Source organism: Panicum virgatum, chromosome 3K (assembly GCF_016808335.1).
Source record: "Panicum virgatum strain AP13 chromosome 3K, P.virgatum_v5, whole genome shotgun sequence".
Lineage (NCBI taxonomy): Eukaryota > Viridiplantae > Streptophyta > Magnoliopsida > Poales > Poaceae > Panicum > Panicum virgatum.
This window is the reverse complement of record NC_053138.1, coordinates 23,802,247-23,873,362: the sequence shown is the minus strand read 5'-3', so window position 1 is coordinate 23,873,362 and position 71,116 is coordinate 23,802,247. Positions and strand designations below refer to the sequence as shown.

At 49.3% G+C, this 71,116-nt stretch overlaps 4 protein-coding genes, 1 long non-coding RNA gene and 1 pseudogene across 5 annotated transcripts in view; 2 read left to right on the top strand and 4 right to left on the bottom strand.

The window, feature by feature from the left end:
* Window positions 1-15,270: 15,270 nt before the first annotated feature.
* Window positions 15,271-16,120, bottom strand: LOC120698514 (pleckstrin homology domain-containing protein 1-like). Its single transcript, XM_039982147.1, has one exon. It carries the CDS (start codon window positions 15,974-15,976, stop codon window positions 15,473-15,475), a length of 504 nt encoding a protein of 167 aa, XP_039838081.1. The 5' UTR covers window positions 15,977-16,120; the 3' UTR covers window positions 15,271-15,472.
* A 335-nt stretch (window positions 16,121-16,455) lies between these two features.
* On the bottom strand, window positions 16,456-20,999 carry LOC120698513 (auxin transporter-like protein 2). Its single transcript, XM_039982146.1, has 6 exons — window positions 20,536-20,999; window positions 20,231-20,416; window positions 19,601-19,713; window positions 19,178-19,459; window positions 17,188-17,653; window positions 16,456-17,059 (listed from the first exon to the last, which is right to left on the bottom strand). Exons 1-6 carry the CDS (start codon window positions 20,743-20,745, stop codon window positions 16,832-16,834), a joined length of 1,485 nt encoding a protein of 494 aa, XP_039838080.1. The 5' UTR covers window positions 20,746-20,999; the 3' UTR covers window positions 16,456-16,831.
* Window positions 21,000-39,925: 18,926 nt separating this feature from the next.
* LOC120701341 lies at window positions 39,926-41,385 on the top strand. Its single transcript, XR_005686052.1, has 2 exons — window positions 39,926-40,343; window positions 41,084-41,385. It is a non-coding gene; the product is annotated as an uncharacterized LOC120701341 (long non-coding RNA).
* Window positions 41,386-42,384: 999 nt separating this feature from the next.
* Window positions 42,385-44,752, bottom strand: LOC120698512. The gene is made up of 3 exons (XM_039982144.1): window positions 43,314-44,752; window positions 43,028-43,224; window positions 42,385-42,886 (listed from the first exon to the last, which is right to left on the bottom strand). Exons 1-3 carry the CDS (start codon window positions 44,588-44,590, stop codon window positions 42,852-42,854), a joined length of 1,509 nt encoding a protein of 502 aa, XP_039838078.1. The 5' UTR covers window positions 44,591-44,752; the 3' UTR covers window positions 42,385-42,851.
* Window positions 44,753-52,791: 8,039 nt separating this feature from the next.
* Window positions 52,792-57,198, top strand: LOC120698511 (annotated as a pseudogene).
* Window positions 57,199-70,356: 13,158 nt separating this feature from the next.
* Window positions 70,357-71,116, bottom strand: part of LOC120698510 (uncharacterized acetyltransferase At3g50280-like) — a 1,793-nt gene continuing 1,033 nt past the window's right edge. Inside the window, exon 1 of the mRNA XM_039982143.1 lies at window positions 70,357-71,116. This exon is cut by the window's right edge and continues 1,033 nt beyond it. Within this exon, the coding sequence (XP_039838077.1) occupies window positions 70,599-71,116 (518 nt within the window). The 3' untranslated portion in view covers window positions 70,357-70,598.

Here is a 71,116-nt window from a genome sequence, read left to right as displayed (position 1 = left end):
GTTGCAAGAGGTGATGTCCAATATTACCTTAGTGTATTCTCAATGTTGCGACGAAGTGTTCAATGTGAAATTTCCATCGGATGTCCGCTCCAGCGCCGTTTAAGCAATTACCATCGTGGAGAACAAAGACAACCGGCCGCGGGGCATGCTACGGAAGTCTAAGCAGCATGAACACGTCAAGGACACGCACACTGAACTTTGCACCGTACATCTACGTTAGAAACCATTCTTCCAAATCAGCAGGCTTCTTAAGACCATCCAGCTATTACTGAACTTCAATGGTGTATTTCATTGTTCAACTCAGTTTATTTCAAATAACCTGCCTCACTCTGTTAAAAGCTATCAGCAGGCTTCTTAAAACCATCCAGCACCTGGGCACAACCGTGCCTCCTTATACTTTGCAGATCACACAGAATGAACCGTGCCTCCTTATACTTTGCAGATCACACAGAATGAACCGTGTGAATGACTGTCTTTGACTATGATTGTCGGTACCCTGTAGCAGGGATACCTACTCCTACTACAGGAAAGCAGGACTCGTGTAGTTATCCGCAACTGCGCGCCAAGGAGCTGAGCAGCCGGACCCCTGCTGTCCGGGCTCCACCTCACCAGACCAACGGCCCCGGACCCGCCCCCTGCTCGGGGAAAGGTCCGGTGTCGCCACGTGTCCCCCGAGGAGCGATGCTCAGCACCAGCGGCCGGAGACACGGACCTCCCCCTGTGGCTCCGGGACCTCCACGTGTCTCCCGGACCCCCTAAGTGCATGCGCCAGCACTCCGCCCAGGAGGGGTCCGGAGCTGCCACGTGCCCCACTACCGCTAGCGCGGGCGCAGGCGTGAGTCTTCCGCCGGAAGACTCGCCCACCCAACGCATTTAATGCGGGAGGCTGAGGCGTGCTCTGCCGCCACAGAGCACGGGGTAGCCTTTGCCAGACTCCACTATTGGTCGCATATTACCAAGGTGCACAGTGCAGCCGTAGGCGTCGCGCACGCGGTGTACGTTAGTCTGCCGCATTAAATGGATACGATGGCACGGCCCTTTCCATCATGCCGCCTACGCCGCAAGCTACGCGGCATGAACAGCATGCGTGGCGCAGCCTACCCGGCTAGCTGCAAGCGCCGCACCAACATGACAGGGCAAGACTACGACGGTCAGAGGATATGCGCCGGTCAGTACATCCATGCAGACGAGGCAGCAAAATCCCGGAATAAGATCTTCCTCAGGCGTAGCACCATAATAGCGCTAGGCGCTACGTTATTTAAATACATCCACGTTGGGCCCACCTGTCGGGGTCCCAACGGCTATGTGTGTTCCTCCCTTTGACTATGAAAGGGGAGCATACGCTAGTTTCAGGACAAGTTGACGCAGACTCTCTCCCTCACACTCTCAGCTTACTAGCTAGAACCACTCTCGAGCAATCTCTTATGAGGACAGGCAATACAACACACAGTGGATGTAGGGTATTACGCTCCGGCGACCCGTACCACTCTAAACCTTCTGTGTTCATCGTGTTCTTGCATCTAGATCGGACTAATCCTAGCTACCCCCCTAATTCATTCTCCCTCAGGGCTTAGGCGGGTGCATTCTGCCACCCGGCTGGGTTTACCACCAGACATTTGGCGCACCAGGTAGGGGCAAGGTTAGCTAGTTTTAGTTCATCTCTTGCTCGTCTCCATGGTTCGTGTGGTTGAACACTCCCACCACGACGACGACGTGGAGATGGAGGGTGTGGCGTCATCCGCGCCACGCGCCTCTCGCCTTCCTGCGCCAGGGGCAACCGTGCCCGTGGAGCAGCCACCGATGACAGCGGCGCACGTTGCACGCAAGCGAGAATCAGGGCGGCCGTCAAAGGCCCCCTCACAAGCTGCGAGCAGCGGGGCGCTGGTGGGGCGCTGGTGGCAGCTAGGGAGTTGCTTCGCAAACCTCCGGCTGCTGCAGCCTCGCCAGACACCCTGAGGCAGTGGCGGGACGACGTTGACTGTCTCCTCCATCTGGCTCAAGTATCCCCCAGTTCCATAAGGACTGGGCAACGACCTCCTCCTGGCAATGCGGTGGTACCCTACCACCGGCGCCAGGGCGGCGCGTCGGCATCTGTACGCTCCCCCACGGTGAGGGGTGCGCGAACAGAAGACTTGCAGGCGGAGCTCAACCACAGGCGCGTGGGTGAGGACGCCCGCATCTCCGTGGAAAGGGCGCGAGAACGCCGCCTCAACATCGAGGTCCGCAATCTCAACGCCGACTTGGATGCAGCGGCACCCAAGCTCTCGGGAAACGCCCGGGCACCAACGGCTGCCCCGGTTGCCGGGGTGGGCTGTGCCGTGCTCGCGGATCATCTCCACGCGGTGGCCTGGCCGTCCAAGTTTCATCCACAACTGCTCGAGAAGTACGACGGTACCACTAATCCATCGGAATTCCTGCAGGTGTACGTCACCGCCATCACAGCAGCTGGTGGCAACGACGCTGTCATGGCGAGCTACTTTCATGTAGCCTTGACTGGGCCAGCCCGGACTTGGCTCATGAACCTCACTCCTGGGAGGATTCAGTCCTGGGAGGGGCTCTGCGCCAGATTTACGACGAACTTTGCCAGTGCTTATCAGCAGCATGGTGTGGAGGCTCACCTCCACGCCGTGAGGCAGAAACCCGGAGAGACGCTCCGGACATTCATCTTGCGCTTCACCAAGGTACGAGGTACTATTCCTCGTATCTCTGATGCATCTATCATTACTGCTTTCCGTCAGGGGGTACGTGATGAGAAGATGCTCGAGAAACTGGCGACGCACGAGGTGGAAAGCGTCTCCACGCTTTTCTCCCTGGCCGACAAGTGTGCCAGGGCCGCTGAGGGCCGCGCATGGCACTCAGCCCCCCAAGACGGAGTCGCCGAGGCTGGTGGCTCCGGAACTACCGTCCAGGGCGGTGGCAAGAAAAAGAAGAACAAGAACCGCGGTCGCTGGGGGGGCCCAGGCTGGAGCCCTAGTTGCTGCGGCAGCAGCACCAGCTGCAGCAGCGGCAGCAGGGGGCCAGAATGTGAACGGCAAGCGCCCGCGCCCGCAGGATGGCAATGGTGGTTCATGCCCAGTTCGTCCCACCGCTCGCCATAGTGCCGCTGACTGCCGTGAGATCTAGAAACTCGCGAAGCGGGTCAGTGGGCGGCGTGAGCAGGCCTCCAAGGACGGCTCACCCTCTCCTCACCAGCGGCCTGGCAAGGAGAAAGCCTCCGACAGTGAGGCCGCTGCCGTGGAGAAGGGGCTGGGGTACCAATCCCCAACTCGAGAACTAAAAGGCATCTACAGCCATGGCGACACCGACTCTGGCGAGGACGAGCGCCGCAAGAAGTTGTACGTGATGTACGGCGGAAGCTCGAAACTCGTCTCCCGGAGAGACGTCAAGACCCTTCGAAGAGAGGTCCTCTCGGTGAAGACGGGGGTCCCGAGGGTGGCGCCTCACCACAGGTGGAGGAACACCACCATCTCCTTCGGGCCATCTGACTACCCGGAGAACATGGTCGGGGCTGGTGTACTACCTCTAGTCACCGCCCCTGTCATAGCCAACATCAGGCTCTATCACGTGCTGATCGACGGCGGGGCTGGCCTCAACGTCATCAGCTATGCAACGTTCAAGCAGCTGCAGATCCCGGATAATGTACCCGTGAAGACCGTGCAGATTGGAGTGGACTCCTCCAGGACCACCCACATCGCGGGAAACCTGGAGGAGAAATAGGAAGATGCGCTCATCACTTTCCTACGGGCAAATATGGACGTGTTCGCCTGGGAACCGTCACAGATGACCGGGATTCCCAGGGAAGTGATCGAGCACCATTTGAGGATCTACCCCGATGCCAAACCGGTACGCCAGAAACCTCGGAAGCAGTCCGTGGAGTGGCAGAACTTCATCCGTGAAGAAGTCTGCAAGCTGCTACACGCTGGCTTCATCGAGGAGGTCCACCACCCCGAGTGGTTGGCCAATCCGGTCGTCGTCCCAAAGGCCAACGGGAAGCTTCGAATGTGCATCGACTACACCAGCCTCAATAAGGCATGTCCCAGAGACCCCTATCCTCTTCCACGTATCGATCAGATTGTGGACTCCACCTCTGGGTGTAACCTTTTGTCTTTTCTAGATACTTACTCTGGTTTCCACCAGATACAGATGTCTAGGGAGGATAGGAAACATACTGCTTTTGTAACAGTGGATGGACTTTATTGTTATATTGTCATACCATATGGTCTGCGGAATGCCTTGCCCACGTTTGTGCGAGCTATGAACAAAACTTTCTGTAATTTAATTAGAGATATAGTTGAGGTATATGACGATGACATCGTAGTCAAAACAAAGGTAGGGTCAACACTAGTTGAGGACCTGACCCTTGTCTTCGACCGACTGCGCACCACGCGCACGAAGCTGAATCCCAAGAAGTGCGTTTTCGGCGTCTCGGCAGGGAAGCTGCTGGGTTTCCTGGTCTCACATCGAGGCATCGAGGCAAACCCAGCCAAGATCAAGGTGATCGAGGCGATGAGGCCTCCTGGCCGCATCAAGGACGTACAGAAGTTCACCGGGTCCTTGGCTGCTCTTAGCCGCTTTATTTCGAGGCTGGCAGAGAGGGCTCTCCCCTTCTTCAAGCTGTTGAGGAGGTCCGGTCCATTCTCTTGGACTGAAGAGGCTGAACAGGTCTTCCAGGAACTGAAGCAGCACCTCACCTCACTGCCAGTATTGGTAGCTCTAGAGCCAGGTGAGACATTGTTTTTGTATCTTGCTGCGTCTGTAGAGGCGGTCAGCATGGTGCTGGTGGCCGAGAGGACTGAGCAAGCCCGCCAGTGGGCACCGGGGTCCCCCCGCCCCCCGGCCAAGGATGATGGGCCGAACCCCGGATATGGGGGTTCGGCAGCCAAACCTCTGTCTGAAGGTCCGAACCCCAGACATGGGGGTCCGGAGGAGCCTCAGCCCAGAGGGAACCCAGAACCGCTGGGGGCCCAAGGACCTGACGTGGTGGACAAGGGCGAGCCGGGACCGGTGGCTAGGGTCCGGACCATCCAGAAGCCAGTCTACTATGTCAACGAAGTCCTCCACGAGGCAAAGGCTAGGTATCTTGAGACGTATAAGCTTATCTATGCCATACTTATTGCGTCCAGGAAACTGCGCCATTATTTCCAGGCACACAGAGTTGTCGTAGTGACCTCTTATCCACTGAGAGCGATCCTACACAACTCCAACGCCACGGGCAACATCGCCAAGTGGGCAGCAGAATTGGCTGAGTTTCAGCTGGACTTCCAGCCCCGCCACACAGTCAAAAGCCAAATCCTGACTGATTTCATAGCAGAATGGACTCCTTCCCCAAGCAATTCTGGGGGTCCGGACCTTAACGCCGGACCCCCGGAGCCGGAAGTCAGGACACCAGTCTTCACCAAGCCGCACCGGACACTCTTCTTCGACGGGTCCGTCCGCAAGCAGTGGGCCGGAGCTGGTGTGGTCCTCATCGACCCAAATGGGGATCAACTGAAGTACATGGTGCACCTTGAGTTCAAGGCCACCAACAACATGGCAGAGTAGGAGGCTTTGATCTTTGGCCTGACAAAAGCCCTGTCTATGGGGGTCCGACAGCTCCTGGTGTAGGGAGATTCTCAGCTGATCATCAAGCAGGTCCGAGGGGAGTGCAGTTGCAGCAATCCCCAGCTTGCAGCATACCTCATACATGTGAGGAAGCTCGAGAAGGACTTCGACGCCTTGGAACTGCAACATGTTCCTCGTGAATTCAACTCATCAACAGATGACCTCTCCACGAGAGCATCTACCTGGGCACCCGTGCCAGAGGGCGTCTTCGAAAGACGGTTGCTGAGACCTACCGCCCAGCCTGCCGAACTGGGTGAAGGGGATCAAGCTAGCACCTCGAAGCTAGCGGTCCCGGCGGCATTCCATCCGTGGTGCCCGCCAAGGGTCGTGTGCACTACCGAGGATCCCGGAGACCTCATAGGGACACCCCCAATTACTCAGGGAAGTCCCGATGCATGGATCTCCGAGATCCGGGACTACTTGAAAGACAACATCCTTCCTGAAGATGATGCAGCCGCTGAGAGCATAGTACGATTGGCTAAACGCTACGCAGTGGTAGAAGGGGATCTCTACCACCGTGGCGCCAATAGTATCCTCATGCGGTGCATTTCCCGGGAAGTGGGCCGCGAGTCGCTCGCGGAGATCCATGGAGGCGAGTGTGGAAGTCATTCCTTATCTCGCACGCTTGTTGGTAAGGCCTTTCGGCATGGCTTCTACTGGCCGACAGCACTCTAGGATGCAGCTGAGCTGGTAAGGTCCTGCAAAGCATGCCAGTTCCATGCAAAGCAAATACACACACCGGCTCAGGATCTGCAAATGATCCCGCCCTCATGGCCATTCGCCGTATGGGGCGTGGATATCCTGGGGCCGTTCCCCCGGGTCGTCGGCGGGTACCGGTTCCTCTACGTCGCCATTGACAAATTCACAAAGTGGCCGGAGGTTACCCTTATGGTAAACATCACCAAAACATCAGCAGTCGCATTCCTCAAGTCCATTGTGTGCAGATTTGGCGTCCCAAACAGCATCATCGCGGACAACGGGACCTAATTCAAAAGCAGACTCTTCCAAGAGTACTACGAGGACATCGGCATCCAGCTATGCTTTGCGTCCATAGCACATCCCCGCAGCAATGGACAGGTCGAGAGGGCAAATGCAGAGGTCCTCAGGGGACTCAAGACCCGCACCTACAACTGCTTGAAGAAGTATGGTGCAAGATGGGTTGATGAGCTTCCGTGCGTGCTATGGGGCAACCGAACCACACCCAGCCGAGACACCAGGGAGACCCCATTCTTCCTGGTCTACGGGGCCGAAGCATGCCTTCCCCCGGAAATCCACCTGCGCTCACCACGAGTCCAGGCCTTTGATGAAACCATGCAGGAACAACTGCGGCGTGACGACGTGGACTTCATTGACGAACGAAGATGGCAAGCAGCAATCCGAAATGCACGCTACAACCAGGCGCTCAGGCGTTATCATCAACGGTTCGTGCACAGTATGGAGCTCCAGAGTGGGGACCTGGTCCTAAGGCGGATCCTGAACCGAGTAGGGCTCCACAAACTCTCCCCCAGCTGGGAAGGTCCCTTCAAGGTGACAAAAGTATGCCGGCCCGGATGCGTTCGCCTTGCCACAGAAGAAGGAGTGTCGCTGCCCAACCCGTGGAACATAGAGCATCTAATTTTATGCTTAGACAGAGTAGGAAATGAACTTTTCCTTTGTAATAAGATAGAATCAGCGTGCGGTCCAGAGTGGTAGGGGTCCGTCCTCGTAAACCCGGCCTCTGGTGTCCATTGCACCACCGGCTAGCATTAACGCGTGGCCCCAGAGTGGTAGAGGTCCGCCCTCATAAACCCGGCCTCTGGCATCCATCGCGCAAGCCATGTATATCAAGTTGCAAAGGAAAGATTTGCTCCCAGTTCTATCTTTGTGTCAAAATTTTATTTCACATTTCGATTCACGAACTTTTCCCTTTCTAACCCCCGCGCGGACTTCCACCCGTGTCGCTACAACCAAGATCTGTATTGAGTTGCCAGACTGTCGTATAGGTCCGGACATCCTTGCTGCTGGGAGAGGGGTCCGGACCCTTAGGGACCTGCTCTGGAGAGGGGGTGCTCATTTCCTGGGGTGGTCCGGAGTCCTGTGTAGCCGCTTAGCCGGTTCCGTAACCAAAGCCTACACGCTCCACCACCCTGTAACGAGTGCTCTAGTACCCGGAGCTGGGTAAGTAGGGGCCCGGACCTCGTTCTAGCTCAAGGGTTGGCTTCCTAAGTCCTACACGGCAAGTCCAGTTGCATATCTCAAAGGATTGAGTACGACAAAATGGCCTCACCCACTGCTAGGACGGGTCTGGAACGCTGGGAACCAGATCCGGAGAAAAGGTGCTTGTTTCCTGGAATGGTCCGGAGTCCGGTGTAGCCGCTTAGCCTGGTCCTGTACCCTAAGCCTACACACTCCACCACCCTGTAACAAGCATCATGCTACCTGGACCTGCGTACCCGGAGGTCCGGACCTCATACTGGCTTGGGGGCAGGTTCAGAATAGGTCCCGCGGGCCCACTACTAAACTTTGACTTTGAGTGGTATGTAAGTTAAGCCTTGACTGGTGGTAGCTCGCCTCAAACCATTGAACCTACCTACCAGGAGGCCCGGGCATCCGCTTAAAGGCTTCATGCAGATCGAGGTCCAGACTCGGTGGTAGACAGACTCAAACAATTGAGCCTGTCTCCCAGGGGGCCCGGAGCGCTCGTTTTGAGCCAAATACCAAGGATCGACTCTGCATGCGTCAAACAGCTAAGTTGCAGTATCATTACTACCATCCCAGCGAGTTTGATTTCCCTCTCTGTAGTTTTTTCTCCTATTCAGGGAATAAGTCGCTCGTTTCACTTACAATCTGTGCTACACTTATGCCCAAGAACACCCGTTCAACCCCATAGGGGGGTCCGGAGCGTCTGCTCGGCTCGGATGGCAGATAGGTTCTAACACCTGAACCTATCTTCCAGGGGGCCAGGGTGCCGAGGGCCACATACGGCAGATCAGAGCAAGTGACAAATAGTGAAATTTCTTCTATTAAAATTTCAACAAGTACAATATTTTTACATACACAAAAAAAAGAGAAGGTTCTACTTCTACGATGGTCTAGCGGTCCCCTGTCATTTTGCAGGTACGCCGCTCAGGAATCTGCAGGCTCCCGCTTGAAATAAGCAGCAACAAAGTCAACGACCTCCTGCACGCTCTCCCGAGCGGAGGCTTCCGTCTCCGCCACTGGACCATCAACGACATAGGCTAGAGAGATGGACGGGTCGTGGCTCCGGAGGCAGGTCAAAATGTACTCCGCCACCATCCGGCAGAGCTCACGACCCTCGGCTTCGAGGTGGCCAATGAGGATCTGATCTAGGCGCCGGAGTCTCTCTGAAGCAGAGTCCAGCACCGCGAGGGCATCAACAATTGAAGCTAGCGGCTCCGCCACTTGGATTGGACTCATTCCATGTGGCACCAGAGCTGAGCTTGTTTCACACGCCCTGTCGATGATTCGCTGGGCCCCCATGTGCTGGTCCTCCTGCAGCTTCCGGACTGCCTCCTGGACCGCCTCCTGCACCCGGGCATCCAGTGCCGCCTGAGCCGCCTCCAGCTGGCGGGTCTTCTCCTGGAGCGAGGCCTCCTTCTGCGCCGCTTTCTCATGGAGGGCCTTAAGCGCCTCGCGTTGGCGCTCAAGGGAGCGCTCCATGCTGGTGGTGAGAGATTCCCGCCGTGCAAGGGACTTCCTCTCCTCCTCGAGGTCCATCTCGACAACAATATGCTGGCTGGCGGTCTCCTGCAGCTCCTTGCGGCATCGATGCAGAGACTCGGAGAGTTCATTAAGCTCCTGCCTGTGGACCTGGAGTCCCTGGCTGCGAGTCACGAGCTCAGATCGCTGGGCCGCAAGGCTGGTCTCCTCCTTGGCAATAGCCTCCTCCTGCTGCTCCAGGGCTTTCTCCCGCCCCGCCGCCGCGAGCTCCCGGTCGAACACCTTCCGAAGCCCTTTTCGGTAGGTCTCAAGGTCGGCCTCAAGCTCGGACCGGGCGGGGGCAGCACGGGAGGCCTCGGCCTTCGTGCGCTCCTCCAGGCGGATGTGCCAGTCGCCGAGGCGCTGACGCTCGCTCTCTAGAGCCGCCCACTCCCGCCAAAATGCTGCCTCGGCGGTAGAAGTCGCCTCTTCTATGGTCCGCCGGACCCGGACCAGCACACGGGGGAGCAGAACCGCATCCTCCTCTGGGAGACCCTGCAAGAGCTGCCTACCAGAAACCACCTCCAGCTCTTCCTCTGCTGCAGGTTGGGAGCTGGGGGTGGGAGCATCTGGCACAGACGCCGGGCTCTCGGGTACCGAGGTGCTCGTCGTTGCTGCGTCCGCTGCCGCTGTGTTCACCGTCGCCAAGCCCGGTGTCAGCGCGTCTGCCGCCGTAGCCAGAGCCTCGGGCGCCACTGTGTCCGGCGTCGCCGCACCCGAGGTTCCCACTTCCGCCGCCACTTCCGCCATTGCCGCCGAGGCACCGGTTGCCTGGACCCCCGCTGGAACCCCCTCGGTGATTCGGGGCGTCGAGCTGGAGCCGGTCGAGGTTGACGAACCAGCGACGCCTAGTTTGGCAGCCTGCTATGGGTAACCAGGCCTGGCACCGGAGCTGGCACCTAATGAAGCAGGGGCGGCGGAAGAGCTGCCTAGGCGAGAGGCCCTGGCAAACGAAGAGAAGAAGCTCTTCAGCAAAAAGCGAAGCACCGGGAATATGGGGAGTGAATGGAAGAACACTTACCCCGAAGCGTCGGGTCTCCAGCTTCCACGGAGGCTGGGCGACCGATGCTGCCGTGGCGGCGGCGACACCGGATCCTGCTGCTGCGGTGGTGGCGGTGGCGGTGGCACTAGATCATCCTGCAGCCGCTGCTGCTCCTGCTGCCGTGGCGACGGAGGTGGTGGTGGCGCTGTCTGCTGCTGAAACGAGGGTGTCGTTCGATGCGGCGATCGCTCTTGCTGCTCCGGCGGCAGTGGCGATCGCTCTTGCTGCTCCGACGGCGATGGCGGAGGCGCACCTTGTGGCTGCTGCTGCTGCCCTTGTGGTGGCGTTGGTGGTGGAGGTTGTTGCTGCTACTGCTGCTGCTGCCGGGGAGAGCCACCTCACGGTGGTGGTGATGGTGGTGCAGCTACACCAGGGGTCCCATGTGAGCCGGGGGCCCGGGAGCTACCCTGGCCCGCATCCTCAGCGGCCCTCTGACGCTTTGTGGCGGGCTCCATAACTGGGGCCCCGTCGCTACGGTGCAACCTGCGCCGGCTCACCTCCACCGGCTTACCAGCCATGGCCTGCTTGCCCTTGGCAGAAAGGTCGGACCTCGTGGCGCCAGTCTGGGCCAGGTCCCCAGTCGCACCGGGGATCTGGATGCTGCGGTTGGGGTCGCCTCCCGTTTGGCGTGGTGCCAGACCGCCGTCGTCAAGGGTCGGCAGAGTGGCCAGCACCGCAGCCCTCAGGCTCGAGTCCTCGCAGAGGGGAACGACGCCCTAAGGGAGGATCAGGTGCTCCGGGATGAAGATCTCCCCCGTCACCGCCCACACCACGACCTCCAGGCCTTCCCGGGTCAGATCGCTACCCTCCCCGCGGTGGGTCCTGCTGCAGTCTTGGAGTCCAGTGAAGCTCCAGGCAGGACGCGGCCGCTGCTTCAGAGGGGCGATCCGACGCTTTCGGAAGTCCCCGAGCACGTGCAGCGAGGTGAGGCCGCTCTCCGCCAGCGTCCTGATCTTGCTCAGCACGGGGTCAAACTCCGATGGCAGGGACGGCTTGGCCCTCCAGGACTGGCGGTCGGAGGCGGGCCCCTCGGTCGGCATGACGAGGCGCTCGTTGGCATCGGCGGTGGCGATCACCCACTCCCTGCGCCAATCCTCCCTCTTTCCGCCAGTGAGGCCGGGGATGTAGGGCGTCTGCATATCGTTCCTTGTCTGGAAGTAGTACGCCCCGACTTCATCCTTGCTCTTCCCGGACTTCACCAGGACGAAGAAGTCGCAGAAGAGGATGACGCAGGGCCGCACCCCCACGAACATCTCGCATAGGTGGACGAAGATTGACGTCAGGAGGATGGAGTGGGGCATGAGATGCTGGAGCTGGAGGGCGAAATCCTCCAGCAGCAGCAGGAAGAACGAAGAAATCGGCAGCCCCACGCCGGTGGAAATGTGCGAAACAAACAGCACAAATTCTCCGGTGCGCAGATCGCGGAGGGGAACCGAGCCCGCTTGAATCCCCCAGGTGGTCTCCCGTGGACTCCACCCAAGCAGGCGGCGCACCACGTCTAGTTCCACCTCGGTCTGGAAACGGCGGGGACGGACGAGGGACGCCATTTTGCTGTGGAGGCGAGGAACAATCTACGCAGAAGAGCAAGGGGCGAGGAGGCTCGAAAGCAAAGGGGCACAAAGGCTTGGAAGGAAGAAGGCGAATGCGAAAAGGAAGCCGCGTTCAGCGGCACGGTCCTTTAATAAAGCCTGACCAATCCGGCGCGCCCCAAAACCGTCGCTGGAAGTCAAGCAACACTCATGCCTAGAGTTAGACGCCTCGTCCATGACAGGGGGCCCAGACCCACCTATCATGAGACGCGGGTAACAAGTGAAGGTGTGAAAAAGCGGGATCTGAACTGTCGCCCGCGCACTAAGCGAGGCGGAAGCTGAGCTGACGTGCGCGCACGAAGCGCTAGCAAGACCAGACTTTTCGGGAGCTGCGCTGGTGGTAAAAATTCCATTTACCCCGACTGCAACAATGCCGAGCGTCGCTCGCGTGACTAGGTGTACCACTGTGTGTGGGGGCCACGAGTCAGTAAGCCGTTGCGATGTGATGAGTTAGCGAGAAACCCGATGGATGGTCGAAGCCAAACAAGACTCCTGCAACGCGCACAGTCGAGCGCTGGAAGCTTCAAGTTATTCAGAGCTAGGTCACAGTAGTGGCCCCACCTGCGGGTTCGTAGCCTCTCCCGAGGTGGGCCCGGGGGCCACTGTCGATACCTTGTAGCAGGGATACCTACTCCTACTGCAGGAAAGCAGGACTCGTGTAGTTATCCGCAACTGCGCGCCAAGGAGCTGAGCAGCCGGACCCCTACTGTCCAGGCACCACCTCACCAGACCAACGGCCTCGGACCCGCCCCCTGCACGGGGAAGGGTCCGGTGTCGCCACGTGTCCCCCGAGGAGGGACACTCAGCACCAGCGGACGGAGGCACGGACCTCCCCTGGTGGCTCCGGGACCTCCACGTGTCTCCCGGACCCCCCCTAAGCGCACGCGCCAGCACTCCGCCCAGGAGGGGTCCGGAGCTGTCACGTGCCCCACTACCGCTAGCGCGGGCGCAGGCGCGAGTCTTCTGCCGGAAGACTCGCCCACCCGCCGCATTTAATGCGGGAGGCTGAGGCATGCTCTGCCGCCACAGAGCACGAGGCAGCATTTGCCAGACTCCACTATTGGTCGCATATTACCAAGGTGCACAGTGCAGCCGCAGCCGCCGCGCACGTGGTGTTCGTTAGTCTGCCGCATTAAATGGATACGACGCCACGACCCTTTCCATCATACCGCCTACGCCGCAAGCTACGCGGCATGAACAGCATGCGTGGTGCAGCCTACCCAGCTAGCTGCAAGTGCCGCACCAACATGACAGGGCAAGACCACGCCGGTCAGAAGATCTGCGCCGGTCAGTACATCCATGCGGACGAGGCAGCGAAATCCCGGAATAAGATCTTCCTCAGGCGTAGCACCATAATAGCGCTAGGCGCTACATTATTTAAATACATCCACGTTGGGCCCACCTGTCGTGGTCCCAACGGCTATGTACGTGCCTCCGTTTGACTATGAAACGGGAGCACACGCTAGTTTCAGGACAAGTTGACGCAGACTCTCTCCCTCACACTCTCAGCTTACCAGCTAGAACCACTCTCAAGCAATCTCTGGTGAAGACAGGCAATACAACACACAGTGGATGTAGGATATTACGCTCCGGCGGCCCGAATCACTCTAAACCTTCTGTGTTCATCGTGTTCTTGCATCTAGATCGGACTAATCCTAGCTACCCCCGAGTTCATTCTCCCTCACGGCTTAGACGGGTACATTCTGCCACCCGGCTGGGTTTACCACCCGACAATGATACTAACACTGAATTTTTAGGGAACAAACAAACTTAAAGAGTAAAGACTGTCGACAAAAAAGAGGTTTCATCGTATAACGAACAACGTCCGGTTATCCGCCAAGAGATTTTCTTTGAATTGAACCTGTATCGGCGTAAGAGTGAAAATTCCTGCTTCATCAAAACATAAAAGGAAAAACTACCTTGACGCATTAAACGCCATTAAAATGTTGAGCTGACCTAACGCCGCCTGTATTAGCCTCCGAAGTCTCAACGACTTGAGATTTCAGGTGCCATCAGCCCGTCACAAGAAAGAACATATTCCGAGTAAATGGATCAGCATGGGCTACAGCTCTGAACTGTATACATGGTGCCACGAAGCAATGCTGGTATTCCAGTTTACACATTCAGATGACCTGGCTGAACCTGGAAAGAGTTTGCTGTGAGGAGATAGCTCTGAACTGTATACATGGTGCCACGAAGCAATGCTGGTATTCCAGTTTACACATTCAGATGACCTGGCTGAACCTGGAAAGAGTTTGCTGTGAGGAGATAACCAGACACCCGAGCATTATACAGCCTAGTATGTTCAGATGCCTAGTATGTTCAGATCATAGCATAGGCATTCATAGATGGTTGTGAATTGGTCTGTATTATACTATTATTCCACACACATCAGTGTTCCTACACCACTGCAGCTATTCTCAATTTGTCATAAATGTTAAACAGCCTAACAGGTTAGGTAGACTTGAGAACATTACAAGGAAGCTATGTTAGTGGGAACAATTACATGATTCCATGGTTAAAATTTGTTTTTGTTATCTTCTGAAGTCCAAGCCAATAACATCAAACAGTGCAACTGCAGAAAATGACATCAGCCAACTAACTTCAACCAGTTAGAAAAGTATGCAATTGCAATGCCAATACATAATACTATAAAAGAACAAGCTAATAGGCATGCATAAGAATACCGAACTTAAAACCAGGCAGCATCGATATACAAGATTGGAAATAAAAGAACATTGGTCACAAGTCATGATTACAAGAAGAACCACATATACTGCACTATAGATCCAGAGAGTGAGAGTCACATTAATCACTGGGATCTTAGCAGCAGTTGCCATTTAAGCATAATTTACTAAGGATGGCGGATATCCATCCTCTACTGTAGTTTCTAATAAAGCAGAGTCTCCATGAGTACACATAAACACAGCACTTGTATTGTAGTACTTCATACTCTAATTCACCGCAAACAACTTCTGCTTCAGATCATAGCACAAGACATCTAGAATCTTGATATATGATTCATTGACTTCATTGCTAATAAACGTACTGCATATGCATCAGTGTTTTTACACCTAGGATAGAAACTTCATAAGAACACTAGACAGGAGCTAGGAGCTACTTCATTGGGGAAACAACAATCTTGATGTGCCATGTACCCAAAAATGTGGAGGCAATTAGGGAACAACTTCCTGCGAGACTCAGTACAAATTTGTTTTAATCGAAAGAGACAAACTCAACAAAAGGAAAAGAATAATTGTTAGTTAAGATCTGTTTCGAATTCCAAAATTTGAGCCAACAAATTCAAACCAAGCATCAAGCAACTGGGAAATCATGGTGTATCAAGATCAGTTCTTCGTATAATGTATTAGTATATAAAAATCAATGCACGAAATTATCATTTATTGGCACAGCCAAGTCATTGATAGTAGTTAATATACATATATAATTAAGAGTGAAGGAACAAAGCCCACAATCACGAGGAAGTACATATACTACAATTGAGAGCCATATGGAGAGATTCACAGGGATCACCGCGATGCTACGCCGCCGGCTCGGTCTCTTGGCTGTCCTTGGACTGCGTCGTGGCCTGGGGGCGGCTGTCGTAGTCGACGACCTCGGCGTCGGCGATGGAGCGGGAGTGCTGGACGATGGAGCGGCCGATGGAGTTGATCCACTCCTCCTTCTCCTTCTCGGAGTCGGCGATGAAGTACATGGTCTCGGCGGGGGTGGAGAGCTCGAAGGCGAACTGGCGGTTGAGCACGTCCTCGGCGCCCTTGACGGTGAGGCAGGAGGCGACGGGGATGACGCCGCGGGGCACGGAGGCCCGCGTCACGGCGGGGTCCTTGAACCAGAAGAGGCGGCCCTGCTTGAGCACGAACCACCGGCGCCGCCACGTCTTGATGTACTCGCCCTGCTTGTTGAGCCACCCCGCGCGCTCGGCCCCGTGCCAGAACTCGACGCCGCCGGACGCCGCGTCGGGCGCCGAGGGGGAGGAGGACCCGCTGACGCTGTCCATCACGGCGCGCCACAGGCTGGCCGCCATCGCCGCCGGGGGGAATTTGGGGATCGGGTGCGGGAGCGTTCGCGACGGGGGGCGGGCGGCGACTCAAAGAAGGTGGGTGGGCCGTGGGGGTGGGGGGCGCTCGGTGCTGGATTCCGCCGGGGAAGTTTTTTTTATTTTTTGATAAATTCAGCCGGGGAAGGTAAAGGGTGTGTGATGTGATCGGATCGGGACAAGAAGTTAAAACCTGACGGTCTACGAGAACATCTCCGGATATGTTCTCTCTACGGTCTACAACTGCAATCCCAGCGCTTGGTCACCTCTTCGACCGTCCGTAGCATCCTAACCGTTCACCGGTTAAGGCAACCAAAGCGGTTAGGATTACATCTCATCAACATGATGAGGATCATGAGCTCAAACTGGGCCACAGTTTGGCACAATTTTGGGCTGTGGCCCATCATCCGCTGTGCAAGATATGCCTCGTTCCTTCGAAACACCATGGATCAAGAATTCAACATCGATTAACTAGGAGAAAATTGAGGAGCGAGCACACTGTATATGTCATCCTTGCACAAGGAGCCATGTAGCATGAACCGAACAGCCTAAAACAACCATGTGCAATGCAACAAACAACCCAAACACAGAAGAAGAAAAAAAAAGCCGGACCAACCGATGCATCAAATTCACGCGACAAACGAAGAGTCCAGGACGGTATCCCTATTCCCCTAGTCAGTGAACTCACAAGCAAGCTGCTCCACTATTAATTTGCAGCCACTCTAGAACGCTTTTGTGCACAGCAAGGTGTCCCGGCCGGCCTACGGCTCGTTTCGCACCGAGGAGGTCCCCGCGCCTCCGGACGCCGCCGTCGGCACGGCAAGCCCTTGGCCACGCTCGACGCTAGTGGTGCGGCGGCGCCGGCAACGGCGACCCGGCGTGCGGCTTGGGCGGGCACTGGTAGCACCTGGCGAAGAGGCCGAACGTGTCGATCTGCTTGATGAAGTTGGCGACGCTGGCCCAGCCGCCGAGCCCGAAGCCGACCACCAGCACCCACGCCACCACGAACGCGTTCACCACGAACATCCCCGACCAGCTCGGCAGGAACGACGGCGGCTTCTCCGCGGCGTTCTGCAGAACAAAAAGAAACACCCAGCAGATCGAAGAGTTAGTTAGTTAGCGTCCCGTCCGGCGACGACTACATGATGCTCCGGTCGATCGGTCTCGGCGGATCGCCGGAGCACTGCACGCTTATTTACCAGTCTGGCGGACGCCGAGCGGTAGGTGAGCATGTGGGCCAGCGCTGGGATGACGTAGACGGTGAAGCTGACGAGGAGCGCGCCGACGGCGGAGTTGATGGGCCCGAAGAAGGGGAAGATGATGGCGAGGAACCAGATGGGCACCACGATCGGGAGCCGCGCCAGCGCGCGCTTGAGGACGCTCCGGGTGCCGTGCATCCCGACCGCCTTCTCCCACACGAAGTAGAGCGGGGTGCACGCGAACCCGAACGTGATGAACTGGTGGATCAGCATCAGGATCACCGCCGCGTCGCGCCACCCGGTCCGCGGCAGCAGCGAGAAGGCGTTCGAGTGGGTCAGCAGCTGGTCGCCGAACGCCCAGTACATGGCCGCCGCCGACGGCAGCGTCAGCGTGAACACGTACAGCGTCGCCAGCAGGTAGATGTACTTGAACTTGCGCGGCTTCCACATCGCGTGCATGATCTCGCTGCGCCAAAATTAAAAAGAAACACACACGCACAAAAGAAAAGGAGAATTATATTCTTACATTCTTGAAACGAATCAGTAATAATAGTAATTCAGTATCAGAAAAGCAAAACATGCTCGATCATCTATGGGGGAAAATAAAAGAGACAGCAGCTTTCTGAAAGCAAAGCAAGCAGCATGTACTTGATTCAAAGATATCAGAAAAATGATCTGGTAGCATGTAAAGTGAGAATCAGTACTTGGAATTAACGTCGTACTAGGCGCCCTTTTCCACACATGCGCGCAAATAATTTATGAACTTTTTGTGTTGATTGAACGATAAGCCATCAAGCTGGGGAAAAGGTGGTGCTTCTCCTAGTCAGTACATTTTGAAAGATTGGGACATGAAGAATCTCACCAGCCGTAACAGCATCATTGAGACCAGCGAGCCAGATACGAGCGCCGCCTCCGGGTCAGATTATTAGCAGTGGGGGCCGACAAATACGGCCAAATGAAGCAATTATCGAGTAAACTAAGCACCTAACATCCAAGAGTGATGATAACATGCTACTACACTAATGGAAACTGCCGTATCACTCTGAAAGCAACAGAGATTATTGTGGTCTAGAAATTGCTTCAGGCAAGGGATGGTGACAGTAAGGGATTCATCAGGGGCACTGTAATGTAAGATTGGCAGACAGGTAGGCATTCACCTTCTAAGGTTGGGATCAAACTGTCAGAACTTTGCTTTGAGACTTCCTCTCCACTAACCAAATACCAAAGGTTATCGCCAAATAAAGGGATAGACTGGAATCATGAAACGATGAGGCACTGTATTGTCCCAATCCGATGTAGATGGTATCACCCCCGCACGGGGGCACCAGGACGGAATTTGTTCACTTGATGTGAACTTAGCACTACCTGAATTGAAACCAGTCCGCATCGCCCCCAACCTCTGCAGAGAACTTTGTTTTGTTCTTCTTTTCACCACTAGAGAAAAAAGCCGTCTGGGTTTTTAAGATAAATTGACTCCCTAACAACCGGGCGAGGGCGAGGGCGAGCGTGTGATCAAAAGCACGTAAACGCCGCCGCCGACTACCCGGCCGTCAAGTTTTGCTGCAATCATCACGCAGCAAAGATCATCATGACAGGTGTTATACTAATAAGCGCACGTAATGAGCAAAGGGAATAAAGGATTGCTGCCTGGGGAATATTGAAGTGCATTGTAGTGGATGCCTAGCATGGACCTTCGGAAGTAGGGGAATGGTAGGGGCTGATCACCAGATCGAGCTTAGTGGCCGTGCTGCATTTCTGTCTGCCCAATGGTTAGAAGACAACAAAGCTGTCTTCCACCACGGTGAATCGTTCCCTACTCCTTGTGATCTGGTTTGACTAAACATGTCTTTTCTTTCTTCTACTCCACCACCATACATGTAGATGTAGTGATTATCCCAGCACTAGGCAAAAGCTGCCGTAAGTGTTGAAATGTCTGCCGCATATACAGTACAGAATTACAGATAGCCGAGTAGTTCGATGGAGTACTCACACAGTGACCGCGTGGCCGCCGAAGGTGTAGAGGATGTTGGTGGCGCCGGTGAAGTAGAGCACGAGCTTGTTGGGGCCCGAGTGCGTGACGCCGTCGACCTGGCCGTGGACGGCGGCGGCGATGGTGAGGTACCAGGCGGTGTAGGTGGTCATGCCGAGGCCGAGGAAGGACCAGACGCGGTAGTTGTGGAAGGAGGGGATGAAGACGGTGGTGGCGCAGCAGGCGCCGAAGATGTACGTCCACGTCCGCTTGTCCAGCCGGTCGTTGATGTAGTAGATGTTGCTGCGCGTGCCAATGCCATGCCACGAGTTCGATCAGTTCATCACGGCCTTCATATAGACACAGCTTTATTTGCTAGCGGCGCGAAGAATCAGAGAGGTGGAGCCATGGAGGTCGGAGGAGGAGGAACCTGATCTGACTGACCTTGCGCAGGCGATCAGCTGGATGACCGAGCCGAAGAGCAGGAACGTGCAGTTGAACGCGAGCCCGGCGGCCTTCCAGTACGGGCCCAGGAGCCCGTCCAGGACCTCGAACCACTGGTCAACGGCCAGGAGAGCAAAAAAAAAGTTAGTTTTTTTTTTGTTCAGTTATAATCGATGCGTGCATGTACTGGAGCAAGTAGTAAAACAGGTGCGTGCCGGTGGCGTTGTCGTTTTGCTGTGTTGAGGAAGGAAATGGCCGGCGAGGTCGGCAGGCGGCACACAGCTAGCACAGCGGCAAAGCGCCTTTCCGCAGGGCAAGCAAAGCAACACTACTCTACTCTACTCTACTCATCACCCCCTCCCCGAAATTCCAGCGCGCATCGATCGATCGTGACCGACCATGGCCAGCGCGCGGATCCAATTCCCATCATCCCATGACCCCCGGCCGAGGAAAAGCAGCATGAGTGCGGCACAGAAACCGCGTCCTCCCGGCCCGGGGAAGCTGGCCGCGGCGAGGAAACGGATCTGGGAACGGTTGCGGAGGAGCGCCGCGGCCGGGGGGTGGGGGCTGGGGCGGCGAGGGATCGGATCGGAGAGGGTAACCGACACCGACACGAACCGACGGACGGACCTGGATGACGTGGTTCTTGAAGCTGACGCCTTCCTTCTCCTTGCGGGCGCGGTACTCGACGTAGAGGACGCTGATGAGGTAGGCGGTCCAGCTGCCCATGAGGCCGTAGAAGATCTGGAGCAGCACGCCGGAGAGCATGCCCAGCTGCGAGAAGGAGTAGGGCAGCGTCAGCAGCACCTGCGCCACCTGCCAGCCAACGCACAACGCACACCGGTGACCGACCGACCATGCATCCTCCTCTACCCGCCGCGACCGGCGCAAACCCATCCATGGCATCGAATGGCAGCAGCCAGCCAGCTAGGTACCTGGTTGGAGGCGCAGCTGAACCAGGCGTCCCAGACGGAGCCGCCGTGCCACAGCAGGCTCCTCATGCTGAACCCGCCGTCGCGCTGCTGCTGATGCTCGGCGTCGTCGTCGCCGGCCACGCCCATCGCGCGCAGCGCCTGATCCCCGTCCTTGCCGTTGCCGGCGTCCGCCACGATGGCGTCCTCCGCGTGCTCGCCGGCCGGCACCATCCTCCCGGCTCCCCCCGCCGACGCCGCAAGCAAGCAAGCCGGAGCGCGCGCGCTCTCCGCACCAAAACCCCCCGAAGAGACAGGCACGCTCGCTGCCGAGTGCCGAGGCCGAGAGAGGTGGAAGGCCCCAACCTGTCGCGGAGCGGGGCGGGTAAAATAGCGAGCCGGTGGTCTGGGGGTTGGTTGGCGGGCAGCTGCGCGACGCGCCGCAGGAATTACTGTGCTAGCTGTCGATGACCGCCTCTCGCGAGAGGATTTTGGGCGAGAGAGCGGGGGGGGGGGGGGGGGGGGGGGGGGGGGGGGGCGCGTGCCACTTTTATAGCGCCGGGAGACCCGTCGCTGTCACAGGCGGCCTAACCTTCGGCTTCCCTGCTGGCTGCTGGCTGGCGGCGGCTGCCATTTCTTCCCTCGTTTTTGCTGTGAATTTCTATTCTATGGCCTGCAACATTCCATTTACGACTTGCGTTTGCTGGTTGGTTCTGTGCTGGGTAATGACTGATGGGTGTTTCCCAATTTCAGGCTTTCAGTTGTACAGTAGTATACTCGTCATTTCCTAGCCAAGAATTGTGCAAACTTATTTTTTTAAGAAAAGACAAATGTGTTAGCTGTAACTATACTTGATGAAGTCCAGGACTAAAAATGTAGCTGCATTTTGGTCCTTGTTTTATGCACAGCCAAGAATGAACTCATCACAACAGCAGTATGGCAATAACTCGGTTCTTTGAATTGAACAGCTGAGCCGGCCGTTGATGGAATCAATTTGCTCGTTCGTTTTTTTCTTTATACCAAAAGAAAAAAACAGAGAGAAGGATCCAATAACGTACTCATGGCTTCTCAGAAAAGAGGACTAGAAGAGCCTGCTGCCGTAGAAAATGTGGTGCGAGGGCGTCATGTTTCCGTTATATGTGTAGTCCGACGTCATCACCAGACATGCATGTGTGCTCCAGGGGACTTGATTCTTCCGTCAGCAGTCAGCAATCGGCATGCTGTCCATGTTGAGTCATGAATTCCGACAAGTCTTCTGTACTCTTTTAAAACAAATTATCAAAATTATAGAAAATTCTTCACAAAATTCCACTGTACAGCGTAGACACATGCCTCGCCACTGGAGAAAAAAGAAAGCATTTTGCCAAATAAGCAACTAGCTCGACACCTCAACAAAGAGGCAAATAGGTCGAGACCTCTCTCCGTATAGGCTAGCGCTATCGCGAGACACCCCCCTCCCCCCCCCACACACACCATCATATTAGATCATGCTTGGGCCCCACACCTCATCACATCTTCTTTCTCCCCCGCACAGCTTCCTCCCGTATCATATTGCACCCGCTGTCAGCTGCCCCCACATCCCCTGCCCCGTTGCCGCCATTCGACCAGCTCCGACGGCTTCAGCGCTGTTGAAGCCAACGGCCCGGCCACTAACTTGCGCCCTCCCAGGCACACGCCCACCCCACCACGCCCCTACCGCCCACCTCGCACGTGTCGCCTCGGACGCCGGCGAGCGCCGCCCTCTCCGACCCCCTCCCCATTCCCCTTCCTCTTCGACCCCCCCTCCACACCCACCCACCTCGTCCTCCTCCACGGATGCCCCCACCGGCACGCCAACCGGCCTTCGCCCCCCCCCCCCCCCCACCCACCCGCCCGGTAGCACCATTGCCAGTAGCCTCGTGGCCCACAACCCGCCAGCACTGCCAGGCTGACGGCCTCTCCGACCATCTCTATATACCCACCGGGCATTGAACCCCCAACCTAGAAACACCAAATCCGTAACCCGCCACCGATCGTTCCACCCACCTCCCGCCCTCATCGAACCCCAATCCTGTTGCTAGAGGTGATGATTTGATTTTGTTATTTTCTCCATCGATTTCTTACTTATCTTGGTTTTTTATCTTTTCTAGATTTATCCCCCATACCCGACCATTTCTTCCTCTTCAAAATCGAGAGGGGTCTCCACTTAAGGTAGATAGAGAGCCCTCTAGTCGTAGGAAATAGGTTTGCCAAAATACTCAACTGTGCTAGTTAGATAGCATGTAGGAGTGGGACCACCCTCAAGAATCTATTATATTTTTTTGAAGGGAAGAATATATTATATTGATAAGGGAGTACTAAAATTTAAAAGAAGCCACCATATTCACCCAAAAGAATCTAGAAATTCCCACGTTAATCTGAAAAGGAGAAGAATTTACATTGTTGGATTTTTTTGAAGATCTAACGATCTATACTAGTTTAAAAAGTCCAAATTAAGTATGACTAATAAATATATAGATTTAGAACTAAAAAAATAAAAATAGAATATGACGAAAAATTCCATGTCAAATGCGATTAGTAAGTAACTAAATTTTGAACTAGAAAAAAAAGGAAATTAGCAATTGACCAAAGAGTCCGCATCAAATATAATTACTAAATATCTAAATTCAAGTTTACAAAATAAGACAATTAGCACTTGAGAAAAAAATGTTACAATTACTAAATAGCTAAATTCAAAATTAAATCATAAGAAAATTAATAGTTACCAAAGAGTCCTTATCGAATATGACTAATAAATAGATAAATTTAATAATGATAAAATATGAAAAAATAATAGTTATTTTTGTACAGCGATTAAGAAGCAAATTAGAAGGAAAATAGTTTTGGTAAAGTTCCACCAAACATGTAAAGTATTAGGGTCTAGTTATTGGAGGCTTCTCCAACATTTTTTTTTGTAAAGTTAGACCAAATACGTAATAATAAAACGGCCTAACCCACAAAACCCAAATGAAATCCTGAAACGGCTTACAATGTAGAGGAGAAAAATGGCTACATTGGCTTCTCCTTCCTCCTTAAGTTCAAAAGTGTTCTCCTGTTTTGACAAAAAAAATTTAAAAAATAGTTTGGCACCATCAAAAATATGATTTCACCACTAAAGTTAAAACTAAAGCAATTTTAGAAGGGGATAACGTCAAACCTAACATGTCATTGGTATGCAATTTAGGTAGTGAGTTAAGAATCCTGAAAAAAATATTTGAATAATGATGGAGAAGCATAATTGAATAGCATTTACTACAGGGAACAACTATGAGTAAAAGAAAATATAGAAAAAAAAGTTAACATGAGTCATATTGCAAGATAATGATGACGACCATAGAGAATGGTGAGCATAAAGGAGAGGGTTGTACCTTGGCAATAACAAATTGTAGTACGTGGTGAGGAAAGATGCAACAGTTGTACGACAATATAGGTGTATGTATACATGAAATTTAAGAATTGAAGATATAGTAGAATTTTTTTAAGGAGAAAGAGCGCTTTTTTATTACTCAGAAATAAAGTTACACCCCTGGGCAATAATTTGCTCTACACAATCTGGCGCCGTGAACCTCCAAACCACAGAGTGTGTCTGTTCGCTTCGCCAACTGTGCAATGAAGATATAGTAGAATAGAAAACTAGCTTGCCGCGCTTATTGCGCAGGACATGTTGCTGATTAACATTCCGTGAATGTAATTAACATGTACCTTCTGGCTGAGGTGAGGTATTTTTGCAATTTCTCCTATCTATCTATACATTGTCTGCAGGCGGGGTTCAAATTAGCATGTTCCCAATCCGGATCCCCTAAACGTCTCCTCCATCATGTGCAGGTGAGTCCCTCACTCGTCTAGTTGTGCGTCTCGTGTCGTTAACCTTGTCGAATAATTGGAGTCACCCATCAGTGGCTGTCTGTGTCCGATGCATAGCACGACATGACCGAAATCACTTCAGCTCTCGTGACAACCTTGTATGCATGCATGTACCCCGTGTCTCAAATCCAGGCACACGCGCGCATCTACCATTACACATTCCTGATCGCCTTTTTACGGTGTCGCGCACCACACGGATTTTATACAAATCTGCCCGGCTACGCATGATCCACGGAGCTCCTTTTGGACTTGTGGCTGACGAGCTCATCGTGATGCCAGTGCCCAGTGGTGAGCCAGGCAGCCGACCGCCTCATCAGGGCTCCCACACAAGATGGGAACGAAGGGCCTCCGGTGGAGACTACTGGAGAGCACTGAGCTGAGAGCACAGCAGGCTGGAGCTTCGCTATGGATCCGAATTTCCGAAAGGCGAAAGGCTATGCCGATATATTAGACGGGATGGAATGGAAGAGATACCGGCGAACATCATCATAATAATGCGCGCTTAGACATGTGGCTAAGATCTGTCCCTCCTCCGGTGTCCTCTTGCGCACCCATGTGTAGAGTTGGTGACCACGCACGCTAGCTCTCTGATAAGAAAATATAATGCAGTCTTATTCAGGCATATCGTGACATGAAAGCACTAAAAAAAATTGTTCCATTTTGCATTATTCTACTATCTGCTCGGAATGAAACCGTTCCAGGTCGTCCTTTTTATGCCCTGGTACACACACGCACACACTCACACACTGAGAAAGGCTTCTCTGTGGTTTTATTTTCAGTTTGGGAATAGTCAGATGTAGCCGAGGACATTATACTACTACAAGCCTAGGGCCCTAGGCTACGCCTAACTCAGCAAAGTCTGTGTTTTTCTGATGGATTCTCTTGCCTTCGGCAATATGGCCCAGATCCTGCCTAAATTCCACTCAGGCTTATCAGACCCTCTCCATGGAATCGGTTCCAGATAGGAGCGGTAGATGTCTAGCGACGCTTTCGCCAGCCTCCTGACGGAAAGCGACGTGCAAATATCACCATCATGTAATGGCTATATGTTGTCTACGCAGGTAGCTTCCACGATCGCGGGCATAAGCATATATCCTCCTTGAAACGCAGCATATATAATGCCCACAATGTTTTTTTTTCTAAAATAAAAAGAAAAAGAAAAAGAAAAGACAAGTTGTAATGTCCACGATGAGCTAACAAGATGTGAATAGGTTTGTGAGTAGTTGAAGATCCACCACCCACACAAGGTGACGAGGGCATCAACAATAGTTGAGAGATAGGCAGAGATATATAGCCATTGTCTCCAATATTGTCCACATCACCTATAGATTTTGTAAGGGCAATATCTAAAATAAACTATTCCTAATATTAAGGGTCAACCATGAAAATATTCTAATTTATAACTTTATACTTTTAAAGTTTAAAAAATAACTTTTACGAAATACGTAGTCACTGCTACGAATACATGCGCATAACCCTAACTCCACGAGTTCGAGAGACGACCGACACATCTCAAAGTTGAAGAAATCATCACGGACATCTCGTTGCTATTGAACATTTTTTGTCTACTACTGAATAGCAAATTTAATTAATTTCTAAAATAAATCTAGAAAAATGCAAACCATGTGTCAAGTGGAAAACTCCTACCCATGCGACTCTAGTATAAAAAAGGAAAGGGATTTTTTTTCATCAAAATGAAGTGAACAGTTATACATTTCTGAACATGGAATGATATAGCTTGAATAGCCCAAGGGTGATAAAACGAAAATGTGGTTATAAACATTTTGCTAGCGTTAATCCCATCCAAACCAAACGAACCATATATATTACTAGTATTATCAGCAAGGGTATATTAACAACAATCAAGTAATGTCTCATTTCTGCACATTTGTTTTTTATATGCAGAAACCAGGTATTGAGAGCATCGGTGAAAAAGCAACGACTTTTGCTTCTCAAATCTTTGTAGTAGTCCAATAATCTCAACAGAAGGATTTATTTTTTTGGTTCAAAGGGTATCACATCAACAAAATACCAATGAGAACATGGTTGAAACTCGTTCTCAAGCAATACCTCCATGAGTATTCCATTTTGTTAATCATAGACCTCCAGAAAATTTAATTAAATAAGTCATCACGAGATGGAACCATGCACGAGTGTTTTTCGTCTGGACGGATCTTCTTCTTATCTCTTTCTTTTTACTTCTTCATAGCATCATGAAGATTCCTACCACCATTAAATGGCAATCAAACTCCCATTAAGAGTGGTTTAATAAAAACATTTTATTGTCCATGACAGATATACCAGCAGACTGTAACCGTAGATATGCTAAATTAGTACTAAATTTTGATAGCATATCCCTTGGATATATTTTAAATTTGTGCTATCTCCCAAGGATTTGAAAAAATATGGATGCAATGCGATGCAGTTTATCCCTACGCATGAGACCTGCTATTATTGGTACTAGTCCGATAATCTCAATGGAAGGATTCATTTTGTTGCTCTAAAGAGTGTCCATCACATCAACAAAAAAAAACATGGTTGAAACTCTTTCTCAAATGCATTCCTTCCATGAGGCCATGAGTATTTCATTTTGTTGTTCGTAGGTCCCATGACATTTAATTCTAGAACTCATCATGAGTTGGAACCGGGATACAGCTGGTTTTATTTGGATAGCCTACTTAATTCTCTCTCTTCTTTGCTTATTTGAAACATTCATTAAAAAAATCCTACTCATATCCTATTAAATGAGAATCAAACTCAATTAAGAGTGACCTTATATATATATATAATCATTTATTACTCTCCTTGACAGATATACTGACATATTAATTACTTCCTTCGTTCCAAACTATAGGTTGTTTTGAATTTTCTAAATACACAATATTTATTTTCTATATATCTGGATACACTGTATATCTTGGTGCTAATTAATATATAATTAATTCATAGTTAGCGGATGATTACTGTAGCATCACTGTTACAAATCATAGATTAAGTAAGCTCATTAAATTCGTCTCGCGATTTACAGCTCATCCATGCAAAAAATTTTATAAATAGACTTCATTTAATACTCCATGCATGCATTTGATGTGATATTTTTTTTTGTGTTTATAGGGTTTAGAGGTAAAGATCTAAACAGCGCCATAGTACAGGCCTTCCTCCACACTTGTGTCGCGAAACGATCGATCGAGCGAGCGAGGGGTTTGGACAGAGTCCCGTCCACTATCAACGATCCTAGCTGCAATGATTAGGCGGCAGATCCGGGCGCCGTCCGCCGAACCTGAAGAAAGCTAGTAGTACGTTTCGTGGAGGCGAGTCTAATCGCCGGTTAGTGGCAGTACATTTAAAGTAAAAGCCACTTGCTTTGACAGCTGATTGCTACTACCGTTGCTACTAGTAATCTTTGATTTGTGTTGGCCGGATTGATTGGCTGCAATGGCGCCGGCGAGGTGAGGCACAATGTTGCCCTGGCCTAACCTAACTTGCTAGCTGAGCTAGGCGCCTGTAGCAGATGAAACTGTCTGATGGTTCTGCGAGCAGCACTTGGCCTTGACTGATTCGTGAGTGATGGATCAGCATTAGCTGCTTGCCTTGCGTGTTCAGGAGCCACAGAATCCCTCGGAAACATGTGATAGGACTTGCAGTGCGGTTGAATTGGTGCTGATGGACATCTCCGGTGACCGAATGGTGTGGCTGAATTACCTTATAAAAAAAATGTGTAGCTGAATGGCTCTTTTGCAAAGCGGATCTGGAACTCGCCAGATTTTGGGAGTTCGTCGCCCCCCTGGCCCTGAATGAGGGTGTTTACGCCAATCTAGGGCCAACACACGAACGCGCTTGATCGCGCAGTGAGCGACGGCACAATTTGCAGCGCCGATGCTCAGACCAGTTCGTCGGTGCAGAACGGCAAAATCCGACGAACGCTCGCCCGGGGGGGACCCTGTCAGGGCAAACGCGCGTAGGGTTGTTCTAGGATCGGCAGGCCACCTAGAACGCCTTCAGACGTCGCGGAGACGAAGGAAGAACAGCAGATTAGGGATTGGAAGAGCTAGGGTTTGAAGACAAAAGTAAATGCAATAAACATAAAGAAAAGTAATGTATTGATGTGTTTTGATCGATTGGATGTCTCAATCGGCCGTGGCCCTTTATATTTATAGGGTGGGTGGACTTGTCCCGCAAGAAATCCTATTACAAGATCTAAATCTATGAAAATCTCTAGTTGTATTCGGACTCTGCTTGGACCGGTCAAACCGGTCAGACCTACCGGTCAGACCGGTCGGCTCCTGCCGGATCGGCTACATCGCCAAAGACCGGTCAGACCGCCTGGAGCGACCGGTCAGACCGATTGGTCTAGTCTGCTGCCAATTTTGATCGTCAACATATGCCCCCCCTGTTCTTTGGCAAAGCTTACGTGCCAAAGAACACTCTTCTGGACCAAAATTAACTAAAGGCGATGATCAATGATACATCGGCCATTTTTTGTGCTAAGGGCGATAAAAAATATCGGCCATGTCTTGCTTTACTTCAAGTTGATGATGAATCAATTTGCTTCGGTCTCCAAACTTTCTTTATGACTATTGGCTTTGTTGGCTTGACCTCCACTTCTTGCCCCATCATTTCCTGCTTGCGTAAACGTTGCAATCTTCGCTTTTGAGTGTGAGATAAACCGGAGGGACACCACCTCGGCTGTAAGTATTTTAAATCTTTCTTCACGTCCTTCTCACCCTCTTTGCTGCAATTAAGCTCTTGATGTATGCGAGAATCCGATTGCTCACTGGATGTTGACGTTGACTTGGTACCCTTGGCTTCATCTGGCCGTTTCTTGTGCCTCTGAACAATTCCATTCTTCTCATACTTGGCCAGGAGCTTTTTGAAGCTCGGCCTTGTTCTAAATTTGGTCGAGGAGGAATTTCCAGAATCACTGGGAGTACCGGTCAGACCGGTCTGGGGACCGGTCAGACCGCCCTGTGGACCGGTCAGACCATTCGACGCACCGGTCTGACCGGTTAGATTGCTGCCGGTCTTATTTTCTTTGTGTTGCCCCCCGAGTGTTGATGTCCTCGTTGAAGCTCGAGGAGTCTTGCTCTGCAGCATCCTTTTCTCATGCCTTTCCTCACCAACCACCACATTTTTCCCTTTAGTCGATTCGGCTTGATGCGGCCGAATCAATACTTTTGGATTTGACAACTCAAGTGTATGAACGGGAAAAGGATTTTGATCAATTTGCATCACAGAAATAACCAATCGTCTTTCATTTATAGCCGATTGTATTTGTCTACGAAGAACATTGCAATCATTAGTGGCATGAGAAAAAGTATTGTGTAACTTACAATATGCACGCCGCTTCAATTCCCCCGCTGATGGAATAGTGTGAGAGAACTTAATCTTCCCAAGCTTTGCCAATTCATCAAAAATTCTATCACACTTTGTCACATCAAAGGTGAATTTAATCTCATCTTGCCGATTTTTAGAAATCGGCTTTAAAGAAGTACAAGTGCTGAGCTTATCACTAGATGATCATACAAATTCAGCAGCATATACTTCATTACCCTCATCGTTTGAAGATTCTCCTTGTAGCATATGCATAATAAGACGATCGGGTTTAAACTTAGACTCTTTGCTTCGGCTTTCTTGAGCCAAAACCCTCTGCAACACTTGATTAATAGTTAGAAACTCATATCCTTCTAATCTTTCTTTAATATGAGACCTCAAACCATTAAGAGCTAATTCGGCAAGATCCTTTTCAGAAATAACCAAACTATAACATTGGTTTTTTGTATCTCTAAATCTTCTAATAAATTCAGCAACAGACTCATCATGCTTTTGCTTAACCGATGTTAAATGACATAGCCTCAACTCATTTTCACCATTATAAAAATGATCATGAAATTTACGCTCTACAATGTTTGCACAGAATTAAGAGCTAATGCCGAAAACTATGAAAAAACAGTGACAGATAAAGACAAAGGGAACATTCTAATTTTCAAATGATCAAGACTCCCATAAGTTCCCATTTGTGCATTAAACTGACTAACATGCTCCCATGTAGTTCTACTATCCTCCCCAGTAAATTTAATAAATTCTGGTACTCTAAAATTCTGAGGACAAGGAATAGAATCAAAACTCTCAGGATACGGCTTTTGACAGACTAGAGTTTTGTCCTTCAATTCTACGCCGAAAGTTTCTTTGAACATATCAGCCAAATCTTTCTTATGTTTCTCAAGTATTTGATTAAAATAAGAATTATTTGGCCTCTGAACATTGGCGCTAGAACTATTCGGCATTTGCGGTGCATGATTCGGCTGTGTATATGGTGTTTGCTGTGAATAACCATGGTTTGGCATTGCACCATATGAATAGCCCAAATTTTGGGGAGGCATAGTATACGGATTATAAGTCATAGTGGCGTATGGAGGAACACCATAACTAGTAAACCCATTTGTTCGGCTAAAATCAGCCTGAACAAGAGGCATACTAGTAATAGGTTCAGGAGACGACTGATACGCCACCAGAGCACCAGGACCGGTCTGACCGGTCGGGAAACCGGTCTGACCGGTTGAAATCAGCCCACCGAGACCGGTCTGACCGGTTTGTGCAACCGGTCTCACCGTTCCATTCGCATTGCACTGCTCTGGAGGTTTCTGACCATCATAAAAATTCATCGGCATGCCGTACTGTGGCGCAGGTGTTGCCGATGATTCAGGATGCATAGTATTATGATAAAAAGTGCCATCCAAATTAGGTCTAGGAGTACCACTATCATCAATCAAAGGTTGCTTGCCTAATGATTTATCAATCATATTTTGAACAGTAGCAAGAATCTTTTCTTGACCATTAACCACCAATTGAGTAATTTGCTCTAAAGTAGGTGGTGGTGTAGAACTTACAGTAGCACTTGATTTGGCTTGCTCATCTTCATCCGAAAGAATGACCACCTCCTTGTCTTTAGAGATATCACCCTTCCGATTCTTGGAGAAGTGAGACAAGAACCACCGACGCTTTTCTTCAAGTTCTTTTTCCTTGCGCCGCTTGTTCTCCTCTTCACACTCCTTTATGAAGGCTTCATAAGCTTGACGATCCTCGGGCGGCAATTCATCAACAGACGGTCTGCTGATGTTATCGGGATCGATCTCACCAGGATTCGACAGCTTCACCATGGTAGTAGATGGAGTAGATTAGATCGGTTTTACAACCAAGATCTTTCTTCCCCAGCGGAGTCGCCAATTTGTGTTGACGCCAATCTAGGGTCAACACACGAACGCGCTTGATCGCGCAGCGAGCGACGGCACAATTTGCAGCGCCGATGCTCAGACCGGTCAGACCGGTCGGAGTAACCGGTCAGACCGGTTCGCCGGTGCAGAACGGCGAAATCCGACGAACGCTCGCCCGGAAGGGACCCCGTCAGGGCAAACGCGCGTAGGGTTGTTCTAGAATCGGCAGGCCACCTAGAACGCCTTCAGACATCGCGGAGACGAAGGAAGAACATCAGATTAGGGGTTGGAAGAGCTAGGGTTTGAAGACAAAAGTAAATGCAATAAACATAAAGAAAAGTAATGTATTGATGTGTTTTGATCGATTGGATGTCTCAATCGGCCGTGGCCCTTTATATTTATAGGGTGGGTGGACTTGTCCTGCAAGAAATCCTATTACAAGATCTAAATCTATGAAAATCTCTAGTTGTACTCGGACTCTGCTTGGACCGGTCTGACCGCCCGATCGGCTACATCGCCAAAGACCGGTCAGACCGCCTGGAGCGACCGGTCAGACCGGTTGATCTAGTCTGCTGCCAATTTTGATCGTCAACAGAGGGTGAGGGCCAAGGCATTGGGCGTTTCACGGTGAGGTTCGCCAATACTGCGCTAGTGTGCTAGTGGCGCAGGCACCACGACACGACCGCTGCCCACCGGCCACCGCGTCCCGCGGCCGATGAAAAAACGGGAGACCGGCCCGGCCCGGTGGCGCCAACGATGACGGCCGCTTGTGTGCTGCCCCGTTCTGTGCCGCTGTTGCCTTTGCACTGCTCTCTTTCTTGCCTGCACCTGGGTGATCGATGCAGAACTTGAAAGGACACAGCAACGGAGATGCTGCACTTCCTCACTGTATCATGGTGCCGCCGCAGGGCGTGCCGACCATCTTCCCGACACTCAATCATGGTGCCGCCGCGCCGGCGCCGCTTCAGAAATGGTGGCGGAGGCCAGGGACTCCCAGTTGCAGGTGCCAAAATATATGTTGTCTCACCCTGACTGAACTGAATCCACTGAGATTCCCACCACTGTACAACCTCCAGAGCCGCACGCTTCTTTTCGTCATACATTTCAAATTAAAACAAAATCACCACACGCTTCACCCCTTCAAATGAGAAATGCAAGAAATTCCAAGCGCAACCAATCACAGATTTAAAAGCAAAATGAACTGCAGCAGCAAACAAAGCACAGATATAGTCCAAAACATACCAAGGTTCTTATTCAGATCAAACTCCAACAGGCAAAAAGCACGACACGACAGCAACACGACATAGTTCAACGACACGACTCGACAGTAGTATAGTTCAACGATACGACTCGACAGTCAGACGACATGGTTCAACGATGGAAACTCAAACAATGTCTTCGCCGTCCATAGAAGACGCTTATTCAAACTGGTTCTGAACTGCTGCAACGCAGCTCTGTTTATCTGTAGCCAGTCTCATCAGATGCTGTTGGCGCTGAATGGCATGCCGGCCACTGCCAGCTCCGGGGCCGCGGAACCAGAGCCAGCGTTGCCGCGCGCCTCGTCGCCGCCGGCGCCGCTGTTTCTGTAGCAGTAGCTCGGCCCGGCCTCCTGACCGTAGCTGCCTGCAGGGTAGGTGGTGTGGGCGTACACTTGCTGCCCAGCGAACGAGTTGTACGGGAACGTCAGGGGGTTGTAGTATCCGGCAGCCTCGGCGGCGGCGGCGTCGATCTGGTTGGCCGGAGCGTCGCCGCCGTGCCCCGGCGTCGGCTGCAGGTGCACGTAGCGCACGTAGCCGTCGGCGTCGTGCGTGGCATACACGCAGCTCTCGACGTCGTTGTGGTCTGGCAGTGCCGCCGGCGTCTCCGTTATCGGTGGGGGCAGCATGCCGGCGCCCAGCATCGGCAGCCACCACTGGTCGGGCGAGTTGGAGACCGGCGATGGCTCCGCGGCGGCGGGGTTGTCGTGCGTCGGCGCCTGCCAGCTGTCCGGCACCGGCGGGTCAGCGGCTCTGGCCCTGCCCGGGGCGCCCGCCCCGGCCTTCAGCGCGCCGCACTCGCGCACCATGTAGACCACGAGGACGTTGGGGTGGGTCCCATCCTTGACGGCCATCTCAATCGTGTCTCTGTTTTTCCTCACATGGCGCCAGGTCGCGTGCCAACGGTTCTTGAGGCTGTTCTCTGGCCGGCCAGGGACGTGCTTTGCCATCTTAGCCCAACTCTTGCCGAGCTTCCGGTGCCAGGCTACAAGCATCTGGTCCTCTTCTTCTGTCCAGGCAGTCTTCTTCTGCAGAACACGATGCGCACAAATTGTGTGAGCATGCAAGTAAAAAAAAGTTTAAAACATGTTTGAATGATAAACAAAAAGGTTCACTGATTTTTGACATTCCATAGTCCACTAGTCCAGTACTCTGCTTAGGATCTAATTTGAAGGTTGACGATATACTAGTATAACAGTACAAAATTATGAAAGGAGCACTATTATATCTTAGTACTATGTGTGTATAACAACAAATATATACCAAATGCCTTGCTATGTGGTTAGGATATATATGTATGTACTTATTCAATGTTCCTTCCACAATATATACCAAAATGCCTTGCTATGTGGTTAGGATATATATGTATGTACTTATTCAATGTTCCTTCCACAACAATTCTTGATGAAAACTGAAAAGAAATTATTTGGAAAACAATATGGAATCACATGTTAATAAAAAAGGCCATCCATCTACAAAAGGAAAAAGTCTAAATTACTCCCCTGAACTATAGCCAAAGTTTGGATAACCCCCTAAACTATTGTTTGGCTCATTTTACCCTTCAAACTATGCACTTTGGTTCAAATTATCACCTAATATAATTTATCTTTTTCATTTCTCCATACATAGGTGGAGTCTTAAGATAAAATTGTACAAGATGATAGTACACATCACAACACATCTTAGAAAAATATATCATAATATTTTATTATTATTTTGATAGGTTAGAATATTTAATAATAAATTAATCATTGGAGTTTAAAATTATATGACAAATAACGATGAAAAATTATAACAATTTTTTAATATGCATTGTGATGTCCACTACTACTCTGCAAAATTTAACATTAAAATTCAATTTATGTATGGAGAAACAAAACAGACAAATTGTATTATGGGGTGAAATAGACTAAATTGCATAGTTTAGGGGGTTATCCAGACTTTGGCTATAGTTCAGGAGAGTAATTTAGACTACAATAAAAAGCAAAATGCTAAAGATATCCAAATATTGTTTCACTACAATCCTATGGTTCAAACTGCATACTGGGCATCAAATATAGATCATAAATAATCAGTTGTTCAATTAATTTTCAGAAAAAAATTAGAAAAATCAGTCTCTCAATATAAACAAAGCAAATTTGTTGTGCTTAAATATCTAGTTAGAAATTGAGTACAAAACATCCAAAAAAGCTCAGAATTAAGTACAATTTCTAAGAAGAATGACAGAAAATCAAGTACAATTCATAAGAAATTGATTTGTCTATATACAAGTACTTATATCCAGAAGAAGGACAAAAAATCAAGTACAGTTCATAAGAAATTAATTTGTGTGTATGCAAAAACAACTTCATTAGGACGTGCAATTATACAACTAATTCGTAGACACTGTAGTTAATATATTTGATTTCCACATGAAGATCTCCCAGCGACAGATTCTAATATGACTAAATTAGAGATGTTGTTCCCTTCCTTTTTTCACATCCAAAATATAGGGCAAAAGATATATGCAGTTGCTAATAATATGTGTAAGAACAAAATGACTTGTATCATGTCCTATGTATAGGAAAATATACTGTTGTGATCCCACAAGGAATAAATAGAAACATGATATTTATTGAAGAGTAATAAGTATACACATATTGTAGTGAGATGGTACTCTGTAATGAATAATCTCAGGAAAACATATATCTATGATGTAGAAATCAATCTTAAAAGAACAATTGAAAATGTAGAAATACCTTAGTGCCAGGCTTCAAATGGTTGAACCATCTCTCTCTGCATTGCTTTCCAATCCTTCCTGGGAGATTCTTTGCAATTTTTGACCACTTTTTTTTACCTATCTTACTCACAAGCTCTCTAAGCTTACTGGAATTCAACACAAAAGATAGGTGCAAAAAAGTGGTCAAAAATTGCAACCAAATATAGACAATATATTTTGTTATACATGAACAAAACTACAGTGCTCCAATACTTTGGTTTGATTCATATAATGCTACAATTCCAACCTCACGTATTATAGAAAGGAAATTGGGTATGCAATTATGAGGGGGCGTATATTCACCATTAAATCATACTACTCTATGATTGGCAATAATTAAGGACTGCACAAAAACATGGTTGTGGAATAAGTATACACTTAAAAGAAAAGATTGCTGAGATCATTAGTGTCATGTCAAGGGATGGGCAAGTGTGAAAGAAAACTCATCTAAGTCAAGGAACAAATAAAAAATATTGCATTGTCACAATGTACACATGACAAAAAAAAACTAGAAAAGAAATTTCACCATGGACAACAAAGAATCTAGATTGTTGTACCTGTCCTCGTTAGGTGTCCACAGCCCTCTCCCTTTGTTGGTTGGAGCATCCTCTTTGGCATAAGCCTGGCTCACTGCCGTATCAATAGTCGCTACAGAACTCTCAGATGGAATGGTATTTTCCATAAGAGCCTGATTACCACATATAGTGTTGCCATAATCAAGATCACCCGCCCCCATAAATCTTGTAGCATCATGCTGTGGAACCATGCCATCTCGCGGAATATGATTTGACCCACCAAGATGGACATCACCGACTGCAATCAGAGGATAAGGAGATGTACCATACATGTCGCCGCCTTGATTCTCGTCGGGGATGCACAGATCTGGGATTGGGAGAGTACCGGTGATGAGCTCCTGAAGCAAGGACTGGCTTGTGGCCCTGATCTTCGTTGATGGAGTTGTTCTTTCCGCCGGCGGCGGCTCACGGAACATAGATCTCTCCCCAAATCGAAACGCCATTGCTAGATTGGAAGGATTTTGTAGTCTGTAAAGAGGGCAAGGAATCCAAGGGATATCTCAGGGATATAAGGAAGGCGTTATATAGATTGACTTCATCATCTTGACCGTTGACACCACGAGAATCCGGTGGATGATACTTACTCTAGCGAATAACCTTCCAACTCATTCTTTATCTAAAAAAGTTTCCTTTTTTCAGGTTTCTATTTTTTATTTTAGAGTTGATGCACTAATAATTGCATATGTGACCATATAAAAAATAAAATAATATTATTAATATAATAAATGCTATTAAAATGGACTTTTTCCATTTTTTTCTTAACACATAATTTCTGAACGCTCTTGCTATTGTTCACTTGTCATACAAGTCTAGTATTATTGGTATCTATTATTTTCTATAACAACCATTTCATCATCAGCCAACAACTCTCTTGGACGATTGCATACTTTTATAGTAACAATCCCTCTTTTTTAAAGACGTAAGTTGAATGTGGATAAATGTACAAATTTTTCTAGGAGCCAAATTTCATATATATAATTTTTGAAAACAATAGTGTAATATTTAAAATCAAAGTAAAAAAGATATGCTTCATATCTCTCGGTACCAACAGGCACGCACTTGCTATTAAAAGACTAACTGTCTAAAAATAAAAAATGTAAGCTATGCTCAAGCGGTAGTTGGGCTGCCTTCTGGTCCAAAGAAATGGGCTAAAATGTAGTTGGGCTATCCTAATGCGGGCCAAGGCTGTTCCGGGCCTATCTATACATATGCCATCCTATGGCCTTTTGTCCCATACAGTATTTAGGCCTCCCTGCCCGCCAGGCCGCCACATGCAGAATCAAGCTCTTTTTTTTTTGGAGTGACTATGCAGCACTCGAGTGATTTCTATGTCTATTTCACTCAATTTTTTAAACCAATGCAATCATGCCACGTAGCAATGTTGGGCAATGGAAGATCGAGTGAAAACCAGAATAAGTTTAGTCTATTTTTACCAAAGGAAAGAGTAGAAAGAAATTGAGTGAAGAATACACCATCTATCAACAGGAAAGGGCATATGCTTCCTTTCATGGCTTCTACACCGTTACCAAGTATATATATGTGCCTAAATATGCAGTGATGTATCGTGAAGAACAGCATGAGCTCGACAACGGCAGGCCAGCTTCATCAACTTTGGCAGAGCTACCTTTTGACGACACACTCCAACATCCCAACCGAGAAGGCCGCCTACAAAACAGAAACTAATGGGTCCTCCGCTGCTGTGCGAGCTCCGCCGCGCGCTCGAGCTCGCCATTGGCCCCGCCTCCCCTCCCGGGCACGGCATCGCGAGGGCGGCAAGAGGGCGCTTGCCGGCTCTGCTTGTTCACCTCGACACGGGGTCCCGTTCAGCGCAGCGACGAGGAAGGCACCCGTGGCACGAGCAGCGCGGCGACGAGGTGAGGGCGCGGCGCGGCAGACGCTAGGTGCCTCCACGCACGTTCGCCGCAGCAGGCAAGTCAGCGAGGCGAGGCATTGTCGGGTAGCCGGGGCACAGGGGCTGTGCGCCTCCAAGCGACTCTGCCCTTGGGCCGGCAGGCCCAGGTGCCACCACCACTGGGCAACGGCGGGGATTCGGCACCACCGCACTGTCAGTTAGCCGAGTAATGCAGCACGCTGCAGGCGATAGGGACTTTTGGGATTTTGGTTGAGGAATGGCGATTTCAGCATTTCTGATTTTACCGAATTATTGATTCTGTTAGTTGATTTGTGTGTATTTCCTCTAGATAATAGAGCTTTGCTAAATGAAGCATGAAATGGTGGATTCAAGACTAAAGAAATTATATTTTTCTTTCTAAAACAGTCATTTACATGTGAATGTGAATCTCTGAGTAGTAGAGTGTTTTACAATTATTTTTTATATAAACTCTCGGGAGGTTAGGGGCACTACAGTCATTTTTTTGCCAATTCCACGGACTCATAGCTGATTCAACCAAACAGCTTTTAGCTTTTTTATAGCTCACAATTCATAGCAGTTTTTTTCACAGCTCACAGCTAGCTTTCATTCACCGCCACAGTCGAACAAAACAGACCTTCAAACTGCCTTCCGTTCTAGAGAGAGAGAGAGTACCAAACTAGCCTCATGGCATTTTGCTATTGGACACAACTCCGGATCATGACCGCTGGTCCGTTCAGGGAGCACACCGTATCAATCAGCACAGGCAGGCGCACATCTGATGATCGGGGCCTGATCCTGACACGATGGGCGACATCGGACCCCGCCTATGGGTTCACGCGCAACCGTACACAAACGCACTTCCCACTTGGTCCAGCTCCATCAGCAAACCCCGCGCAACGCATGTGCCGCGCCGACCCACGTCGAGCCGGTCGCCGACGCCCGTGCACCGTGCACGCCCCCGAGCCATCCAGACCCGCATTTTTGTTTTCTTCCACGCGCCGTCCCGTCGCGCACGCTGCCGGCCCGGCCTCGCCCCCCCCCCCCCCCCCTGCCGGGATTTTGGACGCGCCCTCTTGGTGTGTTAGGGCATGTACAGCGCTCTTAATGATGCCGTCGTTTTACGGTTTATTACGATTACCCAAGCTAATTAATCACGATTAGGCAGAGAACTAAGCGGTGCCGTCGTCTCGCGAGGCGACGGCACTGGCTCGTGCTCCGAGCGCCCATCGCCCGCTCGCCGCGCATTGTATGTAGGGATGGCGTCACGGCGACGACGGCAAGGATCCGGTGCTCCCCTGCCCGCGCGCGTGAAATCCACCTGCGAGCGCGCCCTTTTTCCTTTCCTCTTTCCATCTCCTCCACCAAATCCCAGCTGCAGTCACGGTGGGGTCTCACAAATGGGGCCGGAGTAGCGGTCGGCTGCGGCGGTGCGGGAGCACCTAGCAGCATCTGCGGCTCGCGAGGAGAAAAGCACGACGGCGCGGGCCGGGAAGGCAGCGACGGCGTCGCTGGGCGGCAAGGCGGCGACAGCGACGCGGCAGCTAGCGGATTGGCACCTCGGCGCCGGCGGCGATGGCAGCTGCAGATGATCCACCCCAAGAGCCAAGCTTCGCCGCCGACTTTGACGTAAGCTTTCTGAAACTTTAGTGATGTTGTCTTTGATGTGCATTGTTCCTAAAATTGAGTTAATGTATTCACCTTGCTCTGAACAGCTGAACCTTGCTCTGTTCATGAAATTGAGTTATCTATATCTATCTATGTGTGCATCTAGTGTACCGAAGGCTATAAATGAAATTGAGTTATCTATTTGGCAGGTAGTAGAAATTGCAAATATGTCATTAAGGCCTATATGCACTGGCGGACCCAGTGGGTGGTCCGGGTGGGCCGTGGCATACCCTAAGATTTGGCCCACCAACGGATCCCCACTCCCAGCCGGCCTGTCCAAGTGCCAGACTCGGCATCTCCTACGGTGGCGTGAGGCGTCCTGCCTAGCAACGACGCGGCCGACTCGCCGAGCGCCCGAGCCTCAGCCCCTCCCTGCGGCCTGGCGCGCCGCCCGGCCACAGCCGCGCCCACCGCCCGCCGGGCACCGGAGCTGGCTGGATCTCGACGCCGCGCCGCCTGTCCGCCGTTCCGCAGCCGCCGCGGCCCGCGGCGCCGCCCAGCTGCCTCCGCCTGTCCGCCGGTGCGCGGCCGCCGCCCAGCAACCTCCGCCTGCCGCGATGCAGCCGGCCAGCGGCCTCCCAACCTCCCAAAGGCCAAAGCCCCAAACCGAAGGTAACTCCTTAACCCTATGGCCTAAGCAGTAGGTTTTTCTTTGATTCCAAAATCTCAACTCATGTGATCCATTTTTGTAAGATAAATTGATGATTGATACATGGATTGATTATTGATTCATTGTATTTTATTTTATGCTTATTTTATGTATTTTTAGGACTTAGTGTGCTTCTACTATTTATATTGTAATCTATAGAAATATTGAACCTAACTGCTTGTATATCTAATTGCTTGTGAATTTTTTTGTGTACCAAATTTTTCTAATTGCTTGTATACCGAATATCGAATTGGATGTTAAAATTTTGACGCGGCATACCCTAGTTTCAATCCTAGGTCCGCCACTGCCTATATGTCATTCAGATTGAACTTGAATTAGCAAGGTTGTGGTCTTGTGGTTGAGGCCTATATGTCATTCAGATTTAAATTGAATTAGCAAGTCGTTCTTGCAGTCCAAGGACATGTGCTTTTCTGATAAAGCGTAGTACCACCCTATGTGTGCCCTAGAACAGAGGAAGGAACTAGATGCATGCTTGTCCTGGAACAAGAGGAGGAGAAGCAGATCACTTGAACAGCTAAATCCATGCAAGTGCAGCTCTTTGTTTTTACCTTTTTCAGTTTAATCCTTCGAATAAAATATGTATTCTTCTGTACATGTGAAACTGCAAGTACGTTGGAATTGTTTCTCCTGTAACCAGTTGATGCTTATATGGAAATTCTGATAATCTGAACTTGTTCTGCAGGGGTGCACAAGGCTGCTGACCCGTGGCAGACCAAGAAGCAGAGCTCGCCGCCGAAGAAGCGCAACAGAGCAAAAGAGCTAGAGCCTGTGCAGATCATGAATAAAACTATGTTCTTGCTTTTCTATAGTACGTCCGGTACAATTCATTTTATTTGATTCACAAAGTATTATTTCATACATGCAACAAAAAGGTATACAAAGATCCAATTTAGGCTTGATCACCTTGTGTTGTGTGTTCATACCTGTATTAAATAATTTGTAGATAGACTCACAGACACTCCACTATACATGTTGTCTTTTTTATTGTCTGTGTACGATGTTCTAGACACTTATAGACGGCAACCGTCTACACCATTATGCATGCCCTAGCGGATTACTAGTCCCGTCATGGCGCGCTGACAGGATATGGTAAACCTGTCGCAAAATAATTGCAGTGGAAGTGTGGAGCGCACTGTGCGCGTCGCGAGGAAGGCCGTGGTCGCCGCGCGCACGCCCCGGTTTGTACCCTTTTCCCGTGATCCGGAGCCGGGCGATGGAATATCAGCCAGTGAGCGGCAGCTAAGCGGGCGGGCCGGCGGGCGAGTGGGACGGGTAGGTTCCGTGTCAAACCGGGCCGGGGGGCGCTGTACTTCTCCCGCTCTCAGGCCGGCCGGCCGGCGAGTGAGGCCGACTGTGGCACGCAGCGCCCGTGAAAATCCGGTAAATATCTTTTCGAGACCTCTTCTGGCAGCTCGGCAAAGACTCGAGGGGTCTGGTAAGTCAAGTGCTGATGAGCTCTGAAATTGTTCGGCACGGGTGGCCTTTCCGGTGTACCCCTACTGTACTGGCAAAACGAGGTGCCCGTTTCCAGTGCGGTGGACTGGCCCGGGCACATGGAATGGACGGGCCACAGCTCGCACGGGAGGGAGTGGGGGACTCTGCTCACGGCTTGCGCCGCTGCCGGATCGTGCTACGAGTCTAGCGGTCCTAAGTCTGCCTCGTGCTCCCTGGCTCACTGCCTGTGACTCCGCGTTGCAGAGCATGTGCCTGCTTGGGTCAAGTTACAGCTCTTCAAGTAGAGAACTATGCAGTCTGCATCACAAAGATAAGAGCGAGATAGGGGCTTCATGCGTCGATTTTACGAAATCGTTCTACTGAATTTGCGGTGCAGGCGTGCTGCTGATCGGTGATCGAGATCCGTGACCGTGAGCAGAAGACATTCTTTTTTTTTAACACAGAAGACATTCTCGCTTCCCACCTGGCTCCCGATCTCCTGCGAACGGAGAGCGAGCTTGCGGTGATCGAAACACGCGAGATCCGAGGTGGATTGCACCGGGATTACCACGATCTTATTATTCACTTATAGTTATTCGTTTTCTTTTTGACAGCTACACATAATTACAGGATGCGAGCTGCTATACAATACTCAACACAACATCCGTCCATGATCGACGCCCCCTCGTCGCGCTCCACGCCACTGTGCTCTACCACAGTTCTACAGCCTTCCATGCCGCCCGGCCGCCGGTTGGCCCCGACAGGCTCGTCGGGACCCGAGAGGCCCGTCGTCCCCGATCCCGGCCAAAAGCTCCAATTGCCCGAATTCCCGGAGCGGGGGAAGAAGCAGCACCGCCACCACCGCCATGTCCTCCTGGATTCACAACTCACTCCACTGCCCACGGCACGCACGCACGCACACTTCTAATCGAATCGAACTAAGTAAAGGGGCGATATCATGTGTCAGCTCCACTCCACCGCCCGGGCCATGGACTGCATGGGTGTGATGTCGTGGTCTAGGCGTCTCGCCGCGTGGCCGCCCCCGCGCATGCTGCAAGAACTTGACTTCTTGAATTCTAATTTTTCTTCTTTTTTTTTCTTTGTTCATTGGCATGGCCGGTTCGTGATTGATCCGCGGCCATTGCGGTGCCGGTGTTCGCGCTTCAATCGAGTGGGTAGCATGTGTCCTCACCTCCGGTGTTCCAGAGGAAGTGCGCGTAGGCGGCGGCGTGGTGGGCGTTCCCGGGGTCGGCCGCGATGGCCTCCTGGTAGGTGTCCTCCGCGCCGGCGATGTCGTTCCGGGCCTTCCACAGGAAGGTCGCGTACCGGCTCAGCGCCTCCGCGTCCGCCGGCTCCGCGCGCACCGCCCTCTCGAAGTAGTGCTCCGCCCTGTGGTGAAACGAGAGCTCATCGATCAGTATCCGCGGTTGCGTTGGCAATTCGTCGAACAGTTGGTGAGCGTTGCCGAGGGGACCTACCGGTCGTGGTCGTTCTGCACGAGGTAGAGGAACTGCGCGAAGTTGGCGAGGATGAGCGAGTTGTTCGGCTCATCGGCGACGGCAAGCTCGTAGCTCTGCTGCGTCCGAACGTGCTCCGCGTGGTCCTCCGTCTCCAGCACCGCCTCCACCGGGGCGACGAGGCTCCACAGCACGTCCGGGTCGCTCAGCTCCTCGGCGCGCCCGCTGGCCTGCATCCTTGAAGCCTCCGTGACCATCATTTCCCAAATGGCCTGCTCGTCCGCGTCCGCAGCGTCGGGCGCGGCCTCCCCGATGCCCGCCCCAGCGGGCGTCGACGGCTGCTGCGGCGCCACGCGGCTTCGACGATAGAGGGACTCGTCCGACCGGCCGTCGCCGGTTGCGCCCGCGACGGGCGGCGCCTTGCCGCCACCGCCGCTGTTCCCGCCGACCGAGGCCGTCCTGCCGACGGAGAACGTCTTCACCGAAGCCGCGTCGAACCGCGGCCGCGACGGCTCGGCGCGCTGGGTGTCGACGACCGCCGCGACGGCGGGCGGGGCGGGCGGGATGGTGGCGGCCGCGGCCGCGACGCTGTGGCCCATCGAGTGGACGGTGAAGTTGGCGAGGAGGAGCATGAGGGAGACCATAAGCGCCGGCGTGCCGGCGAAGATGTGCTGGAAGAGCCAGACGAAGGAGGCGTGCATCTCGCCCTGGACGCGCGCCAGCACGCCCTGCAGGTCGTCGCAGAGCAGCGCGTCGCGCATCTGCTGCAGCGCGAAGCTCTGCAGCTCCCGCACGATGAGCACCATCGAGGAGAAGGCGCGGCCGACGGACTCCCCGGTGGAGCCCAGCAGCCCCTCGTCCCACCGGGCCACCACCTGCCGCTGCTGCTGCTGCGCCTGCTGCTTCTTCCGCTTCAGCATCCGCAGCGACAGCGGCAGCCCGACGCTGCTCGCGCTCCGCTCCACGCTGGCGGGCCACCCGCCCCCCGCCGCGCCCGCCGGCTGCACCCCCGCCGCCGCCGCGAGCTCCTCGATCTTCCTCAAAAACTCCGCATCCCCGGGCCCCATCCCATCCAAGCTCGCGCTCAGCGCGCACCTCGCGGTCGTCCGCGCGGGGCGCGGCCGCCGCATCATTACGCCGGCTCCCCAGTTAACCGGCGATCGGGATCTCGCGACCCCCGCGCATCCGCCGCCGCCGAGGAAGGCGGGCAGCGGTCGCGAGGAGGTGGAGGGCGACGAGGAGGCGGTGGAGGAGCGCGCGCACGGCGACGGTGCCACGGCAGCGACCTGGAAGCCCATGGCCTGCGGTGTGGGACGAGGCCTCGAGCGAGCGCCCCCGGCTGACCTCTTGGTTGGGCCACCACCACCGCACCGCACGGGGGAGGTGTGGAAAGAGCAGCGCAGCGCACAACCGCAGGACGGCAGGAGGCGGCCGGGCCAAACGCGAGGAAAAGAGGGGTAAGCGTTGGGGCGCTTTAATTAAGGATCCGGAGGGGTGTCCTGGTCAGACTCCCCGCGCTGCTCGTGAACCGGCCTACTTGTGCGGTGACAGTCACCGCGTGCGAAGTGGGTAAAAGATCCCAGCCGTGATTGTAAAGCCACCCCAAAAGTCCAAATAGTACAAACTAGGATTAGTATTGATTTTAAAAATGTTAGTGGTACAACATACTCCAATGAAGTATAAAATAAAAATGTTAGTGGTACAGCTCCATGAAGTAGATACATTTTTGTTTGTTAATTTTTGGGATATGGGGAAATCCGGAAATGTAGAGTCATCAAATATTACATTCCGTCTAGTCCATCAAAAGTCTAACTTTTCTTTAATAACCTTCCCTCAAATTTCTTGTAACAAATTGAATCTTGTTAGGTCTTATGCAAATTGGGTTCTCTTTCCACCACCCCAACAAATCTGTGCTTATATTATTTCGTCTGCCATTAGTCATAATGTCTATTGCTGGTGTACTTGAGTTTTATGCACCCTTTGTTTTAGGACAACCGAAGATCTGGCTGAATAAGTCAAATAACGGGCTAGAATCTATAAATATAGTTTTGAACAAAAGAATCCCAAGATTCGTACCATGCAAGTTAAAAACAATGTAAAACCGCCCAACTAAACTAAGATACTCGCTCCTCAAACATGTGGGATTAGATACTGCGCGTCAATAAAAAATAAATCATTCAAACCAAATAAAAAGTATCATTAGCTGATAGGTTTTGTCTAGTCGAACTGCTCTCAGATAGAAGTTTATGACTTAACCTGGGCTAAATGTGCATCTTACATGAGCTATTTTTTTTTAAAAAAAATGATGGTGTTAGCAGCTATTCATGTGATCATGTCATTTTTAATTTCAAGCAAGCGGGGTGCATGAAGCGAGGGCTGTCGTAGAGCCAACATGTTAACGACTCCGCTGAAATAGAAAAATGAAAGAAAATTAAAAGAGGCCCCGAAAGAAAAAGGGCTAAACGTGTCCAGCGGCACAAGTCACCACTGAACTAGCCGCGTGATGCGAATCAGTTGGTTAGGTCCCCTTGATGGAATCTACCCATTCAATTTCAAGTTCTCGACTTGACACGGGTGGTCGCATTTTATTGGATTTATTTTAGAATTTTTCGGCGTTATACTTTAAGTAGTAAGTGACGTTCCCGTCGACAACGAGACTCAATGGTGACTTCGGGAAAATCTCCAGATCTGCCGGCCCAGCTCTTCGGACTCGTATTTTATCTTTCTTTCAATTTCGTAACTATGAGAATGAGAAGCAATTTCAAGTCCAGTCAATTTCAATAATTACTAGTCTTAGACACAAAAAAATAGACATATTCCTCAATTAACACAAAAGCTCAATTCCAATCGAAACTTAAGAAACTCCAACCAGAATTTAAGAAACAACAATTGAAACTTCGGAAATCTCCAGATGTGCCGGTCCAGTTCTTCGAATATGTTCATAGAGGTAGAATTTACATACGTGTGTTCATAGGGGTGAGTGTGCGTACGTGTTGTGAGCGTCTGCATTATGCCGCGTTTAAAAAAACTAGCCGCGTGATTGACTACCTAAACGGCGGTGCGAGGCGACCAGCTCGTGCGTCGCGCGCTCTCCCCCGACCCGAGCCGGAGCGCGACGGCGCCCCCGGCCCCACCGCGCCCAAAGCTGCTAGGCGCCGGGACGGTAAAAGCGACCAGAAAATATCGCGGCCCGCGGGCGAACGGGAACGGGCGGCTGCGCGCAGAGGGCTAATAGATGAGGGGGGCGTGACGCGGCACCAGACTCCAATCTGGGTGTCGGTACGGGTCGCCCCGGACAAAGGGAGGCGGCTGCTCGCGTCGGGGCTCCAGCCCTTTCCCCGCGGGGAGATTGGACGGCCGGTGGCGAAGGGGTGGCGATCGGATGGCGGCCTGGACGCTTCGCCGCCCCGGCCCGTCCACGCGCGGCACATGCGGAAATCGCCTGCGCGGTGGGTGCGGGTGAAGGAGGTGAAGTGCAGCTGCTAGCTGTGCCTGCGCCGCGCAGGGGATGGGGTCTGGGGCAGTAGGAGCAGTAGCTGGATCCCGTTTGCCGGGAGGAGTAAAATCGGAGTTGATCTCCTCCCCCTCTGGCTGGATCCAGGTGTTGACGTGCTGTTTTTGCCCCCCCCCCCCCCCCCCCCTCGAGCTGTGATCGTTCGTACTCAGCAGCCCAGCTTATCCCGAGGCAGTAAAACAGCTGTTGCTGACCTGCTTCTATCTGTTCCTGTTAGCAAAACCGAATCAAGATAGCATCAGCCGCCGATCGCCGCTCTAATCATGCGCTTACGCGAAATCGTCAACCGAACCGGGTGCTCGCTTGGCAGGAGGAAACAGAAACTATTTGTAAAATCGTTAATAAAATATAATCTTCGGGCCGTATACACTCTCTCCCCTAGTTTTCTATTGTAATACGATCTCGACGGAATCGGGAGAAGTACTAGGCCGCAGCGAGACTTGTAGACAAATGATTGGGTAAAGGGCGCGACGGTCATTTGCCATGCACAGATTTTTTTTTTGAAACAAACTAGGCAAGAGAGCTGCCGATTATATTAAAAAAACAATATTCGGACTGAACAAAACAATAACGACAAAGATATTTATTATGTATTCTCCTGTCGCGGTTTTTTACCCGGAATGGCAATTTTGTAGGAGCTGATGAGTGATGACATCCATTTAAAGGCAGCGAGCACGGTGCCCCGCACCTCTGAAAAGCATCGTGCACAGTGTAGAGCGCGTACGGGACGAGTCTCACCCTGTTGATCCGTACGTGAAGGCCGGACCCAACGTCCCCCGCGGAGGCACCCCGCCAGCTACCGGAGATATTTTGCCGCCTCAGTCCACTACTCTAGCTACTCTCTCTGTTTTTTTTTTGAAGTGACTCTAGCCACTCTCTACTCTCACGGTCACGGTCTCAACCAAAGTTCCAACCTGAACAGCCACCGTTCAATCGCATGCGGCCGGACAGGGCAGCCGATGCGCAATCTATCGGATGCAACGAAATCTCTCCGTCTCTGCTTTCGACTCACCAGCAGGGAAGCGCTAGACCGTCCACAGTGGAGGAAGCAAACGAAGGAGCAAATACACTGTTTGACACTGTAGATGTACTGTTTGGCACTGTAGACAGAGAGGGCGTGGGAAACGAGGAGGGAGCAAATTTGCTCTTGCTCCCTCCGCTGTGGTCAGCACGTGTTTTATCAGATGATGAGCAGCAAGAACAAGATCCAGCGCCCTCGGTTGATCATGTCTAGAGAAGTGAGGAACTCTCCTTGGCTCCAAGCCTCCAACGCGTTCGCGTGGCCTGGACCCCGGCTACTGCAGAAACCAGGACCAGCAGGCCCCCTGCACGGCGCCAACGATCCGGCGACACCCGTCCTTATCGCCTCCGGCGGACGTAGCAGCACCTTCCTCCCCGGCCCGGGGCGTGCCGTCCCTCTCGACGTGTCCGGCATCGATTCCCCTCCTCGCCCTGTCGCCCGGCCGCCCCGCAACCCCCACCCTGCGCGCCTTATCCTCAGCTCCCTCCCGCCCCGGTTAACCGCGCGCGCGACTCGCTTCCCCCGTTTTCTCTCTCAGCACAGCACGCACGGCACTGAAGTACTCCTACTGAACACGCGCCCGCCGCGTGCGCGGCCGAACAATCACCATAGCCGTAACATCTCGCCGCTATCCTCAGCTCCCCCTCCTTCCCGGTCCGCCGGCGCGTCGCGCTCGCGTCGCCGTCGGCGGAGGGACGGATCGGCTCGGCGCTGAGGTGGCGCGAAAAGCTGCCGCGCTTAGCTACGCGCCGCCGCCCCTCCTCGCCGTCGCGTGGTTCCTTTCGGTCAGCGGCCGTCTGCTGTCCGTGCTTGATGTGCGAGTGTACTCAAGACCGACTCTAGTTGGGTCTAATGCAGAGATCCTGCGTGCTGCTTACTACTACGCCTTACGGAGTTCAGGCTGATTACTACCACTGCACTGCACGTTCGGATCGATGATCCGATCATCCGACGTGAAGGCCGGGTCTTTTTTCAGATGATCGATCGAAGTCGACGCCGATCGCTTTTCTCGCGGACAGCCTTGACAGGGAAGTAGGGGTGGTAATGGGCCATGGCTCTAATGGCCTCTTCACAGCCCAATAAAGCCCTTAAAATTTTTAGTTCAAAAATACATATGTTTAGAGCCTGGTCTTTTTAGAGCCCGATCCTTATATTTTCTAGTTCAAAATGTTGGGCTCTTTACCACCCATACAGGAAGGGGGCTGAAGGGTGCGTGTGCGACCTGTAGCGTACATTATCCGGATCGGGACCACTTTTACGGCCGGCAACGGAGAGGGAACTTCAGAGAAAGAGATGTGTATATATAGCTAGGGAGGTGAGTACTTTTTCTTCCACCTCAGCTGTTGGCTGTTGCACGTTCCTCATCCGCCGTGTCAGCGTTAGCTTGCCAATCCCGCTTGGGTGGCACCGGGAGTGGCAGGTCTCGCTGGTCTTCCAGACAAAAGATCAAGCCGGCCGGCCGGGCCGCATTCGAGCTTCTGCTGCCGAACCTTCTTGCCCTATCTCTGTCTATGTCTTTGCAGTGAACCGCCACATTAAAACTTTAATTAAGCATAATGGCTGTCATTTGAAAACATCGGGCGCATTAGCTTAACGGTTTAATTTAGCGATCCTTTCTCAACCCACAGCCCGATCGAAACAACACCGGTAGTCCCACGCGAAGGTAGGCGCAGATGATATAAGCACGACTCACTACTTGAAAATACAAGAGTGCTCACGACACGAAACATTTAGTTTTACAAACCGAGTTCAAATACATAAATAATTTACAAGATTAACACTTACATAGACATGACTGAAGTCGAATACAAGATCCTACAACTATTCTAGCTTACACCAGTTCTGATCCACCCCGACCGGTCGGACCGGTTCACCCAACCGGTCGAACCGGTCGGCACCCCGCTGCCAACTCCACCGGTCAGACCGGTCCCACGGACCGGTCAGACCGGTCTACGCAAAACAGAAAGGCTGCACACTCAGCCCACAAGTGTACAACTCGACAGCGCCCTAACCTAAGGGTCCCGCTCCTCGACCTGCCATCCCTCTGCATCCCGGCGGATGAACTTGACACAACAGGGGCAGAAGTCGACGTCCGGGTGTCCTGTAATAATAAATGTGGCAACAAACCCTGAGTATTCTAATACTCAGGCAGGCTTACCCGACCAGTGGGTATAACTTAGTCCATATAACTAGACATGCAAGGTTTTTGGCTGGTGGTTATTTTGCATAAAAAGCTTCTAAAAATGAGTCCTTATTTTTCCACTTTTAGCTCCCAATTCTATATTCTTTCATTCTCAACTAATATTTGCACCTGCTAAGAAATCATAACAGACATGGAGTAGTAATTCATGGTAGTCATTTCCAATCATCACTTAAGTTCCATAAGACATTACTACGATGCGGTGCTGCGATCAAGGTGCTCATATCCGAGAGCGACTAACGGCGAATCGATCCGATTTAACCTTGCAAGGTATACCTAACCAACACGGCACGCGTATGCCCCGTTGGACCACACGCACCAACTCTTCCCCTCCCCGCCTCGAACTACAGAACACCCCACCTTCATATAGTCAGCCGAGCTCAACGTGAGACCACCAAAAGTAAACATATGCATCACGTTTCTCCGCGACTACTCGACTCGCCCTACGGGGTGGTGATGCAGTTCTGTACTTTCGAAGCAAGGCAGTACTAGGCTTACCGGTTTCGACTACCTCCTACTCCCGGCATGCGGTTAGTACAATTCAAACTCGATCACAGGGCCAGACAACGAACGGTCCTTAACCGACACAGACGGGGCTAACCTCTCCCCGCCCGGTCTCCAACTTCCTTTCCTTTCTTATCTAATTCAACATTCCATAAATTTAAATTAACTAAATGCCCTATATCTCGCGAGTGACCCGAAATCACTCGACTTCTACCGAGTTCTATTAAGCATAGCATTTCTATCGTCTTCTATATACTAGTATAACTCGAGGAAACCTAGGGATCATGCAACTAGGGTTCCAAACAAATTCTAAACCTAATGCACAAGTAATAGAAACATAAATATAGGTGTCATAATTTGAAATAAAAGGATGTGCACCGGGGCTTGCCTTGCGTCTGCTGCACCACACTGGGGTTAGCCGGGCCTTGGGCCGACTCCCCGCGAACCTCCTCCTGCGGGGCTTGCCCCTGCGGCTCCTGTGGCTCCGCAACCACCTCGTATACGACCTCCTTCGCCGCGGCTGCTATACGTATGCATATGCATATGACATGAGAAATGTATGCATGATTTCATAAAAATTACAAGTAACCAATAGCCAAATTAAATTCTAACTATTTGCACCAACTAACCCTAATTGAACCCTGTCAGCTCTGCTAGCACCGGTCAAACCGGTCCCTAATACCAGTCAGACCGGTACTACTCAACGCAGCAAGCTACCGGTCAGACCGGTCTCTTCGACCGATCAGACCGGTCCTACCCAGCCAGAAGCTAGAATCCTTAGCGCTGCGAAAATCGCCCACCAAAGCCAACACCCTTCTAGGCACTAGTCCCTGGGATCTATTAGGACGTATTCGACCGGAGGGAATCGCCTAAAACCATCTAGAGCTAGAGATCGACCATGACAACCAAAATACCTTGAATGAGCTCCTATCCGCGCGAATACCTTGAATCCCCTGCTCCCCAAGGATGGAATGGAGGGGAAGATGATCCCCCACACTGATTTGATCCTCCCCCGGCCTTGGAATCCGATGGTGAGGAAGGATTTGGGTTCTAGGGTTTGGGTGAGAGGGGAGGGGGAAAAGTGAGCCTGAGCTCGAGCTGAGCACGGGGAGTGTGAGGGAGAGGGTGGGGAGAAGAGTGAGAGCGATTTTAAATGCTATGTGACCCAAAATAACCAGTTCGGGTCACACCGGTCAGACCGGTCGTCCATACCGGTCAAACTGGTCCAGGCTGAACTAGCCCAGACTGACAGAACAATTTTGGTGCTTTGTCGCGTGGTTTGAAACTAATGACCGTGATTAATTTAATTAACTAGTGAATTAACACCTGAGTGTTACAATTACATGATACAAGCACACGGTGGACACTCCCGAGTAGTAATTGTGAACAGGGTCGTATTCTAGGCTCTAGCTACGAGTAGTAGTCCCAACCAAAAGTGAGCACTAGCAGCAACAGGGAGCCCAAAATATCGCAAAAATTTTCGATCTTCGGACTGGGTCACAGGAAACAGGAAAGAGCCTGAAAGGCCTGCAATATCACGCACGCGGCTCAGCGTCTGGGCTCTGAAAGAGCGATCGCAAAAGCCCATACCTAGCCCACGACGTCGAAAAGCCCGAAGAATCCTGTGGCCGCGACACCCCAACGGAGAGTTGCAACCGCCGGGTCTGCCGCATCCCCTCTCCCTGTCCCTCTCTCCGACTCCACCTGCGCGTCCGGCCTCCGCCGGCATTCCCTGCCTCCCCTGGTCCTCGTCCCCTTCCACTACTGACGACCATCCCTGTGCGTCGCCATCGGCTCTGGCCTCTGGGTACGTCGGGATGTCACCGAGCCCGTGCAAGTTTTGCGATCCCCGATTTACAGGACCACGTGTAATTACACGGTGCACTCTATCTCATCAGTCATCACCACCGACGGACTAAGAGACCCAGAGCGATCTGTAAGATCTGAAGGAGGTTTCTGCAGATCGATCTCCCAAAACACCTTTGCCGTGCTACGATTAAGGCCCCGGGACCTTGTCCATTCAGAGTTGAATGCACGGGAGGCAGGAATGTGGCCACTGGATATCCTCGCATTGCCAGCCAGCACCAAAAGGGTCACTTCAATATGCCAGGTGTCCGGACTTAAGCAAGGGTGTTCGGGACAAAAGATTTGCAGTCTGCCGTCAAACCTCCAACGCCGCAGCAAAAACTGCACGGCCATTCTCACAGCATGAATGTTCTGATCAGTTTTTTTTCTTTCTTTCGAAATGCTCACCTCGATCGTGATCACTCCATCCCTGCTCTCGCAAGCATCATTCAGACTTCCAGAGGAGCAAGTCGACTAAATCATCGAAGCACAAACCGTCTTTCTATACATATATACCTCAGGCCGCCCCAACGTCTGCGTCTTGACCACTCCATCCCTGCTCTCGCAAGCGCAACGCAAGCATGGGGCCCCGGAGGTTCAAGCCGGTCGAGCAGTGCGCCTGCGAGGGCCGGTCGCGCCAGGCCGTCGCGGCCGACCTCGACGGCACGCTGCTCCTCTCCCGCAGCGCGTTCCCGTACTACCTCCTCATCGCGCTCGAGGCCGGCCGGCGGCCCCCTCCGCGCCGCGGCGGCCCTCCTGTCCGTGCCGCTCGTGTACCTCACCTACGTCGCCGTGTCCGAGCCCCTGGCCGTGCGCGCGCTCCTCTACGTCGCCGTGGCGGGGCTCAGGGTGGCCAACGTCGAGGCGGTGGCGCGGTCCGTGCTCCCCAGGTTCTACGCCGGCGACGTCCACCCGGAGGGGTGGCGCGTGTTCCGCTCGTTCGGCCGGAGGTGCGTCGTCACGGCGAGCCCGAGGGTGATGGTGGAGCCGTTCGCCAAGGCGTTTCTTGGCGCGGACGTGGTCGTCGGGACGGAGCTGGAGGTGAGCGGAGACTGGGAGGGCCCGCCGAGCCCGGGGTGCTCGTCGGCGAGCACAAGAGGCGGGCGGTGGTGAGGGAGTTCGGGGACGCGCTGCCGGACGTCGGAATGGGGGACCGCGAGAGCGACTTCGACTTCATGTCCATCTGCAAGGTATGGCTTTCTTCAGCTGTGTCTGTGTGTTCTGAACTTCTGATTGCATGGATTCTGCAGTACAGTTTGCTTCCAAAACTGTACAATGTTGGATTGTGACTCTAGGGCATAATGCACACGGCAGAAGGAACTTAGAAATGGGACCTTATGGAGTTATGGTTATTTAATCGGGAGTAAAATGCACTGTGGGTCTTTAAACTAGTTGAGCCGTTCTGTTCAGGTCCATGAACTTTGAAAATGCATTTTTAGGTCCAGGATCTATTTAAGTGAGTCACTTGAGGTCCAAAACACCACCGACTGCCTCTGACCGTCTACGTGGACGGCCAACTCGGGTCCAACATGGACTTAGATCCAACGTGGACTGCCTCTCTCTCTCTTCCTCCCCATCCCCTCCTCCGGCGTCCTTCCCGTGCCGCCGCCCCTACTCTGCTCCCTCCATCCTCCTCCGGCGGGGGCAGAGAGCACCGCGTGGCCGTCGACCTCGTGTGCCGGTGGCCCGAGCGCACGCCGCCGCCGCTCCGCGAGCCCGCCGTGGCCCGAGCGCGTGCTACCTCAGCTCCGCGAGCTCGCGGCTCGCCGGCCGCGCCTCGCCTCGCCACGCCTCCACTACGAGCGGCCGGCGCGCGCGCACGAGCTGAGGGGGCGGAGGGGGAGGAGTGGCTCCGGCGATGGGGGCGCCTCGCCTCACCTCCGCTGCGCGACAGAGGGAGCAGGGGAGGGTGAATGCCGGCCGCCATGGCCCCGCGGAGGACAGGCTTGACGGCGGAGCTCGGCTGCGGCCGAGCGCGAGCAGGCGGAGCTCCGGCGGGCACTGCGAGAACGGCGGAGGAGGAAGGGGGCGGCGCACGGTCTTCTAGGAGCTCTGCTCCACTGCGCGAGGGAGGAGGAAGGGGGGGCGCGCGCGGGGGCCGAGCAGCGAGCAGCAGCGGCGTGCGAGCAGGGGGCGGAGCGGCGGCGTGCGGGAGAGCTCCGACAGAGAGAGGGGCGGGGAGAAGCGGACGGAGAGAGGGGGTCGGGACGCCGCCGGAGCTCGGGGTCGAGGAGGTCGCCGCGCGTCCGCCGCGGCTGCAGCCGCGCCCCGGCCCGCCTGCCGCCGCCCAAGCCCATGGCCGCCGGGAGGGAGGGAGGGAGGAGGAGGGGGCGGCTCCGCGCGGCGAGGGAGGAGGGAGGAGGGGGCGGCGCGCGCCGCCGTCGCCGCCATGGGCCTGGGCGCGCGTGCCGCCGCCGCTGGCCCTGCGCGCGTGCCTCCGCCGCGGGCAGCGCGCGCTCGCCGCCACCCTGCGTCCCGGCCGCCGGAGGGGACGGGACGGCTCGCGGCCGGGGCAGGAAGGGAGGGCTGGGGCGGCTCGCCGGCAGGGAGAGAGGGAGAGAGAGGAGACGAAGGGTGGGAGGGCCGGGCCCCTGCTCGCCGGAGAGGGAGGAGGTGCCGAGAGAGCAGGGGGCGCCGCCGGCTAGAGGGAGGCAGAGGCGTGATGGAGGAGGACGAGGAGAGAGAGGGGTGAACAATAAAAAGAAAATCCACGTCAGAGCCGACTTGGCGATCCACGTAGACGGTCAGAGCAGGTCAAGGGCGTTTTGGACCTCAATAGCTCACTTAAATAGATCCTGGACCTAGAAATGCATTTTCAAAGTTCATGGACCTAAACAGAACAGGAGAACTAATTTAAGGACCCACAGTACATTTTACTCTTTAATCGGCCTCAGATATCGAGCAGACACGCACCAACTCTGCATTTCCTGCGTTGCCGTTTATGGCGTTGCCATGTTCGAATGTTCCTGTATTGGGACTGAATAGAGTGTACTACAAATGGCGCGCCCGGCGAGCATGTAGATGAGGTAGTTGTGTCAGTGTTGGCTCACCAAGTTAATAGCTCCCTTCTATTTTATGGAACTTGTGGGCTTCAAAATCATACTAATACTGAATTGCGCCATCAATTGCTGTGATTGTGTCTGAACGATCTAGTCCAGTGCTGTTGTAGAAATGTTAGTTAGAAATCTGTACATATTCAGATCCTAATTGAGGCCAAAAATGGCTGAACAGGGAATCCAGTCTTAGGAGTCCAGGAGTCCGGACATCCTGTAATGGCTGAACCGCTAGCGTTGTGCTGAATTGGGCCAGTTGCTGTGGCTCTGTTTAATTTGAACGATCTGATCCAGGTGAATAGCTGATGTTCTGAAATACTAGTAAGAAACTAATACACCATCAGAGTTTCAGACCCAAATTAACGCCAAAAATAGCACTCAATAGGAATCCAGGTCTCATGACAACCTGTAAATTGTAATAGCTAGATATGTGTCGTCCCAAGGACAGATCTGCAGTTTTCGAACCATCCAACCCTGCAATGACTTAACGCCACATTGCCTGACGAGGAGTAGGTCGCTGCTCTGGCACTGGTCCTGCTGCTTCTTGACACGCTGCAGCTAGCTTCATTTCAGGACACCGCGATTTCACGTACGGATCGCCATGCACGCACATGCACTGTCCGTATTTTTGCTGATCGTGCCGGGTGAATGCAGGAAGCGTACATCGTGACACGGCGGAAGTACCGCGCGGTGCCCAGGGAGCAGCTGCGGAGCCGCGCCATCCTCCACGACGGCCGCCTCGCCCGCCGCCCGACGGCGACCAACACGCTGCTCACCTTCCTGTGGATGCCGCTCGGCTTCGCGCTCGCGCTGCTGCGCGCGCGCCTCCACCTGTTCCTCCCGCCGCGCGCCGCCACCTACGCCTACAAGCTCACGGGCGTCAAGCTCGTCGTGCGCGGCCACCCGCCGCCGCCGCCCGGAGAGGGACGCCCGGGGGTCCTCTTCGTGTGCAACCACCGCACCGCGCTCGACCCCGTCGCGGTCGCTGTCGCGCTGGGCCGCAAGGTGAGCTGCGTCGCGCGCAGCGAATCCAGGTTCCCGCGGCTCGTCGCGCCGTCTGTGTCTGGCCGGGTGCGCGAGGCGGACGCCGCCCGAGTCCGGCGGCTGCTCGAGGTCGGGGACGTCGTCATCTTCCCCGAGGGCGCCACCTGCCGCGAGCCGTTCCTGCTGCGGTTCGGCGCGCTCTTCGCCGAGCTCACCGACCGCGTCGTGCCCGTGGCCATCAACGCCGGGGAGAGCATGTTCCACGGGTCCACAGCACGCGGGGACGGGGGCATGGATCCCTACTTCTTCTTCATGAACCCGCGGCCGGCGTACGAGGTCACGTTCCTGAATCAACTTCCGAGGGAGCTCACCTGCGGCGGCGGGCGGTCGCCGGTCGAGGTGGCCAACTACGTCCAGAAGGTCCTGGCGGCGCAGCTCGGGTTCGAGTGCACTAGCATCACACCGGGAAGGACAAGTACGGGGGTTGTCGACGGCTCTGACAGCCGCGCCCCGCGCGCGCGGCGTTGAAGTGAAGGAGGAGAGCTAGTGAAGACAGAACATCGAACCAACTGTGTCAAGGGAGGAATTTGGAGACTGTCGCTGTGCGTTGAGCGTTGCGATCAATCCATGGTTTGACCTTCATCTAATCCATGTGTCTTGATCCCATTTTATTACTCGTGTACCTTCAGCAAGCGGTCTCGAATCTCGATCAGGCTAACGTGTCCGTTTCTGCGTTCCTGTTATATGTTTTCAACCTTAATGTATAATAATGATTTTTGCCATGTTTTCTAGGCTCATCACTGATTCAGTTGTTCCAAAACCTTAGAAGGGTCGATGAAACAGAACAAGAGCCTATAAAATAGCAAATATGAAACAATGTATTGTGAGGTAAGTTTTATCCATGGTTTCATTTGTATTTTGGTGATATGGTACTCTTGGAAACAATAAAACGAAACCACCCATTGGGATTATCCTTAGAATGAAGGGTTTCTTCCCGACTTGGTGTCTGTGGATTCAATTGTAAATGATCGTTATCTTCTAAACGAAAGAGTCTTAGTCAAGATGCTCGTGTTCCCCGTACTATTTAATATAGTAGTGGATATTTTGGCAATCACACTTATTGCTAGAGCCAAGGAGGAAAAAAAAATGAATGAGATATTGCCACATTTAATAGAAGATGGTTTGTCTATATCCTATAATATACAGATGGCAAAGTTAACTCTTAGGCTGCCTCCAGTGGTGCTGACGATTTCGTCAGCTGATGTGGAGCTAAGAAACAGTAAAAAAAAGGAAAACAAATATCTACCCTTCTTGGTATGCATGCGGCCACACCCAGTATCTGGGAAGACGCACAACGAGCTAGTGGTAAGTTTCTGGCTAGCGGAAGGATTTCTGTCGTTCCTCTCTCCGCCAACTCAGCCTAAGCAAGCGATATCGACGGCCGTTGGACAAGGCCTTATCCGTTTTGCTCTTTGGGAATCCCAATATACTATCATAGGAAGTTAAAGAACACAGGCCGTAGAATGACGAAAGAATTGAGAAAAGGGTAAGTTGTTGGAAAGGGAAGCTTCCATCGGTTATCTATCGGGGTTGATTAATTCAGTGTTGTCTAGTTTATCCATGTTTATTTTATCATCTATCTATCTATCTATCTATCTATCAATTATATTAATAAGAGAAGGTTAAAAGAAGTCGAAAGAAGTCACCACGTTCGTCGAGAGAGTCTAGAAATTCTCACGTTAATCTAAAAAAGAGAAGATTTGCACCGTTGGATTTTATGAAGATCTAACAGTCTAGATCAACTCAAGAGTTCATATCAAATACAATTAGAAAATAGCTATTTTCGGATTTTAAAAAATTAGGACATGACCAAAGAGTTCATGCCGAATACGATAACATGGACATGGATTCTATGTTTCCCTTCCCTAATCACACACGTACAGCACCCCCATGCATCATGTCCTCTACGTCGCTCACATTATTAAATAGATGCAAGCTCAATTTTAGATAATGAGACACCCGGCCTAGATAGATGCAAGCTAATAAATCCAAGAATTAGCAACATAATTATTGATGAAAAGAAGTTCAATCCAATAAAAAACAAGATCTCGATAGGGTTGGACGGTTGGCTAGGCCGCAATCTGCAGATGAGAAAAATCAATTTGGACAAGAAGTAATTAAATTGAGTCATGAGAACTTCGTTTAGACAGGAAACAACTTGATCCCGCGGATGAGGAGCTCGATTTGAGTGCTGCAGCTTCCGTCCTAAGGCTATGTTTAGATTCCAAAAAAAATTAGGACCTGCAGTAATTTCGAATGTTTGACCACTAATTAGAAGTATTAAATATGGATAACTAATAAAACTCATTCCATAACCCCGAGTGTAATTGTGAGATGAATCTTTTAAGTCTAATTGGACTATGATTAGATAATATTGTACTACAGTAAACAACCTCTAATGACGGATTAATTAGGCTTAATAGATTTGTCTCGCGATTTCCCGTCCATCTGTGTAATTAATTTTATAATTAGATCATGTTTAGTCCTTCTACTTTCAGTTGAAAATTGCTACAGTGAATTTCGTCTAAATTTTTTCAGCATCTAAACACAACCTAATTTGTTTTATTTGCTATGCGTACAGAAACTGATCAGCATGACTAGCAATTCGACAAAAATAAGAGGCAGGACTTGCATATGCCAGTACTGGGGGCTATAGAATTGTGGTTCAAATATTCGCCCTACATATATCGATCTGCACCATATTAAATTGTTTCAACTTAGGCATTCAGCGAGTTTGTCCTCTGATGCTGTGGAGTGCGCAAAACTATATGTTGAGCTATTCAAATAGCAAGAAGCTAGCAGCACGCATTACGAATAGCAAGGCATCAATGTGGTTGAGCCCGTATCCATAATAAGACGAAAGTACGATACCCTCCATGCGCCACGCTGAACCATACACACGTGTGATATTCTTGATGCGTAGGCAAAGCGTTAAATTCCATTAACATGAAGAAAAAATTAACCTTTCTAAGTATAATAATTAATTATTTATCTATTATCAAATGTAATAGTGTTAAAGGAGACACAACGTGGTCTAAACTAACTAGAAGAGTTCATGTTGAATTCAATGAAGGTGCAATATTCTAAATTACTCAAAGTCCGTATTACCAAAACAGAGCCCGTAGCAAATACAAAGTTCGCATAAGAATCCATATTTTCATTAGTGTCTTGACTTGTACCGTGTTTTAAAATATTACATATTCCATAATCTATACATAACTAGTGTGGGGAAAGGATAAAGAAGGAGCAAAGTAGATCGGATAAAAAACTAGAAAAAGAGATAAGAGAAAAGAAAGGTAGGAAAAATGACAAAAGTGAGGGGAAAAAAGAAGAAAAGATAAATTTTTAGCTTATTCTATTATTATATTACTATTATATTACTTCATATAAAATTATATTATTATAAAATCATATTATAAATTGTAGGAGAATAATAAAATTTATCTGTAAAGAATCATAAGCTAGGAGCACTTTGCATATTTAACATCTTCCATGTATTAATGAAAAAATAGAAGTAGTTTTACCAAACGTTTTCCAAGCTCCATCTCCATTAGAGAAGTTGCTCCATCAACGGAGCTACAACCGGAGTCGTTTCAGCCATAGCCGAAGTCCTGCCAAACTAGCCCTAAGTTGATAGCCTACAACAAAATAATTCAATCCAGTTGGTGTTGTTTCTCCTCTTCGCTTAGGAAAAAACAGCAAGAGACACAATCTAAACTCAGCAAGTGAGTCGAACTAAACAGGGAACTACTCTGTTAGGTGCATCGGACGTGAAATACACTAATTGATTTCAAATGTGTGGAGAAAAAAGCGGAAGATGGAGAAATCAATCGAAATAGCTCAAGAAAATGGAAGTTAAAAGAAAAGAGTTAGAAACAACAGCGAAAACATGTCTGAAACTATACATCGCCGAGATGACAAAAGTATGAAGTTGACCAATTATGCAATCAGTCAGATGGACTAAAAATAAATAAACAAATCTACATAAATGGAGAAAATACCAATAGGTTTCACTGAATAAAAATTAATATATAGATATATAGTAATATAGCATGTATATAAGTTTTATATGGACAAGTGAAAATAAATAAAAATAATAATATGTTTTGACCGAAGCCAGCAAAGAGGCCCAACCTTTTTTTAAATACTTTATCCATGATTATTTTTAATTTGCTGCCACAATAAGCTAGACCTAAGTCTACTAGAAGCTACTTAGGTATTCTAACAACTAGGTTTGAGATCTTTTCGCTTAAGAATAATAAAATATTGCAAGGTACAAATCGAGGTCAAACAACTATTCAACATGACCCAATATTAAATACGATTCTCAAATTGATATTTTGCATATTAAAGTATTAAAATATGCAAACGTGGTATAGAAATAAATGATTGATATAAACTTCTATACATAGAAAGGTACATGTAATATTAAACGAGGGTGAAAGATAGATAAATAAAATAACAAATATATGTTTTTTAAGGTAAAAATACAAAAATAATTCAATAAAAAACTAGCTACCCGCGGCTATAAATTCGGAATTAGAAGAATATAAGAAAATTAGGAATTAACCAAAAAGTTCATGTTGGATACAATTATTAAATATATAAAGTCATAATTATAAAAATAATAAAATTAAAATTATTAGCATTAGCACTTGATATAAAAGAGTTACTATTAGCAAAATCGCTAAATTTAAAATTAAATATTTACGAAAATTAGCAGTTCACCAAAGGGTCCTTATCGAATATAACTAATAAATATATAAGTGCAAGAATTAAAATATAGAAAACAATTTATAGTTAGTTTGTATAATGATTAAGAATCACTAAATAAATAGTTTAGGTCAAATGCAAATAATAAATCTTAAATTTAAATTATAAATGGGACTACAAGTTCTCAAACATTTCATGTTCAATTAATTAATAAATAGCTAAATTTAGAATTTCAATTAATAAATTTAGTAGTCAATTTGTATATGAATTTTAAAAAAAGTGTTAAAAGAAGCCATCACATTCGCCAAGACGATTTAAAAATTACCATATTAACTAAAAAAGAAAAAATTGATGAGTTAGCCACGAAGAACCTTAGCCGAATAGTAGCATATTCTACATAATTGGAAGATAGAAATGTTGCTAAGAAGTGATTTTGGTATGGAGAATGATGAGCGGATGAGAGTCTCTAAACATGAAAAACACATAGATAACTAGCCTAACAAAATTAGAAGCATAGCGATGACTGCATGGTGGTGCATCCATATCATAGCCACGACATAATATTAGCCCTATCACCAAGTTGATGATTGCTCTAACATGGATTGCATTGTCTCTATTACCAAAGCATGACGATCATCACTAGCGACACCAAGAAAAACTGAGATGGTGATGTTTTGCTACGTAATATTGTCATTTGATGATGACCGAGAGCTAAAAATATTTATAAGAGAAGAAGGCACGATAGATGATACAACCATTATGGAGCGATGATGCGAGATGTAGAACAAAGCAACTTGAAAATTGATGTTTGAGATGCACGCCCGTTGGTAGCAAGCCAAATGTAGTGTTCAAAAGTAATAGCGTGCACCATCAGTGATGCATCTTCGGTTACCATAGTATAGCGGGCAAAGGTTCTTGGAATCATTATGGAGATAACTATACCTAAGATAATATGAGAGCATGCATTACGAGGCTATATCAACGGGTGATTGGAGGATAATGAAAAGAAAGTATATTATACTTTTATTGGTATCTAGATTAAACCACTTACCTAAATCTTCTTCTACAAATTTTGGAGTAATTTATTTATCATGCACCATAACTAGAACATTCAATGTATTTCTATATAAAGCATTCATTTTTTCTAAATTATAATCCAAAAACACATCGCAAAATATAATAAAAAAATAAAGATGTACCTGTGTGTCTGGACCATGATCATTAGAACAAGACAATCACAAGGATACAACTAAACAAAACTATTTGCATTCAACTTTTCTAATGCAAGAAAATCTAAAAGTTTAGAGGAAAAACTAGATACCCGCGCAAATTGCGCGGGGCACCTTGCTAGTTATATAAATATTTGAGTGTTAGAAGAAGCCACCACGTTCGCCGAGAGAGGCTAGAAATTCCCACATTAATCTAAAAAAGAGAAGAATTTGGACCGTTGGATTTTATGAAGATCTAATGGCTTAGATTAATCAAAGAGTCCATGCCAAATACAATCAAAGGTATTTAGTTATTGTAAAAAAGAGTATGCATATATTAAATATAGAAAAGAAAAGAATGTAAGATTAATACAAAGGGTCCATGCCAAATATGATCAAAGATATTTACTTATTGTAAAAAAGAGTATACATATATTAAATATAGAAAAAGAAAAGAATTTAAGATTAATTCAAAGAATCCATGCTGAATACGATCAAAGATATTAAATTATTGTAAAAAATAGTATGCATATATTAAATATAGAAAATTAAAAGAATATAAGAGTAATAAGATCAATATATCTCTTTACTAATTTCTGATCTGTTCTTTCCATAAAAAAAGAGAAACAACAACAACCAAGTCGTACTAATAAAAATAGAAAACTAGGGCTTCATTTTTTTCTTTTTATAAGGAAATAGTAGAGAGGCAAACCTCCCACCTTTAACTAATTCCATTAGCCGAATTGACTAGATCAAAACTACAACAAATTTATAGAGGGTGCAAATTATAAAAAGTAGAAGGGAAGGGAGAGAGATTAAGACTATCTAAGTTCATGCACTAGGTTTAATTTGGACATCAATCCAAAATCATGTTTCTTGGAGTGTGCAATCGATCTCACCAATATGACATAAATGACAACAAACTCTACTCGGCAGTATATTAGTTTTGAAAGAAAAAATGAGGACAATTACATATGCATGTGTCAATCAAGCCAACCATGCAACGCTGTAAAATTTATTTTGGATCATCATCATCTCCCTTTGCCTCGCATGTCGATCTTCGGTCTGTTTGCTTGATTCTTAATTACAAAACGTCCTTGGTGAGAACGGCTCAAGGAGCCAAAGTCGAACTAGACATGTGGATATCGATTATCACATATTTGAGGCTTTTTTAGTGAATCATCATCCCTATTCGCCTCATGGTCTTCAATATATTTGCTTGATTCTTTATTGTGAAAGCGTCCTTGGTGAGATTGGCTCGAGGAGCCAAAGTTGAACTAGATAGATGGAGGCCACCTTGCTAGTTATATTAATAAGGGAGTGTTAAAAGAAGTCACCACGTTCGTCGAGAGGGTCTAGAAATTCTCACATTAATCTAAAAAAGAAAATGATTTGCACCGTTGGATTCTATGAAGATCTAACGGCCTAAACTAACTCAAGAGTCCGTATCAAATACGATCAATAAATAGCTAATTTCGGAATTAAAATATTAAAAAAAAATTAGTACATGCCCTAAGAGTTCATAATGAACACGATTGGTAAAATATCAAAATTTGGAATTAGAAAATTTGCACTCCTGCTTGCCCGTCCACCAGTAGACTGTTCATTTCGCCTTGATGTCCTTTTCAGAGTTCACGCATCTATATATACTTATGTTGCGCCTACCATCATGGCAAATAGGTTCCCTCCCGTGACAGTCCTGCTTGCCCGTCCACCAGTAGACTGTTCATTTCGCCTTGATGTCCTTTTCAGAGTTCACTCCTCCATATATACTTATGTTGGGCTTACCATCATGGCAAATAGGTTCCCTCCCGTGACAGTGTTCGCTGGGGTAAGGAGGGAGCTCGGTACATCCATAATATGAGCTTATCTGTGAGAGTTATGATTGCTCGGTTCAAGTTATAGGTGGCCTGTTAGGATTCAGGATCTCGGGCTGGCAGATAGTTGCTTGCTGCCGTTTGCATTGGTGATCATCGGAGTTGACTGGAAGCATTTGGACACAGCAAGCAAGGCAGATTCAATGATTCATATCAGTGCAACAAAAGGAAAAAGTAATGGCACCCTCCATGCAAATTAAACACAACTTAATACAATCATGTGTTTGCCTCTCCTGCAATGCATGCAACGCTGAACATGGACAACATGCGATCACTCAACTCAACTGATAATGTGAGCCTGGTGAATGGTGTGTTCGTATCGTCACTATTGATCTCGATTACATATGCATGTGGGTTCGAGCTATAGTGAGATATTGATTTCATTGGTGATTGATAAACAACTCAATTTCGACCCATTAATGATCTAGACGCTACACTTTGTGGCGAGAGAGAGAGAGAGAATGAAGAAAAACAACATATAGAGAGAGAAGAAAGTGGGGAATCTTACTTGCACAAAGATCAAAAGGTGGTACGAGGGTGCTATATAGGTAGGATGGTAAAGGGTCTAAATTTTAGTCTAGACATTTTAAGGATCAGGTTAGAATTGGGGCTCATATTGAAAAACATCATATAGAGAGAAGAAAGTGGAGAATCTTACTTGCACAAAGATCAAAAGGTAGTATGAGGGTGGTATATAGGTAGGATGGTAAAGAGTCTAAAATTTAGCCTAGACATTTTAAGGATCCGGCTAGATTTGGGGCTCATATTATATATATATATATATATATATATATATATATATATATATATATATATATATATATATATATATATATATATATATATATATATATATATACACGCTAAAAATAATTAAGCGTTGAGTTTGATGTTGAGGGGGGTATTAGAACCATGGTCCATTACCATGCCTATATATGGGGTAGACAAAGATCCCATAAAAAATACAATTGATCTATTACCATGAACCCACTTGAAATTACTAAACAGAGTTGTCGTATTAGTGAACCACACAGTAAAACAGTGTCAACAATCATTTGTAGTAGTTATTACTAAAATTTTTTCAGTAATTTTAGGTGTAGCTACATCTAAGGTGTAAAATAACATATGTAGGTATAGCTTCAATTGAAGAGAAATTTAATAATAGAAAAGATAAATAATCAAATCGGTATCAAGAATATAATAATAGAGGTACCATAAATGATGAAATTTGACCAAATAATAAGATATCATTCTTTATCCATTTGAAATTATGATGGGACAAAAGAAAAATAATCAATCCATGGGTGTCTGGATTGGCTAAAATAGGAGCGCCAAATTTATCCCTAGGTGCCCATGGGCTAAATATGGAGTAGCCCATATTTAACCCTCTTATTTGGCATCCAAATAACAGAGCTAAGTTTAATATGTTATAAATTACCACAATAATAGGTCAAAATATAAATATCTCCACCATTGATCTTAGTGGATTCATGACATAACGAATAGATTTTCTATGATACAAGGGTAAACTAAAAGCATCTTAGGATGGCACACCTATAACGATTACATTAAGTGCATAGTATATAAGTGCCAGATTGAATTACTGTTTGTAGAATCATCAAGGTGCAATTTAAAAAAAAGAATCATCAAGGTGCAATGGGGGAGTTGAGGACATTCGTTGTGCCCTAAATTTTTGGCACCAGTCTAGAGAAAGATTAGTGGAGCAAATGTGAGAAACTGAATACAATAGGTAAATCACTGGTGGAAGGCAGAGAGGCTTCCTAGCTATGGGAGGACGCACGAGGCATTGGTACACGTCAGCGAAATAATTTTAGAAGTAAAGACTTTTGTGAAACTATAGAAAAACATAAGTCAAATAGAAAACTATGAAACAACTAAAAACAAAATCACTTGAATACATTTAATTTTAAATTAAAAGGATCTCAAATATTATCATAAAACAAGTTAGCTGCCCGCGTTATTTGCGCGGGCCACCTTGCTAGTTATCTATATACAATAGTGTTAAAAGAAGCCACCACGTTCACCGAGAGGGTCTAGAAATTCTCATATTAATCTAAAAATGAGAAAAATTTGCACCGTTGGATTTTATGAAGATCTAACGGTACAGAGTAGTCCTAAGAATCCATATCAACTACAACTCCCTTATTCAGTCTTCATATTATAGAGTAGTCCTAAAAATCCATATCAATTACAACTCCCTTATTTAGTCTCCGTATTAATATGATTCTCTCGTAAATCTAATGACACACCAAATGTAAATTCAGCCACCCACCTATATCACGGGAGAAGAAAAAAGATCACGGGAGTCTAAAGCATCTATTTACTTATCCTTGCTGTCCTCCAAAAGCATTAAAATTTAAGTCCCGTGTTTACGTGAAGAAATCATGGAAGCCAATAGACGATCACGACCATAGAGTCGTGATAATTCTGGACTATCCTTCTGACATTGGAGCCAAGTAACACGTTATCAGGAGTCAAGTAACACGTTATCAGGTGACTAGCGACAAAAGCAGCTCCCAACCTCCGTGAGCATGCAGGCATCAGGTGGCCACGCAACAAGTGCAGCGTTCCTGCACACAATAACAGATGCAGCTGAGATGGAGCGCGTGATAGTTTTACAATAGTCATCTACTCCCTCCGTTCTAAATTATAAGTCAGCTCAATAATCTTGGAGAGTCAAAGTTTTTTATGTTTAACCAAATTTATATAATAGAATAATTACATTTATTATATAAACTCGCTTTGTTCGCTGCATCCAGCCAACAGTATTTTTCTCACACACCAAACTAGTACCAGCCAGCAGTCACCAGCCAGCCAGCAGTACTTTTCTCTCACAACAAATCAGCACCAGCCACAGCACAGCGAACAGAGTGAGTACCATTAGATTTTTTATTAGTTATATTTTCATAATACATCAATTTGATATCATAAATCTTTATATTTCTCTCTATAATCTTGGTCAAACTTGAGATTGCTTTGACTCTCCAATATTCTTGGGATATCTTATAATTTGGAACGGAGGGAGTATGTTGTAGTGATATGAGGTAGCAACACTAATGACATATGAAGATCCGACTATCTCCAAGAAGAATCAACATTTAAAACGCCATGGAGCTACCATGATGATGAAGAAGATGCACATGATCAATAGTAGTAGCTTTTTGATAATATAAATGAATCTGCATTATTCTTTTGAGATCATTACATTAAGTTGATACGACAGTTTTGAAGAAAAAAAAATCCGGCTCTACCTCTGCATATCACCGACCCAAAATGAAATATATACTATCTATTATATTAATTAATTAAAGAGTGTTAAAAGAAACCGTCATGTTCTTCCAAAGATTCTACAAATTCTCATGTTAATCTAAAATAGAGAGAAATTTACATTATTGGATTTTATAAAGATCTAGCGATCTAAACTAACCCATAGAGTTCATATCAAATACAATTAATAATTAAAAAGTTCTTACCGAATACAATTAGTAACTGGCTAAATTTAGAATTTGAAAAATAAAAAAATAGGACTTCATCAAAGAGTACATAAAAAATACGATTAGAATACCTAAATTCAAAATAATAAAAAAAAGAAAAAATAGACATTGATAAAACAGTACATATTGAATATGATTAGTTAACGGTCTAGATTAACTCAAGAGTCCATATCAAATACGATTAATAAATAGCTAAGCTTAGAACAAAAAAAATAAAAAATAGAATATGGTCAAAAAGTCCATACCAAACAAAATTTGTAAATAGATAAATTTAGAATTAGAAAATAAGGAAATTCAAGAGTCCATATCAAATACAATTAATAAATAGCTAAGTTTGGAATAAAAAATTAAGAAAGTTAGAATATGACAAAAAAGTCCATGCCAAATACGATTAGTAAATAGATAAATTTGATCTGTGTTTAATAAAAACTCCATAAAAGTAAAGATTAGACAACACTTAATTGTTGCAAAGCATAATTAGATGATAGGGGAAGCATAACCGGTAGACTCAGTCGTAACCTCGGCAGAGTATGACAAGAAATCAATTAAGAGTGGACTGAATGCATTATGCCATTCTTTAATAAAACAATAAATTTATAATATATATTTTAGAAGTTGTAGTCTTACAAAAAAGTGCACCTAAAGAGGAGCCTATTACAAACTAGGTCCAAATGACTAGACACATGGAAACACCTCCACGCATCACAGAAGCGCGACCTCACAAGAATCCATGTGCAAGCTGCAAAACACCATCATCACTGCCATGAAGCTCGTCAGCGAAAGCCACCAGAGGCACGGGCATCCAAAAGGGCCCATAACGATGCTTGGAGCAAGTGCGGAGCAGCCTGCTAGGAGGCTGGGAGAGGAACAAGATCCCATTGTTGAAGAACAACACCTCCAATCCAGTGATGCAAATGAAAGTGGCGCCAGCGAGTAGAAAAGTGGACTCCTCAAATTCGGGGAAGGCTTGCAACACAACAAAGGCTCCAGGGGGTTCTAGAGAGATAAAAGCTCAAAGCTGCTTCAATAGAAAAGGTGGCGGGAAACAGCTGAAGAAAACTAGAATCACAATGAAAATCAGCAAGCAAAGACCGCACAAATTCACTCTTGCGAAGAACACAAGCAAATCCGCTGCATGAGTAAGCAGATCTACCATGACTCTAACCAAAATTAAAGCTTAAACAAGCAGATTCAAGTAGAAACCTTGAAGCAAGAGAAAGGAGGGTAAAAAGAGGAAGGAGGAAGTGGAGAATCCAAACCACATGGCAGAGAAAATGGATAAAGGGGAGAGATTTGGTCGGGCGGAGCAAAAGGAAGAAAAAGAGGGAGGGAAGGAGCCTTTATTCGGGTTTGACCTGCAGCTACCATAATGGAGACGGCAATGAGGACGGCGATGGCACCAGCAATAGCTGCAACAACAGGGAGTGGCGGTGCGGCCGCCGAGCATCCATCTGAGCACAACAGGTCATAGATAATATACCATAATATACAGAGAAGAAGGGGACTGGCTCGCCTCCCTCTCACCATCGGCGCGACACCAAAGGAGAAGAGGAAGGCCGGAAGTGATGGGATCTCGATGAGCTACAGTAGAAGGGTATCGAAGAACATAAGAATGGGAGAAGCTTCGCGCACAAAGGTTGCAAGCCTGCACTATGCTATTTTGATAGGCATTGCATAAGGCATTATTATCTGCAAATGGATGGTGGTTTAATTATGAGAAAAATTTGGAATCCTACAATATCTATGTTTTTTATTAAAATATTTATAAATATCTCAATCTATATGAAGTAACCAATTGATCTATGAGAAAATATTTTGGTTGATTAGATCTTGAAATTAGAAACATATGAACTACAAATAGATCTATTGATCGAGCGAAGTTAGACTATACAACATTTGATAAAAATTGAGCATGCGGATGAGATCTTCATTGAGTACAACAAATAAATACAAATAAGTTTTAAATATTAAGAGGGTTTAGAAATTACCACGTAGTTGAAAAAAAATAGCGCTAATGTTTATGATGATTTAATGGCCTTGATTATCCTGTGAGGTTACCCTAGCCTTAATTTACCTTAATCTCTAGCCTTGATTTACCTTAGTAATATAACTTTAATGGCCTAGGAATTTACTTGCTCTTGAAACAATGAAACAAAATTTACTTTTCAAATTAAAAAAAACAAATGTTAGTAGAGAAACTAGATACCCGCGTTATTTGCGCGGGCCACATTGCTACTTTGTACATATTCCTAGGAGAGTCTTTCAAAATCCAGTATTATAGACAAAATGATCTTCTGGAAAATTTATTATCATAAAAAATATAGAATAACAGGTGAACAGTTGCACTAGGCAAAGAACCAAGGCGATTTGCGGATTCAAATTTTACATATTCAAGACAAATGTTTACCAAATGTTTTTAAACTAAATATTTTTATTGAACAATAAATATTGTAAGGACAAAATGTCAACTAAATGCGTTTCTTTGAGTTATATGGATGCCTATTTTCTTTTAGAATCGATTTTACGTTGGGACCTTTTTTGGTGCTATGTGTTGGTGCTTGAGTACCAGATGCTACAAATTGTAGTGTGGTCTTATTTTTCCTCCCGAGAAGGATGAAGCCGGAACGTTCATCTTTTTTCCAGTATCTAAACAGATTCACAAAGTCATAACCACACTAGCGTACATCGCTTCACGAAGGAACCAGCAGGAGCACATCATCTCTATATGGACACATGGTCACTCCCAATCCTTTAAAATAGTAGCAAGCACTACCATCCCCATCAGATGCCGCCCATCAGATGCTTCACTCTGTCACGGTGCAGGGGTGGACACAAACTGCAAGAACGCCTCGTCGCGGAGGAGGCAAGCCATGGTGTCCGGCGCGAGGCACACCTCCACGTCGACGCTGCCATCCCCGGCCTGGCCTGGGAACGCCGACATCTTGCCGTCGAACTTGTTCGCGCGGCCGCTCCGCACGGCGAGCGCGCGGCCCCACCCGAAGTCGTTCCCGTCGTACATGGGGAACCGAGGCGAGCTCCCCATCGTGAGCGCCGCGCCGTCGGGGTTGCCCAGCGGGAAGCACCGCGGCGCGGCCTCCCACTCGGCCGCGGCGCGCCGGATCGCGCCGTCCTCGTGCGCCGCCACGGTGGCGTGCAGCTTGGCCGCCGCCCAGCCCAGGTCGTTGGACGCCAGCTCGGCCACGGTCGCCGTCGTGGCCACGCTCTGGATGGCGTTGCCGAAGTAGAGCGGGGAGATCGGCGGGTGCAGACGGTGGCGGCAGTTCACGGCCAGGCGGAACGTGGTCGTCTTGTCGGCAGCCAGCAGCCGGC

Bases quoted from the DNA above. Each gene is read 5' to 3' on its own strand.
- LOC120698514 (XM_039982147.1), bottom strand. From the start codon at position 15,976: ATGGCGGCCAGCCTGTGGCGCGCCGTGATGGACAGCGTCAGCGGGTCC.
- LOC120698513 (XM_039982146.1), bottom strand. From the start codon at position 20,745: ATGGTGCCGGCCGGCGAGCACGCGGAGGACGCCATCGTGGCGGACGCC. The intron at 19,714-20,230 runs GTCCGTCCGTCG...GCCGTTGACCAG, and splicing joins TCAAGAACCACGTCATCCAG to TGGTTCGAGGTCCTGGACGG. The intron at 17,654-19,177 runs GTGAGTACTCCA...ATTTTGGCGCAG, and splicing joins GGCGGCCACGCGGTCACTGT to CGAGATCATGCACGCGATGT.
- LOC120698512 (XM_039982144.1), bottom strand. From the start codon at position 44,590: ATGGGCTTCCAGGTCGCTGCCGTGGCACCGTCGCCGTGCGCGCGCTCC. The intron at 43,225-43,313 runs GTAGGTCCCCTC...GTTTCACCACAG, and splicing joins GTGCAGAACGACCACGACCG to GGCGGAGCACTACTTCGAGA. The intron at 42,887-43,027 runs GTGAGGACACAT...AAGTTCTTGCAG, and splicing joins CTTCCTCTGGAACACCGGAG to CATGCGCGGGGGCGGCCACG.